We start from the raw sequence: 72,089 nt of genomic DNA, 5'->3' as shown, positions 1-72,089 counted from the left end.
TGTGGGAACCATGAGACTTTTCCCACAGGATTTTCAAACGAATTAAAGCTTAAAAGAGCAGCATTTCTCTTTTGTAACATTATGTCTATGTCTGATGTAGTTTAACAACAACAGTATCCACTGTGAACTGTAAACAGATCATGTGATGACAGGAAAGTCTTATTACCAAAAAAAGCAAATGTAAAAAACATCATGAAAAAAAAAAAAAAAAAAACTCACCTTTCAGTTCACCAACAACTCCACTGACCAGTGGCCACTGCACGATAGACAAATCCAAGTCGGGTCCAACACTTTTTGAGGTCTCCTTGAAACATTTCCATTGTGGTCAGTGCTATTTGCAGCGCGTTTGTTAATTACATGTGTTATGAGGATTTTCAGCGCGTTTCGTTAATGCATGTGTTGCGAGGATTTGCAACACTTGTGTTGTCAAACTGATGAAGATGTTTTCTTCATTTGCTGATGTTTTTTCCATGTGCATGTGTTTTCTTAAGTTGCAGCGTGTTGAGCTGTCTCGGCCACCGTACTATAGTGCATGTAAGTAGCAAAATAAAGTAAACTGTGTCAAATCATACCCAAAAAGTCTTCAAACAGTGGACTATCAGTAAAACCCATATCATTTTGGGACCAAAAATGATTTAGACCTAGTCTGGGTTTGCATGAAGCTGGATGACAGCATGCCCAAGAGACCAGACAGTCATTAATGCTAAGGGTATACTTGCCTAAGTATTGATAGTTGTATAAATACTGTTATAACAATCTGTTATGCTAAACTTTTACAAGCCCAAACTGTTTTTAAAGTAATTGGGTGCCTTCCACTCCTCCTATGTGTTTCTCCTTTTCATAGTCTGGCTGAAGTGATGGACTGTTGGAAAATACAATGTCGGATGACAGGTACAGGGGGTGGGTCAGTTTCTTCACTTAAAGTAGTAAATGCACAAAGTTACTGAACATTTCCAAATGTTATTTTCCAGGTAAAAAGGTCAAATTCAATGAGCACACACTGGCCTTTTGTGACAGCATACCCCAGGAGTAAAGAGGAGTTTTGTGTAATAATCTACAGTGAGCAGAGGTGAATTATAACTGCATTTATTAGAGTCAGAGGTGAGTGTATAATAAGCACCTTAGTTCATCCAGAATTAAACAGGAAGAGAGAGCAGCTGACTATGAAGGAAACAGGAAGTGAAGCAGACAGACAGACAGACAGTTTAAGTGAGAAGTATGAATTGTATTTAATCTTTTATATCCATGTTTTAATGGGCATTCACTCTTTATAAAAAAATAAAAAACACTATTGTAATGGTTATTTTTGCTTATTATCAGAGGTATTGATCTTGATGACTGTATCTAGCAATAAAAACATACAACAACATCATTATTTGAAACCGTCTATTGAAATATGTAATTTATTGTTGCATTTTTAATTAGTAAAACATTTTAATTAGCAAAACTTTCCTGACCGCCTCGTTTTTGTGACATGGATAATGCATGTTTGCTGATGTCACTGAACTAGTGTGTGTGTGTGTGTGTGTGTGTGTGTGTGTGTGTCTGATGAACAGAAACTCATCCATGTGGCAAGAGAAATACATTAGAGGATAACAGTTAATGAATTGTATAATGTCAACTTTAAAATGTAATATAATTTCTTCACATTTACTTAATGATATTAATATACTTTTTTTTTGGCACTTATTGCAAAGTAATAGACCAGTTTAAATAAAAATAAAATAAAAAAACAATATCACTCAATTGTTTTTGGAGTTTTATTAATACAGAGTCTGTATATTTCAAAGAATAAGCACAAACAAATACAATAAACTAAATTAATGTAAAAATTAAGAAATTGATTGAGATGTGACGTATAAACCAATATTCAGATTAAGATCAATGTTAATATTGATTCTTATAGTTTTACATTTGGTCCTTCTAAATTTGACATTTATTTACAGAATTGCAATGGACCATTAAAAAGAGTGCTGATAAAAATAAACATTGTATTTTATTCTATATAATATTAATACTTTGTTTTATTTCGTTTAAATAAGCAACTGACTTAAAACAAACTACAACATTAATTTTCAAAATTAGCTAGATTAACAAACAGTGGACGAAAACAATTTTCACTTTGACAGTGAATAGAAAATAACAAAAATGAGCAGCAGTACCAGCAGACAGCAGCACAGCACATACCAACATTTATTTCTCTGACAGTGTGTCTGGTTGTGTTGCTCTGACTGAAGGATGAATACTGAATGATCCGAGTCTTGATTGTCCTGTATGAGTTCATTGCTAATATTCTGACAGGTTTCTCCCTGCTCTGACTGAGGTATGTCTACGTAGTGATCCGTGTGTTCTCTGAGGAGTTCTGCATGGCTCAAGTCTTGATTGTCCTCGATGAGTTCAATGCTAATATTCTGAGAGCTGTTAGACTGCTCTGAATGAAGTATGTCTATATGTTCAGAACAATTCATAGTTTCTCTGAGGAAGTATTTACAGCTCAACTCTCTAATTTTCTTCATGAGACCAACACTAATGCGGTAAGTGCGATTCTGGTCAAAGTCTGTCAGATCCGAGTGCTGTGTCACATAAATCTTGTCAAATTTGTTCAACTTTGAGTAAAAGGAAACAATAATGCGATCTTTGTTGCTGTTCTTTGACTGTCTCTTGTAATTCTCGGTGACATATTTAGGCAGTGAGCCAGGGGTGCGCAGGTTGCCTAGTATGTAGTATCTCAGGTTAGTGTTTGGAAGAAGTCCTTCCCGATTATTGAACTGTTTAAAGCCAAAAGCTCCACTTTTAGGGTCACACAGTGCAGTCATATAACTGTTGGGATCAATCTGAACACAATCATGAGCAAACCACCACAACAAGCTCAGACCGTGTCTGGGAGGCGGCTGACCAAACCTGGTCTGTCTCAGATCAGACAAATCATACAGGGTCCTAATGTCCATGATCGGTCTGTTGGGCAGAAAACAGAAAACTGCACAATATAAAACCAAGAAAAAATGTTACACACACTAGTTGTCAGGTTGTACGTGTGTGTGTGTGTGTGTGTGTGTGTGGGTGTGTGTTTCTGTTTTGATGAATAGAAACTTATACTATGGAAAGCAAAACTTGCACAAACGCATTCGTGCAGATGGGACAATTAGTGAGGAGCTACTGCATATTAAACTATAATGTCTCACTCATATTCAGACTTCATGTTACATATTCATTTTATCCTAGAGCATTCATAAATGTTATCAACAACGTCGGATGCCATTTATAGTTTATGATATCTGAAACATCTTACCAAAGTTTTATCTTCTCGCTCCCTCGATCTGGAATATTTATCTATATCATTGTAATGAATCATTAAAACAAGTGAGTGATAAATATGCAAAGCTCAACATCATATCTTACATTTATAGAATGATGAACATCTGTTTATAAATACATTTATGTATCAGATTATACAGTTATTCATTTAGGAGACCATTTCATCCAAATATGTCACAGCTTTAATAATGCACATCTTCAAAATGAACAACACTCAGCATGAAAACTATATTTTCATTATTAAAACCAAGAAGAAAACTGTTGAACAAAAACAAGACAGCATTTTGCACAGACATTTTTAATAGATGGATTTGACCTTTGACTCTGGTAGGGTTCATTCTCCACTGACTGAGATGGAAACGGTGTGTGTCTGCGATGCCTATATATAATAATCTGATAAGAATCGTTCATAGTTTCTCTCAGGTATTTTTTAGGCTTAACTCTTGAATGTCTTTCAGAAAATCAAACCTATTGCGTTAGGTGTGATTCTGGTCAAACTTCACCTGATCTGAGTGCTGTGTCACATAAATCTTCTCAAATCTGTTCCAACCTGAGTCAAAGGAAACAATAATGCAATCTTTGTTGCTGCTGTCTGAATATTCAGTGTAATTCTCAGTGACATAATCATGCATTGAATCTGTGGTATTCAGGTTGCCCATCTCATAGTATGGCAGGTTATATTTTTAAGAAGAATCTTTCCAAGCAGACAAAGGCTGATCCTCTAACCTTTAGTGAGAAAATCTACCAATTTTGTAAAATAAAAACAATGAAGTCCAGATATGAACACCGGAAACAGTTCCAGTAAACATTTGCAAGCTACTGTAATTTGAAGGACTAATGCATTTCTGGCATTCATTTAAGATGCAAGATTAAAATGCTTCAATACTAAAGAAAAACAATGTTTTAACTCTAAAGTACCATTTTTTTTCTTCTTACTTTTAAAGTTGTGTTATACAGTTTAAAGATGTTCCTCTTATTTCTGTTGTGGAATACAACCACTGTGTTCTTCGTGAATTATTTTATATAAATAATGTTAATGAATGATATTATTTCAATTAGCAAATACATAAATAGTCATCTCAACTTGGACAGTTCAAGGTAAAGTTAATACAGGTTTAATAATAACGTAATAAATAAAACAAGCAGCTAAATGTACAATAAATCAAATCTGCGTTACCTGTTTGAAGCGTTCATACGGATACGTCCTTGTGTGCAAAGATCTGCAAACAGAAACTGGTGTTGTTGTTGTTCAATAGCAATATCAGGGGAAGAGTGGCTCCACTGGGAAATATTTGACTGGCAAATAGAGTACAGCATCATTCAAAGAAGATTTGGATTTTTGCAAAGAAGAGAGAAGAATCATATTTTCTTAAACAATAAGAAATGACAAAGTAAGTTCCCAAATCATTTTTTTTTTTTAAACAAGAAACCATCAACTTTTAATCAACTTTTATGAACTTAAAACACAAAAATGACTCAAGATTATTTACAACCACACATTAACCCATTTTATATTTAATAGCAAACACTGCACCTCATGGGAGATTCAGACTGGGCACAAAGTGATCATCATCCTCTTCAGTCATGTTTTGTTACTTGCAGAAAGGGCAAGTTATTTTGACTAAATATTACAAGGGTATAGGAATAAAAAAAATCTATAATAGTGTGCAGATAAATCATCTAAAAGAAACAGCTCCAGCAAATATAAAATAAGATGAGAAAATGTTGGTTTCATGGTGACTTTAATATCAAATCCTAGTGTACATCCCTCTAAATCAACAACGCTGAATATTTATTTTCATAATAGCCGTGACTATTCAAAGAAAACACACACATACACGGTAGCCACCTGTCAGTCTACAGTCTATCTACAGATTGAAAGAAACTTGCAAAATGGCTCAAAATAATTATGCAAAAAAAAAAAAAAAAAAAAAAAAAAAATTTTGGTTTGTTGTTTTCATTAAAAACCTTAAAATGTGAAAGTGTAGCCTGTATGTTCATAAATGTTAAATTAGTAATTTGGTAGTTTGTTCTAATCAAATGATTGTACCCGATCAGATCTGATAGATACTGCACCTTTGACAGCGCTCCTGCTCTTATTCTTCATATCTCTGTCAGAGAGCAGAAAACAAGTCAAACCTCCTTCTGTGCACGGAAACTGAAACTGGAGTTTTACATATTGTTCTCAAAGAAGAATCTGTGAAATGTTTCTGAGCAACTAAACTACACAAGAATCATGAATGTCAACCGAAATATGAGGAAGAAATTACAGGCCATTGTTTTAATAGGATACGTTAACTGCAGAATGCACAAATGCATGCAAGTGTATCTAGTGAAAAAAGTAAAATAAATTAATAAACAAACTATTTTTAGTGTCATAATTAGTGAAGTGCAAATAAACTGTCAATTTGAATATTAAAACTGAAACTAAAAACTATATTATAAACCGTGTTTGATTTCATTACTCTTTGCTTTGGCAGGACAGTAAATTGATGTTCTTTCATTATACACCATAGTATTTACAAATGCACAAAACTGTAACATCTTCCCCGTTTCTGTTGTGATACCTATTAAATATGTGTAACTATTATTAAGAATGTAGTCTAGCGTTAAAAGTAGCTGGTTTTAAAAACATCAGATGTCTTTATAAGTGTTGATTCTGGACTGTCCCACATCAGAGATCTTAATCTTCATGAAGTCATAATTGCATCATTTAAATGTACAGCATTAAATAGCTCTTCTATATTTCTACTCCTTCTTATTTGGACTCCATTTTCGGGTCTCCATTCTTTCTACAGCAGACTTTTCTTTTCTCTATGCATTCTTACAGAAACATAATAATAGTTTATATATTTAAGGACAGATTGCTATTTGCACATCTTTTTGGATGCTAGCTGCATTTCATTGTGTCTGTGTTTGTAGCTGACCAAAAAAGTTGAATCTAATGTCATCAATAAATCTTTGCCTGAATGCATCAAAAAAGAAACAAAAAAAACAAAAAAAAAAACAATGTGTGCTTATTCATGTCATTAAACTAGTGAAATGTGTTAATAGTTAATGAGTGGTATACATGAAAGCTAATTTAGATTAAATTTCATAAAGTTAAACGCTTATATTCTTTACATTGCATATTAAAGCATATTGTACTTATGTTAGTCATATTAAAATGCATTATAAAGAGTTCAGATTTCACACAAACATATATAAAGCAGTGGAATAATCACCAACATCACAAGAAACTAGAACAGAACAATTTCATGGTGACTTTAATATCAAATCTTGAGGTTTTTCATTTGGTAACTTTAAATGTTGATTTTTTTTATCATTACAGTGACCATTTTAAAGAAATATGTGATGCTCAACATTGTAAATATATAAAGTCAAGCATTTGCATGTATTCAGATTTACAATCCAAAACGTGCTGGAAAAATACACAGGAGTTAACTAAAATTTATTTGACATTTTTAAAAAAAAGAGGAAAAGCGCAAACAAGAGCATCAGTACACAACAAATCAGTGCGCAAATCAGCTCAGAGCTGCAATCACAGACATCCCAGGTAGATTGGTGTGACCTTTGACCCTGCAGCGACTGAAGTGAAGATGTAGAGTATGAGTGTATGTTGGAACTATGTTGGACATACATCCAAGGATATATCTGATTACTTATCATTTCTCTGCAGAAGTGTTCAAGGTTCAATGTTTTAATTTCCTTCATAAGTTTAGGGCTAATGTGGTAGGTGTGATTCTGGTCAAAGTGCACCTGATCTGAGTGCTGTGTCACATAAATGCTGTCGAACCTGTTCAAACTTGAGTCAAAGGAAACAATGATGCGATCTTTGTTGCTGTCGTCTGAATATCCAGTGTAATTCTTAGTGACATAACGAGGCAGTGATCCAGGGTTATTTAGGTTGCCCACCTCATAGTATGGAAGATTACTGTAAGGAAGAAGTTTGTCCCAGTTATGGAATAGTTCAAAACCAAAAGCTCCATATTCAGGGTTGTACTGTGCAGTCATACGACCGTTCGAGTCAATCTGAACACAATTATGAGCAAACCACCACAACAAGCTCAGACCGTGTCTGGGACTCGGCTGACCAAACCCAGTCTGTCTCAGCTCGGACACATTATTCAGGGTTCTCACCATGTTCCCGACAATCCTGTTAAGCCAAAACAAAAAGAACCAAATAGTTAAATTATAGTTATTTTCATTATTTTAATAAAACACATCTTCAGGTATTGGTCACTTACTCAGATCTCTACAGCAGAAGAAATATTAGTCCTTTGAGACTCTTGAGTGAGATAAGTGAAATAAGTTAAAAACCTCAAAATGTAGCTCGTGTATAGATGGATTCTTCAAGATTTTGGCAATGACTGAGGTAAAATGAATTTCTTTCTTCTAACAGAGTATCACTGAGAACAAGAGAAATACAGGTGTTTAAAATTATGGAAATCAATACAAAAAGTCCACACTTTTACAGTTGACAAAAGAGTTTTCCTTTTGTAAAAAAATAATAACTAAACCAGTTTATTAGAGCAAGAGAGATAAAAAGCAGTCTTATCCTTGTACTTTCTTTTTCTTTGTCAATTGTCAAAGTGTTACTTACACTTGCTGCAGAACTGTATTTGGTGCTGGTGTTGAGGAGAATGAAAAGCTCCTTTCAGCTGAACCAGATACTGTGTGTGTATCCTTACAAAACCACTAACTTTGAAGTCCTTGTAGTAAGAAGCAAGGCTTTATGTCTATAGACAGAGAGATGGACAGACAGAGAGAGAGAGATTCTATAGGCTATATGCAAATGTAGTACATTGTAGTGCATCACTGATAACAATGCATATTTGCTGATGTCGCCAAAATAGAAACGGTCGTTAGTTGACCTACAGGTTGTACGTGTGTGTGTGTGTGTGTGTGTGTGTGTGGGTGTGTGGGTGTGTGTGTGTGTGTGTCTGTGTGTGTGTGTGTGTGTGTGTGTGTGTGTGTGTGTGTATGTTTCTGTGGAAAGAGAAACTTATGCAGAAAGATTATAGGAGACAGGGCAGATAATGAGATTTAGATTAAAGCTACTTTAGACTCTATAATGGGCCTGTACTACATTCTCACACATACTATAAATAATTCAAATTAAAATAAATTTTTAGCATGGAATACAATGTATAGTTTTTATTATATTTAATATATATTTCTTTTTCAGTTTACATTAGGTCTACTGTTTAAACTGTGAGGCTCTGAATGTGTTAATGTTTGATCTTTATGTTTTTTAAAAGACAGATTCTTGTTTCCCTTGACTTGAAATATATATATCATTGTAATAAATATATATTATTTTTAAAATCCAGTGATAAGCTTAACATTTCTCATAAGTCTTGCATTTCTATAAATATACAGCATGAGCAAATCTTTAGAATTATGTTTAACTTTTTATCATATTTATACTTATTCATGTAACAGATACTTTTATCCAAGTAAATGATTAATTTAAAAGAGACAAGCTTCACACAAATACAAAAAGAGATAAGCAAACATTTATAAAATGCGGTGGTACACAACTTGTATTATTAATAAATGTTTAATAGTTGTTTTGTTTGAAATAATGTCATGCAGAAATCGATCACTGAAGAAGTTTTTAAAGAAAGTAATTTGAAAATGGTCCTATCATCACACTACAAACATCCATATTTGCCATGAGGAACATTTGAGCATTTTTAACATTAACTACACATCAGACACCCTTGTGCAGAAATTTACTGAAGCACAAATCAAACCATCCAGGATCAGAAATACTCACAGATAATGGGCAAACCAGGTAGAAAGTGGCAAACTACATGAATACAAGAATGCACAGAATAAAGGAACTAATAAAACTTCACACAGACCTTTACATTAATTTATACTAATAAAGCCACACAATGAATATGATGGACATGCATGTGATTCAGCTTGAACAGACATAGTGTCTGTAGGATCCAGTCTGCAAATCATGTTAACTCAGTAATAGTGCTGTCTGATTTGAACATTTCTGATGAAATCTGGCCATTTAAAGCTCTGAATTTTGTCAATGAGGTCTTGGCTGATTTGGAAAGTGGAGTTCTCATCGAAGCGCCCCTGACCTAAATGATGCGTCACATAAATCTCTGTAAACCAGGTTTTATTCCGCTTTGAGGCGACTGAAACAACAATGCGATCTGCATTGCTCTCATGTACATATCGGTTATAATACTTAGTAACATAAGGAGGCATTGCGCCCGGATGGTGCAGGTTCCCCATCTCATAATACTCTAGGTCAGTATCAGGAAGAAGTCCTTCTGAATTCTGGAACGGATGGAAACCAAAGTCTTCCGGTTCGCAGCATGCAATCATTTTGTTGTTGTCAATCTCAACACATTCGTGAGCAAACCACCACAGCAGAATGAGACCATGTCTGGGATACGGCTGACCAAACCTGGTCTCTCTCAGATGGGACAGTTTTGTCAGCTTCCTTGGTCGGACCATTCTGTGTCTAGAAGACAGACAAAAAAAAAAAAGTTTTAGGCTAAATAAGATTGGACCACAGGGTCAAATTTTATATTTAAAATGAGCAACAATAATCTGTACCTTGTAAAATATGATGAATACAATGTCAATAAGTTTTCTCTTTTTTTAAAAACACACATCCAACACCCAACAGCCCGTTACTGATCAGAGTCTGAAAGGAAATAGTGGAAAACAGTTCAATAGGCTGTCACAGCTGTCTGGTGTAGATAAAAAAATAAAACACAATTAAAGTTTGAAATGATCCTATAATGTTAATAAAGTTGGTCTTAATCAAAAAAGCAATTAATCTGGCCAAAATAAATAAATAAATAAAAACAGGATACTGCACCTAGTTGATTCGCTGTAAGAAGGATCTGTGTCTGTGACGAGTGACAAACATGCTGTTATTCTTCATGTCTCTGTGTGTAAGTGGGTGGTGTGTAAAACTAATCTACACACACTCTTAATGCTGGAATGATATCAGAGGAAACTAAACAACAGATGCATGAATGGAAACCTAAAGTTGAGTAAGAAAGTACAGGCCAGTCTTTTAATCATTTCTGTAACAAGCGCTTGTTACAGAAATTAAAATAGTTCCTATCTTATTTTTTAATAATTTTTTAGTAATTAAACAAACAATATTTTTTATTGTTGTTGAGTGTTTACTTTCTACAGCTGCAGAAGGTCAGACAGACACAAATAGATGTGACAAAAAATCTGAGATATATTTTTACAAATTGTTTCCATTGTAGTTTATGCAATTTTATTTTCTTTATTGGATAAAGGTTTATCCAACTCAGTTGTGCGCATGCAATTTTTGTGCACATTTTTTGAATTATGCGCATCTTGGCATTTCCATCCAGTGTTTTTTTTTCTCTACAATAAAAAATGTGGATAAAAATAGGTGGATGGAAACATAGCTAATACAAACCCTCTATTCCTGGAGGACTGGAGCCCTGGAGTTTAGATTCAACCCTAATTAAACACACCTGATCCACCTAATCAAGTCCTTCAGGCGTGTTTGAAAACTACATGTGCGGTGGAGCAGGTTTGGAAGAAAACTCTACAGGGATCCAGCCATTCAGGAACTGAGCTTGACACCTCTGGATAGATATGAGGAGATTACATTAAAGATACATTCAACTGTCTCACTCGTATTCAGATTTGTATATATTCAATAGTATTAGGCCTATATATTATTCACATTGAAATATATTATAGGTTTACAGTTCAAAACCTGATATTGATATTAAGTATATTGTTGGCACTAGTAGCATAGATAGTAAACAAGTTTAATTTAAACAGCAATATCAAACAAGTCGACTACAAGGTCATACAATCTCTGTATTTGACAAAGAATAAACACAACAAATGTGAAGAAAGAAACTTGGGATGTGATGCTTAATAATAATGTACATTTAATATGTAAATGTATTTATTGTATTCCAAATTAATGAAAACTAGGACAACCACCAAGGTGGATGAAAACTATATTTTCAGTATTTCATATACCAGGTAATAGCAACAATAAGGATCACAGTAAACAATGCACATCTCAGTAGAGTGGAGCGTTTAGCACAAGTGGTTTGTCTCTGTGCTGACTGATGTATATCTGTGAATAATTGCTCAGAAAGATTCATGGGTTCTTCACGGTTCGACTCTTCAGTCTCCTCGATGAGTTCATCGTCTATACTCTGACAGGTTTCTCTCTGCACTGACTGAAGTACATCTATAGGTACAGGTTCAGGTTCCCTAAAGAAGTCTTCATGGTTTAACTGTTTAATATCGTTCACGAGTTCGTTGCTAGTACTCGGACAGGTTTGTCTCTGTACTGACTGATGTATGACTGTGGAAAACTGCTCAGAACGATTCATGGGTTCACTTTGGAAGTCTTCACAGTTCAACTCTTCGATGTCCTCGATGAGTTCATTGTAATTATTCTGACGGGTTTCTCCCTGCACTGACTGATATATGTCTATGGATATATGTTCAGAATGATTCGAGGGTTCTCCGAGGAAGTCTTCACGACTCAAGTCTTGAATGTCCTTCAGGAGATCGGTGCTAATGCGGTAAGTGTGATTCTGATCGAAGTGCGTCCGATCTGAATGCTGTGTCACATAAATATCCTCAAATTTTTTCCTCTTTGAGTCAAAGGAAACAATGATGCAATCTTTGTTGCTGTTGTCTGACTGTCCTGTGTAACTCTTAGTGACATAATGAGGCAATGAGCGATTGGAGTTTAGGTTGCCCACCTCATAGTACAGTAGGCCACTCCAAGGAAGAAATATTTCCCTATTATAAAATCGATGAAAGCCAAAATCTCCATTTTCAGGGTCATACAGTGCAATCATACGACCGTTCGAGTCAATCTGAACACAATTATGAGCAAACCACCACAACAAGCTCAGACCGTGTCTGGGAGGCGGCTGACCAAACCTGGTCTCTCTCAGATCAGACAACTTATACAAGGTTCTCACCATGTTCCTGACAAAAAAAGTTTAGTTTTCCCACAATAGTTCACCTGTTGTTTAAAGAAAGGTTTCTAATTATACATAGGCCTAATACACAACTACAGAAACACTGCAAATGTAAAAACAAGAACCATAAAATGGTATTAAACATTTTTGGTAAAACGTATCTGAAGATATTGATCACTTACACAGAACTACAAGCAGACAAAGGCTGATTCTCTACGATGATTGGTTAACCCTTCGTGAGAAGATCTACCAATTTAGTAAAATAAAAACAATGAAGTCCAGATATGAACACCGGAAACAGTTCCAGTAAACATTTGCAAGATACTATAATTCAAAGGACTAATGCATTTCTGGCATTCATTTAAGATGCAAGATTAAAATGCTTCAATACTAAAGAAAAACAATGTTTTAACTCTAAAGTACCATTTTTTTTTTCTTACTTTTAAAGTTGTGTTATACAGTTTAAAGATGTTCCTCTTATTTCTGTTCTGGAATACAGCCACTGTGTTCTTCGTGAATTATTTTATATAAATAATGTTAATGAATGATATTATTTCAATTAGCAAATACATAAATAGTCATCTCAACTTGGACAGTTCAAGGTAAAGTTAATACAGGTTTAATAATAACGTAATAAATAAAACATGCAGCTAAATGTACAATAAATCAAATCTGCATTACCTGTTTGAAGCGTTCGTTCGGATACGTCCTTGTGTGCAAAGATCTGCAAACAGAAACTGGTGTTGTTGTTGTTCAATAGCAATATCAGGGGAAGAGTGACTCCACTGGGAAATATTTGACTGGCAAATAGAGTACAGCATCATTTGGATTTTTGCAAAGAAGAGAGAAGATTACAATTTTCTTAAAAAATAATTGACAACAAAGTAAGTTCCCAAAGCATTTTTTTTTTCAAAACAAAAAAAAAACATTTATAACAAAGAAGAAAGCAAGAAACAACTTATAAAGTGTGATTAGAAAAGGAGACAGAAAATCAATAACACTGACCGACCAGAGAAGTGAGGCTATTTTGAAACTTTGATTCAATTGATGAAATCGCTTCGTAAAATGAATCAAATCACTCAAATCTCTGCATGCTGGTTACATTTGCTGGTTAAAGTCATGTAACTGTTGTTTAATAAATTCTTATGAACTTAAAACATAAAAATGACTAAAAGATTATTTACAACCACACATTAACCCATTTTATATTTAATAGCAAACACTGCACCTCATGGGAGATTCAGACTGGGCACAAAGTGATCATCATCCTCTTCAGTCATGTTACTTGCAGAAAGGAAAAGTTACGTTGACTAAATATTACAAGGGTATAGACAGGGACGTCACTAGGATTGGAAGACGGGGGGGGGGGGGGGGTGTATTTATATATATAAAATAATTTTACACAGTGAGAGTACACACATATTTAATATGTAAATACAAACTTTTTCATTGTTGAGATACTTCCCAAAACAAAAGAAAAACAAACCATACTACCAAATTACTCACACAAAACGTCCTAATAATCTATATGATATTCATATTATTCACTCATCATTAATATTGCATATTAATGATATGCATATCTACAGGGACCACAAGGATGGTGTACTGGTTGGTTATGTCGGACTGATTGTGGTGGGCCGGTCTGAGCAAAAATGCCAGGGCCGTCTTTTTGTCCCAGTCCAGTCCTGTTTACATGCAAATGTTTAGCGCCATTTATTGTGTGGTATTTAATATTAATGTATAGAGAAGATAACGTCGTTACTGTGTTACTGTGTACAGACAAATTCTGATATTTCATTTGTTCATTTCAGACTAAACCACATTTGTTACGCTTCTCACCCCTTCATGCAGACTTCAGTGCAGAACTGGCATCCTCCTCCAGTGGCATCCTCCATTCCAAATATGGCAGCCCCCGCACATCCAGTATACCAGCCAGTACTTGCTGCACCTCTTTTGCAACCAGTCCCAGTCCCATCACTGCCAAAACTTGTTAATGACAGTGAGAGGGAGTTCACAGATCTGAAAATAGCCGTAGAAAATCTGTTGAATCCCCGAACTGACCTCACCGAACACTACCTATCATGTGCTAATGGAGCAGCTGGTCCTGGATGAGGCAAAGCTGACCGCTCAAGCATGCTGTCATCACCCTGCACCTTACTCAGCAGCCATGGCAGCCTTGTGGCACCAATATGGCCAACCCCACCAGCTTGCACAAAGTGGGGTTGTGGCTCTAATGAACTCACCAGATATCAAAGCTGGAGATTCTAAAGTATTCCAGAGCTTTGCTCTAAACGTTGACCTTCTAGTGGGCATGCTTACATCCCTGGAGGGATCACAGGGCAGAGAGCTTACCTGTAATGGACATGTTGACAGGCTGCTTAGTAAACTCCCTAAACAATACAGGGATGGTTTCACAGAGCCCCTCCAGTTAAGGGGAAGACTAAGAACAAACAGTCTGAATCCATATAATTTACATGACCTTGCAGAGTGGTTGAAGGTTAAGGCTGAAGTTCAACATCTTTCAACAAAGATGGCTCAACGCTACCACACTGAGAAGTCTCCAGCTCCACCTAAGGAGGGTCCCGCTATTATTAAGCCACAGACCAAGCCTGTCTCTGTCTATCATGGTAATCATCAGCCAGAGAAGGTTAAAGAAGTACAGCCCATCCGAACAGAGGCTTTTACAAACCAGCAAGCTAACAAGAGAATAAAGCACTTGTGTTTATTCTGTCACAGTGAAGAGCACTACCTCTCTCAGTGCAACGAGATCACTGAATGCCCAACTAAGTGACTTATCAAATGGATAAGAAATGGTAATAGATGCTGTAAAGGTCCCGTTAGAGCTTATAACTTCAGATGAAGAATCGTGGTTTATTCCACATGATCTTGTCTACCACAACTGTAAGGACAGACTCATTTTCAACTGTTCTTTCATCCATCAAGGTATCTCTCTCAACCAGCAGCTCCTTCCTGGCCCTTGCCTTGGCGCTTCATTACTAGGAGACCTTATTCGATTCTGACAGCACTGTGGTGCCATCAGTGGAGACATACGTGCCATGTTTCATCAGGTAAGACTCCTGCCAGAGGACAGACCTCTCCTAAGATTTATCTGGCGAAACCTGCAGAAAGGAGATCAACCTGATGTCTACCAATGGCAAGTCTTACCATATGGAATGACTTGCAGCCCATGCTGTGTGACTTTCGCACTTCAGAAACATGTCAGGGAACATCGGCCATATGATGTGGATGTAAGGCAGTCAATAGAACAGTGTTTTTATATTGACAGCTGCCTACAGAGTCTTCACACTGTGGATGAAGCTAGGCAGTTGGTCAATAAAATGAGATCTGTACTTGCCTCAGGGGGGTTTGAAATCTGGCAGTGGGCCAGCAACGTTCCCCCAGTTGTTGAGCACTTACCAGCAAATGCAGAATCAGAGAGCATAGAGCTATGGCTGCAAAATAATCATTCTGACCCTCAGGAGCCAGCTCTAGGTCTGATCTGGCACTGCCTGGATGATCATCTATGTTAAAGCACCGCCCAACAGCAGATTGTCTCCCCACAATGAGGCACATCTACAAAGTCCTGGCAATCCCAATAAGACCCTTTAGGTTTTGTCACTCCCTTTACCACCAGGGCTAAAGTTTTAGTCCAGAAACTCTGGGCTAAACCAAAAAGCTGGGATGACCTGAACCTCCACGTAGATCTACTTGAGAGATGGAGAGCTTAGGAACAGGAACGACCTAACCTTGCCAAGGTAGTGTTTCCCTGTTGTTACCTCCCATCACATTTCAGTGAGGAGGCGTCAAGATTCAGCTTGCACATTTTCTGTGATGCAGCTGAGGTGGCCTATGGAGCAGTAGCGTACCTGCTTATTGAGCAACAAAACCTCTTTTGTCATGGCAAGATCAAGGGAGGCTCCCAAGCGACAACTGCCACAGTGGGAACTCTGTGCAGCCTTGGCTGGTGCCCAGCTTGCTAAGCTTCTAGTGCAAGAGTTGACCATTCCTATTGAGATGACCACACTCTGGACTGGCTCGACTACCATCTTAACCTGGATCAAGTTGGAGTCTTGCTGATATAAAGTCTTTGTCGGCACTAGAGTGGCTGAGATTCAGGAGTTAACTGACCTGCAGTCATGGAGGTACGTGGACTCAGCTAATAACCCGGCAGATGATATCACCCGGGGAAAGATGCTTGTAGAGCCCCAGTAGGTGGAGTCAGGGACCTAATTTCTTATGTGGACCACTAGATCAGTGGCCAGCCATACCTCCGACTGGGAATCAAGATGATTTGTTAGAAACCAGGAAGACTGTATTCTGTGGGCTAAGTACAAAAGACCACGATTCACAGATACCTGACCCAGTCCCTTCACGGGGGAGGGTGGGGGGGGGGGCGGGTCACCAAGCTACTCATCCACGATCTTGATGAATGCTTACTTCATCCAGGGCCGGATAGAGTTTTTTCTGAACTCCGTCGTTACTAACGGGTTCTGAGAGGTAGACAAGCAGTTAAGAAACACCAAAGGGGATGTGTGCAATGCCAGAGGTGGAGGGCTAAGCCAATGATGCCCATTATGGCTGACCTACCCTTTGCTCAGTTGCAACTCAATCAAACACCATTCTTCTCGACAGGTGTTGACTGCTTTGGGACATTCCATGTCAAAGTAGGCCGTCGCTCAGAAAAACGATTGGGTGTGATCTGTAAATGTTTGACTACCCATTGCATACACGGCAGTCTGTCAGAGTGGTTCCAGTTTACTTTCATTTTCGTTTTCTCTGCCGCTATTTCAAAGAGTTGTAAATGTGTGTGCATGAACGTAAGTTAATTTATCTTTCTTTATCTGTCATATTGCAATTATGTTGCCACAGCATATCTGATTACTGTCATCAGTGCATATTGTAGTGAAGTTTATACATATTATGGAGAAGTTATGCATGCGTTATTTACATGCAAGTGTTTAGCGCCATTTAGCGTGTGGTATTTAATATTAATGTATAGAGAAGCTGTATACTGAGGTAAACGTTGTTATTGTGTTACTGTGTACAGACAAATTCTGATATTTAATTTGTTCATTTCAGACTAAACCACATTTGCCACCTCTGTTCATTTAAGAACTGTATAATGATGGGTGATATAAAGTGACACATCTTGAAGATATAAACCATTGAACAGCAAGTCTCCTGTCACACTTCTTGCTGTAGTTCCGTAGTGGACCATCATTCCACCCACTATAGAGAACAGATTCCTTTTATAGAAAGTGCTGCTACTCTCTGCGCTCGCTGAACAGAGAGATTTCGTGATTCGCGATTCTCAGAGAATAAATAATGTTTGTCCAAGAAAGTCGCTAGTCGCTTTTTTGGAAAGAAAAAAAAGTCGCTAAGGGGGTCTGAAAAGTTGCTAAATCTAGGGACAAAGTCTCTAAGAGACGAGATGAATCCTTCATTTACTTGCAGTGCTCTGAAAGCTGCCAGTTCATACCAATGTAACGAGACGTTGCCGTGCATCATCTTGATAGCACTTCCACTCTTTGTACTTCCGTCCATCTTCCGACTTTTCGCCTATTTTTTGTAGCTGGATATATATCATTTGCGTCTAAATATGAATGAGGATACGGTTATTTATAAATCGAATTTTTATTGACTGTTGTTCTTATTATCATTTAGGGGGGCTTAGGAACATTTTGGCCTAACATAGGCCTAACGATGTCCCTGGGTATAGGAATTTAAAAAAAAATAATTATGATGTGCAGATAATTCACTGAAAAGAAACAGCTCTAGCAAATAAAAAATAAGATGAGAAAATGTTGGTTTCATGGTGACTTTAATATCAAATCCTAGTGTACATTTGGTCACTCAATATGCTGAATATTTATTCTCATAATAGCAGTGACTATTCAAAGAAAACGGGTTACAGTGTGGTGTACCACATGTTAATAATTTTAGTTTAATAATGAAATAAGATACATAAACACACGATAAAATGAATCAAACTCACTTTACTGAAGTGATGGGAGCGTTCATACCCTGAAAAGTCTTTGTGCAAAGATCTGCAAACAGAAACTGATGTTGTTTCACATCATGTGTCAGGGGACGAGTGACTGGAATATTTGATCGGCAAATAAAGTGCAATCAAAGAATCAGTCATTGAAAACACAAATACAGTCTATCTACAGATGAAGTGATAAAAAAAAGAATTAGACAATCTTGATATTATCACTACACTGCATAATGTCTCACTCATATCCACATTTCATATATATATATTTATAAGCATTAAATATTAATTACATTAAAATATATTATAATTTATTCAGGTTAATAGTCTATAATATTTAATATTAAACGTATGGCAAAGTTAACAGACAAGTTTAATTAAAGTAAAATAATATCATACAAATCAATGGTTTTTGGACTTTTATTTCAAGGTAATACTGTCTCTGTTTGTATATGTCAAACAATAAGCACAACTAATATAAATAAAGATACTAAACTATATTACTATAAATCCGGTCATAACCACTTAAGACACTTAATGAAAGAGACAGGCACCTAATGACAGCTGTGTAATCAGCTAGAATAACAAACAACAGTGGATGAAAACTATATTTTCATTATTTAAAATACGAGAAAATAGCTGCAATAAAGATCAAAATAAACAATATACAAGATAGCATAGAGCAGCATTCTTTACAAGTGGAGTGACTCTGAGATGGATGAATCTGCACGGACTGAGGCATATCTATGGTTATATGTTCAGAACGATTCGTGCGTCCTCTGAGGAAGTCTTCACGTCTCAACTCTTGAATGTCCTCAAGGAGATCAGTACTAATACAGTAAGTGCGATTCCGGTCAAACTTCACCTGATCTGAATGTTGTGTCACATAAATCTTCTCAAAACTGTTCCAATGTGAGTTAAAGGAAACAATGATGCGATCTTTGTTGCTTTTGTCTGAATATCCAGTGTTCTTCTTAGTGACATAACGAGGCAGTGATCCAGGGGAGTTTAGGTTGCCAACCTCATAGTATGGTAGGTTAGATTTAGGAAGAAGATTATCACTATTATAGAATCGATGAAAGCCAAAAGCTCCACTTTCAGGGTTGCACAGTGCAATCATACGACTGTTCGAGTCGATCTGAACACAATCATGAGCAAACCACCACAACAAGCTCAGACCGTGTCTGGGACTCGGCTGACCAAACCCAGTCTGTCTCAGCTCGGACACATTATTCAGGGTTCTCACCATGTTCCCGACAATCCTGTTGAAAGAAAGGCAATATATATATATATAATATTATGATTTTTTATATGAAATGTACAATTACAAAAAAAAAAAAAAAAAAAACTGTAAAACCTGGAAGGATCATAAATCAGTTCTTCTTTAGAACTTTAGATCAGTTAATTTCATCATAAGTTCTGCAGAAATAGAACAGCTGAGATTCATAAAGATCTGTTCCTGCCACATACATGTTCATTTCCTAGACATTCGGGCTAATCTGATGGTAATTTCAGCTAGCATCAGCTGTTCACACTACTCTCAGCTCAGTTTCTGATCTCTTGATTTGACTCTTGAATCTGTTCTGCAGGTTTTCTCTCGAAGGCAGCACATTAAAGTTTTTATCCTTGACTGAACAAAACCAAACAGCAAGCTCAAAAGGAACTAGATAAAATACTTTTTAAGATACTTATCACTTACACAAAACTGATATTTGTGTGTGTGTGTGTGTGTAGGCCTACATACTGTACATATAGAAAAAAAAGATACGTCTTACCTTGTAGATGCCAATCTAGATCTTTGGCAGTGACTTCATCAATCTTCAGAAACGTCAGTACGTTTGTTGATGTCACTGAACGTATGACAGGAACTACACTGTAGTTAAACACACTATTTATCCAATGGCTGTACGAGTGCGTGCCAGTTTCTGTTTTGATGAATAGAAACTCATACAATGGAAACTGAAACTTAGAAACACATTAGAGCAGATGGGACAGATAATAATGTCTCACTCGTATTATATATTTATTTTATTATACAGTATACATAATTGGTATCATCTACATGGGATGTGATTTATATTTTATGATATATTAAATATATACAGTATACAGTATATCTTATCTCTGCTTTTTAACTGAGTCTCAAGCTTCTTCTTCTGTCTGCCTCGGTCAGAAATATTTATCTACATCATTGTAATGAATCCAGTGATAAACACGCCAAGCTCAACAATATATCTTAAATTCGAAGAATTATAATTACTGTAAGACAAGCTTTAATAAACAGATTTAAAATCAAACATTTAAAAACAAAGAGGAAAACAGCAAAAATGAACAAGAATGTAACAGTGCAGAACTTTCACCAAAACAATTTTGGTAATTGAGTTCTTAAACAAAAATGTTGCTTTCAGTTTACCACATGTAATAATCAAAATGAGATTGAAAAAAACTAAAAAATGGCTCAAATTAATCATATAACATATAAATCATAAAAAAAAAAATTATTATTTACTGTTTATTGCTTTCATTAAAAACTAGCCCACACGCCAAATCAAGAAAAGGCTTTTATGAGAATTAAACTTTAATTTGCACATGGTTAGATTACATTTTGTTCTGCAAGGAAAACGCTACTTAAAGTATTAAAACGGAGCTTGTCCCTGCTTTCAAGGGCGTCTAATTTCCTACGGCATGAAAGAGAAGAATCATTAACAGTAAGAAACTATCGCTCAAAGTGTGTGTTACCAAATCAGCCAGAGAAACCATAAATAAAATAGAAGAGAAAGGAAATCGGCTAATAACTAGAATGATTATAATAAGAAAGGAACATGAGTAATTGGGGAAGTTGTGGCCTAGTGGTTAGAGAGTTTTACTCCTATCCATAAGGTTGTGGGTTTGAGTCTCGGGCCATACTTCGGAGGGGTTAAATACAAAGCACAAATTCTGAGTATGGGTCACCATACTTGGCTGTATGTCATGTCACTTATAGTGAAGGGAGAATTCTCGAGATTAACTTATATTAGCCATTGTCAACCTACTGTCAAACAGTAGCCTCGTTGACTGAAATCACATGGACTGGTCAGTTTGCATACGTCCACTTCGTGATTAATAAAAAAATAAAAAAAACATTCATGATGGTTTTGAATCTTAATGAATTTTCGAACTCCCCCATTAGTTATAACAGACTCGATAACAGAAGGTTAGTATAATGCAGGAGTTTATTGAAACAGTGAACATTTTCTGCATTGGCTTGGTTTTGAAAGCCTTGGTTTATAAATAATGACAGAATTAACATTTTTGGGCAAACAATTCCTTTAATGCAGTAAAACTTAACATTTTTAAAAAAAATTAACATTTAAGTAAACAGAGAGAACACAATGCACTGTATTAATTATACATAAAGTATCATACAGCTTCTCATCAAGATACAAATGAGCCATTTATGACCCAAATCAATTCACAATTAATTTTTTATGATTTATTTGAACACATAAATTTTTTATCTGTTATGAAAAGTCCAGGAAGACACTTTCTGTTAAATGCATTTCTTTTGGATGCACAGGAATGTTAGGACTGGATCCAGACTGCACAGATGAGCGTGCACACATAACACAAGCTCAACGACGAGCACGCCGCCTACGCCGCTGCTGGATCTTCACCTCCCCGATGAACTCTGACCAGTTCATCCTCTGAATTTGGTCAATGAGGCCTTGGCTGATGCGGAAGGTGGAGTTCTCATCGAAGCGCCCCTGACCTAAATGATGTGTCACATAAATCCTGTCAAACCATGTGTCATCCTCATCTGAGGCGACTGAAACAACAATGCGATCTGCGTTGCTGTCACGCACATCTCTGTCGTAGTTCTTAGTAACATAAGGAGGCATTGCCCCCGGATGGTGCAGGTTCCCCATCTCATAATACTCGAGGTCAGTATCAGGAAGAATTCCTTCTGAATTATGGAACGGATGGAACCCAAAATCTCTGTCCTCTGGGTCACATAGTGCAATCATAATACCGTCGTCATCAATCTCAACACATTCGTGAGCAAACCACCACAGCAGAATGAGACCATGTCTGGGATACGGCTGACCAAACCTGGTCTCTCTCAGATGGGACAGTTCATTCAGCGTCCTCATTTGGGCCAGTCTGCGTCTTGAAAACAGACAGGGGGGAAATAAATAAGTAAAAGAATAAATGTGACAGCATTGTGCAAAATTGCAGGACTTAATTAAATAGAATGAAGTGTGATGGTATAATACCATGTATTAAATAATATAACCTATAATATTATATAATTTATATATGTGATGTATATATAATTTAATGTTTTTTTTGTTGTTGTTAATTTTCAGAAGGATCATAATAGAGCACTAAAATAATCAGCTTTCATTCATGTCCTCAATAATTCTCCCTCATGTTGACCTTGAAGAAGACATTTTTCTTACATACTTGCCTTTAGCTTGGCACATGTTCTGTGTATCTATCTTTTTTATATTGATTATAAATAATACAGTTTAATTACAGGCCTATGGCAGATATTGTTTGCATAAACAAGTGTGCAGGGTACAGATCAAAATGAAAAAGAAAAATGCTAAATGTAAAGCAAAAATGTAAAAAGAAAAAAGTTTTTTTTTTATGTAAAGTTTATATGGAGTTTACTTTTTTTTTTTTTTTTTTTTGCTCGAGTCTGCCCGGCTATTTCGTTTCAATCCATGTTCACTCTCTTAATGCACTATAGTTTTATTTGACCAACAAGTGTACTAGGTTTCGTTTCTGTGTAAATGCACACACAGTTCAGCCCATCTGTTGCAGACTGCAGATGATGTCAACACAAATAATTTACTGAACAGATGTTTGTCGTTGTTTAAAAACGCACATTTAAACACCAATATCCCGCGTTAAGTTTAAAACGATCCTGTAATGTAACTGAAGTCTTAGTAACAAAAAATAAATTCAAATCAGATAAACAGACAGAATACTGTACCTTATTCAAGCGTATGAAGGATCTGCGTCTGTGCAGCGCGCGCTCCTGTTATTATTTATATCTCTGTCAGTGGGCGGAGACAAACTTGAACCTCAACACTTCAACAAGAATACACCAGATTAATGAATTACAACCTAGCTCAAAGTTTAAACTAGTCTAATTTCTTGACCTACTAAAATAGGCATATATATATATATATATATATATATATATATATACCATTTAAAATTTAAATGTAAAAAATAAATATATATAAATATATAATATAAATATATATAGGATATGGGGCTATATAAAATTGTTACAAAAATGTTAAATTGTTCTTATTTTTTGTCAACTTTTAATACATATATCATATTTTTTTTCTTTTCGTTTTTTTATTTTCATTTCTTTTATTTTCTTTTCTCTTCTTTTCATTTTCTTTTCTTTTTCTTTTGCTTTCCTTTCTCGTTAAACTATTAAAATAAAGATAGAAAGTGTTTATCTTCCATAGCTGCAGAAGAAGGGGAATAACCAGGAAAGTGAAAGTAAAGCAGACGAGGAAAACACACGTAAAAAAGAAAAAAAAGAAGAAAAAAAAACCACTCCCAAAGTATGAATAGATTTTGACCGCCTCATCTTTTGTGACATTGATAATGCATATTTGCTGACGTCCCAGAGCTCGTGACAGGAACTAGTAACACACTAGTTGTACTGCAGGTGTGTGTGTTCATCTGTGGTGATGAACAGAAACGCATCAGTTTAGAAACAGAAACACATTATTGCTGGATCATAATTAATTGTGTAATGTCTTATATTCAAATTAAATATATTTCATATATCACAATGTAATAATATTATATATTATTAATATTTAAATATATTATAATAAATTACAATTTATAGTTAATGACATTAAATATATTGTTGACACTTATGCCAAAGTTATTAGACAAGTTTACATTGTTCAATAAAAAGAATCACACAAACACAAGTCAATGGTTTTGGGAGTTTTAGTTTTAAGGTAATACAAAGAATATATTTCAAAGGATAAGCACAAAAAGTACAGAAATTATTATAAATGAAGACAGTTATTAGTATGTGATGTATCACCCAAAGTCTTGCAATGAAACATTAAAAAGAATGCTGTGATTAACATGCAACCCTCCACATCACACATGATAATAAACGTGTTAATAAATGTATTATTATTAAGTATATGTATTATGTATTAAGTTTATTTAAATAAGAAACTGACTCAAATTATCTAGAACAACAAACTGCAACAGATTCAATCTATTTTGGCTTTAAATACAAACAGAGAGCAATAGCTCCACCAACAATAGCAATGAACAGCAGAGAACAGCCAATCAGCGCACAGCGGCATTTCCAGCTCAGACAGGTGTTTGTCTGCCTGCGCTGCACTGACGGAGGCATGCTTATAGAGAACTGTTCAGAACGATTTGTGCGTCCTCTGAGGAAGTCTTCACGACTTAACTCTTTAATGTCCTTCAGGAGATCAGTACTAATACAGTAAGTGCGATTTTGTTCAAAGTTTTTCTGATCTGAATGCTGTGTCACATAAATCTTTTCAAATTTGTTCAGCCTTGAGTTAAAGGAAACAATGATGCGATCTGTGTTGCTGTCTTCTGAATATCCAGTGTACTTCTCAATGACATAAGGAGGCAGTGAGCGGGCTTTGTGCAGGTTTCCCACCTCATAGTATAGTAGATCACTGTAAGGAAGAATGCTTTCCCTGTTATGGAATAGTTCAAAACCAAACGCTCCATTTCTAGGGTCATACTGTGCAATCATACGACCGTTCGAGCCAATCTTAACACAATCATGAGCAAACCACCACAACAAGCTCAGACAGTGTCTGGAACTCGGCTGACCAAACCCAGTCTGTCTCAGCTCGGACACATTATTCAGGGTTCTCACCATGTTCCCGACAATCCTGTTGAAGAAAGTGCACATTTATTGCAATAAATGTTTCAATATTGTGCTTTATAATAGAAAATGTACAATTACGGAAAACTGCAAAATGTAAAACTAAGAAGGAACATGAATGAGTTCTTCATCAGGACTTCATTTAAATCATTAGCTCATCCTTCATTATTAGTTAAGTCTGCAGAAATGGAACAAGTGTTTTTCATAATGTTCAGTCAAAACCCTCACGTGCACAATAATTTATTAAATATTTGGGCTAATTCGATGGTGTTTCCAGCTACCAATAAACAGTACCAAACTCTTAGCTGTCTTTGAATCTGTTCAGCAGTTTTTCTCTCAAAGCAGCACATTAAAGTCTGTTTTGTCCTAGACTGATCAAAACCAAACAGCAAGTACAAAAGGAATGAAAGACACTGATCACTTCAACAAAACTGAGAAAATCTGACCTTCTAGGAGTACTGCAGTGAGACAAAGGGTTAATCTGTAATTTTATAAAAACACGGTTCAGAATCAATAAAATGTATATATATATATATATATATACATTATATATATATATATATATATATATATATATATATATATATAAACACACACACATACATTATATATATATATATATATATATATATATATATATATATATATATATATATATATATATATATATATATATATATATATATATATATATAAACACACACACATACATATATAATGTATGTGTGTGTGTTTGTGTGTGTATAGAAGCGTTGAAAATGATACGTCTTACCTTGTAGAAGCCAGTCTAGGTCTCTGGCTCTGGCTGCTTCATTTACATGACATGACAGCTTTGCGTGTTTGCTGATGTCACTGAATTCATGACACAAACTACAATGTAGTAAAACACACTAGTTGTCCTACAGGTTGTACTATGTGTGTGTGTGTGTGTGTGTGTCTGTCTGTTTCTGTTCTGATGAATAGAAACTCATGCTATGGAAAGTGAAACTAGCAGAAACACATTAGAGCAGATGGGGCAGATAATACAGAGATTTATATGAAACTCATATCAAACTATAATGTCTCACTCATATTTAGGTTTCATATTAATAATTTGTTTAATATGACGTACATACTGGTAAAAAATAAAAATAAAAATAAGTGTACTATAGCCTGAAGAATGCACTTTAATTTTCTTTGGATAAAAGTGTCTGCTAAATGCATAAATGTAATAAATGGCATGTATTTATTTTAGAAAGTATTCTTAGCTGTTATCAATGACATGAGATACAATTCGTAGTTTATGATATATTACCGGTCTTTTCTGTTTTGTTTTTTTTTATTTTATGATAAGTTCATCTTTTGTCTCCCTCAATCTTGAATATTTATCTGCATCATAGTAATAAATCATTAAAAGAATCCAGTGATAAAAAACAAAGCTTAACATCATATCTCGCATTTACTGAATTATGAACATCTCATTATAATTATATGAACATCCATCAGATTATACAGTTATTCATTTAGGAGACCCTTTCATCCAAATAAGTCACAGCTCTAATAATACACAGCTTCAAAATGAACAACAAACAGCATGAAAACTATATTTTCATTTTTGAAAACGAAATGAACAAAATGAAAAAAATATGATGATGATACAAAAAAGTACTTCGCAGAAATCTGCACAAACACCCTTGACAGATTTAGACCCTTGCCTCTGGTTGGATTCAGTCTTTACAGACGGAGCTGGAGATGGACACGGTGTGCAATGCATTTGGTACGAAATCTGATAAGAATTATTAATAGTTTTTCTGAGGAATTTTTTCAGGTTTAACTCTTGAATGTCCTCCAGAAGATTAGGGCTAATGCGGTAAGTGTGATTCTGGTCAAAGTGCACCTCATCCGAGTGCTGTGTCACATAAATCTTCTCAAAACTGTTCCAATGTGAGTTAAAGGAAACAATGATGCGATCTTTGTTGCTGTCGTCTGAATATCCAGTGTACTTCTTAGTGACATACCGAGGCAGTGATCCAGGGTTATTTAGGTTGCCCACCTCATAGTATGGACGATTACTGTAAGGAAGAAGTCTTTCCCGATTATAGAATAGATCAAAACCAAAAGCTCCATTTTCAGGGTTGTACAGTGCAGACATACGACTGTTCGAGTCAATCTGAACACAATTATGAGCAAACCACCACAACAAGCTCAGACCGTGTCTGGGACTCGGCTGACCAAACCTGGTCTCTTTCAGATCAGACAAATCATACAGGGTTCTCACCATGTTCCCGACAATCCTGTTGGGCAAAAAAATTAAATAACAGATTTGGTTTTACTCAAACAAATGTGCATGAAATTAAAATAATGTAACGTTTATATTTCAAATTAAAAGTGTTAATAAAGTTACAAAGAAAACCCTGTAAAAACTAAGAAGGAATGACACATTGGAACACACAGGAATTCTGTAAAATCGTAAAGCTTGTTATGCAAAAGATTTTCTTCAGATCTGCTGCCCTTTGAATATTCATTTATTACAAATACTGTATAAGCTCAATACTGGATGGGGTTTTCAGCTATCAATAACGGTGTAGTAATATCAGCTCACTTTTGACATGCTAAATCCATCCAGATGATTTTTTCTCTCAGTATCAACAGAATAAAGTATGTGGGCTCCTAGACTGACTATCTGCATGCACTGATCACTTACACAGAAATACAATCAGAAAGATCTCGGTAGCAGTAGAAAGACTGATCCTCTTAGACTCTTGCAGTAAGATGAAGGCAGTGTTGCCAAGTCCTCTACTTTAAAACTGTTGCCACGGGGTTGTTTTTCATGTCCGCTTGTTTAAGCGACTCCAAAAACATGATATTTATCCCCTAAAATGCGAATTTTGGCAGAGGGAACCACGCCAAAAATCAGATTGGGCAGTTTTCCTGTGAAAACCTGGCAACGCTGGATTAAGGGTTAATCTGCAGTTGGAGTACAATTCAAAAAGTAAAAATAAAGGAAGTCAAAATCGGCTGTCGAAGTCCAGCTAATTTGATACTAAATCATATATAATTTTATTGTGAATAAATAAACAGCTGGAACAATTCAAGTGCTCTTACCGTGTATCTGGAAAGGAAATGTTGCGTCACGCATTTCCTGTATGCAGCAACTTCCCCAGTGTCTTGTGTGTGGTCAAAGTTACTGCTATATTAATGCTCCTAGCCTGAACTAATAAAGGAATAAAAATCAGCTATGAACACGAATCCACACATAAAATAAATCCACCTTATCTGCAGAAGTGTTCACACATTGATAATGGCTTTTGTGTGTGGAGAATGTTCTTCAAAGAGAAACTGATGGGGCTTCATGCCACATATTTTTAGCTGAGAAACTCACAGGCAATTGTGTCTTAAAATTGCTAAAAAGAACATTATTTTGTGTATTTGGTGTAATGCAATGTGTTTATATTTCCACTAGGGCCGGGACTCGATTAAAAAAATTAATCTAATTAATTAGAGGCTTTGTAATTAATTAATCGAAATTAATCGCATTTTAATCGCATATAAATATTTGATCTGAGAACAGTGCTAAGTAATTTTTTCCCATGGATTTATAGTATACCATTGAATAATGACTGAATACATAAGCTTAAGCAACAAAATATTGTTTATTTTTGTTCAACTAAGTCTAGCGGACCAGTGAAATTTTTGCCATTAAGTGTAGCAATAGCATATTTAGAAACAATTTAGAAATAGTACATTTCGGAAAATCAGGAAGCTTATAGGTGCTGGAACCTTCTGTAAAGTGTTTTTTAAGTAAAACACAATACTGTCAAGTACATTCAGAACATTGGAAACACTGACTATTAGAAAACATCTCTCTGTTGCTTCAGAGGCCATAATATATAAGTCCAACTCTCAATAACCTTGGCCAAAACAATAAAGAGTTTAACATAAACTGTTGCACAAACAAAATAATACATAGTTCAACAAAAAGTGTAAAGTCCACGCTAGCTGCTATATGTTTTGCGTTGAGGTGATACTTGAGGTTCGATCATGTGCTGCGGTGATATGTGAACCAGGCGGCAAGGAAGTCGACGGGAAGTTGAAGTCGGCTGGGGGCTGCCATCTTTTAGCAGAACTTCACTTACGTTAGCATTCCCATTGACTCCCATTCATTTTGGCGACACTTTGACAGCGAATAACTTTATATCTGAGGCATTTAAAGACCCCGTTTGTCCATTATTTATTTCTAAAGATACACGACAATGTATAAAGGGCTCCATTACCTTCTATGTTACATTATGGCCCCGTATAAACAGTTTTTGTAAAAAATAGGCTAACGATTGCGTCATAACCACTCGTCTCTCTGTCTCATTACCGTACAGACAGGAGGAGAAGCTCGCAGGCAATTAACTTAATATGGCATACTGGCGTTACATTTTAAAATACTATACAAAATAATTAATCAGAAAACTTACTCCTGCTCACTCACGACAAAGAACTCCCCGCTCAAGCTCGCCGTCTCTGCAAGATTAACGATGGCAGTTTGCACGCACAGCTACTAGAAGATTTACATCTGTCAGACAGGTTGCTGATGTCGTCAAGCTTCGTTTGAGTCTGCGCGTCAGAAACGGAAGTGCTAAAAAACGCAAAAAATGGGCTTCATTTGTCTCAATTGAGTTCTAGTGGGGTCGCTGTGTCCATTTCTTTTACTGTCTATGATGCGAACGCTAGTTGGTGCTTCAGTATAATCGGTCCGCCGAAACTCATCCAGTGAAAAACGTTCCGCGGTGCAAAAATAAGTTATTAAAAATGCGTCAATTGTTTTTCTTTAACTAATTAATCTTAATCAACGCGTTATTTTTTGTGTAATTACTTAATCTCAATTAACGCGTTAAAGTCCCGGCCTTAATTTCCACATAATTTTGTTGCTCCTCTATGCCTCGCCTTTCTGGGCGTCAAATTTACAAAGCTCATTGTTCTTAAAAAAATGAATGTGTGCTCTGATTGGCTAGCTATCCAGTGCATTGTGATTGGCTGAATGCTTGAAGCCTGTGACGGCCTTGTGTCCCAGTGCTACAAGCCAGAAACTATGAAACTAGGAACACTTTACAGTATGGTGCCACTATTATGCATTAATTCAAATACATATTATTGAGGATCATGACCAGCTAACTAATTCAAAATCTATAACCAGATCTTGTTGAGCTTATAACACTCCAAAGAGAAAGAACATTTTTAAATCACATCATATGACCCCTTTAAGTGGAGTAATTGTGTTTCCCTTTTAACACTAAAACAGATCATATGAACACTTCATCTCTTCCTCTTTAATAAACATGAATGAACATCAGAAGGTATCTTGTTTGCGGAAAGACGTCAATACACACCAGTTTTCAAGTTCACCGATTTTGATCTGCTCTCAAGTCTGGTTTGTTTCTCATTGAAAAATGAATTATTTCACATTATGATTGGTCGGATTGCCTGTCAAACTACCTGCGAAGGTCAATTCAATGAACACACACTGGCCTTTTGTGACAGCATACAGTAGGACAAGGGGTAAACAGGAGTTTTGGGTAATAATATACAAATTTGTTTGAGTCAGAGGTGAGTGTATAACAAGCACTTTAATTCATCCAAAATTAAACAGGAAGAGAGAGCAGCTGACTATGAAGGAAACAGACAGTGTAATACAATTTTTTAGGATTTATAGTTAATGAAATTAAAATATCATTGTCAGTCAAGGCAAAGTAATAGACAAGTTCACATTTTTAAATAAAATAAAATAAAAATTGCACAAACACACAAGTTAATGGTTTTGGAGTTTTAGTTCTAATACAGTCTCTGTATATTTCAAAGAATAAGCAAAAACAAATATGAATAAAGAAATGAAGAAATGTATTATATATATTAGATTTGTTCCTTCTAAATCTAAAAAGAATGTTGTCATACATTTACAATGCTCAACATAATAATAAACGTGTTCAATTTCATCACAATAAACAACTGACTCAAAGGGAACAAACTGCAACATGCCATTTCAAATCATCTAGAATAACAATAAATAGACAGCAGTAGCAATAATGAGCAGCAGAACCAGCACACAGCAGCACAGCAGCACACAGCAGCATTTCTTTCTCTGACTGCAGTGTGTCTGGTTGTGTTGCTCTGACTGAGGCATGTCTACGGAATGATCCGAGTCTTGATTGTCCTCGATGAGTTCATTGCTAATATTCTGACAGGTTTCTCCCTGCTCTGACTGATATATGTCTATGGATATATGTTCAGAATGATTCAAGGGTTCTCTGAGGAAGTCTTCACGGCTCAAGTCTTGAATGTCCTTGATGAGTTCAGTGCTAATACAGTAGGTGTGATTCTGGTCAAAGTGCACCTGATCTGAGTGCTGTGTCACATAAATATTCTCAAATCTTCTCCGCCTTGGGTCAAAGGAAACAATGATGCGGTCTTTATTGCTGCTGTCTGAATATCCAGTGTAATTCTCAGTGACATAATCAGGCAGTGAGTCAGTGTAGTTGAGGTTGCCCACCTCATAGTACAGTAGGTCACTGTAAGGAAGCAGTCCATCCCTATTATGGAATCGGTGGAAACCAAAAGCTCCATTTTTAGGGTTGCACTCTGCAATCATACGACCATTGAAATCAATCTGAACACAATCATGAGCAAACCACCACAACAAGCTCAGACCGTGTCTGGGAGGTGGTTGACCAAACCTGGTCTGTCTCAGATCAGACAACTTATACAGGGTTCTCACAGTGTCCATTACAATTATGCTGAAAAAGTGAAGAACCGTGTTGATTTTACTCAAGCAAAAGTGCATATGTAATGTAAATGCATATATTTTAGCATCAAACAAACAGTAAAAAATTCAAAATCCAAATGCATAACTAAGACTGTTGAAATGAAAAGCCTGTAATTAATTATTTTCTTATTTGATGGGATGTTTAACTATTAATAAAACTGCAGTAATATCAGTTCACTTTTAGGCATGTTAAAATCCATTCAGACTATTTTCTCTCAATATCAGCAGAACAAAGTCGGCATGCATTAATCACTTTTATTTTACAGAAATATGATCAGAAATCTTTAGGCCTAGCAATAGAAAAACTGATCCTCTAAGAATCTTGCAGTAAAATGAAGGGTTAATTTGCAAGCACCTCAAGATTGGCTGTCATATTCCAGCTAATGTATGCATCATTTTTTATAAATAAATACCTGTAAGTATCTGGTAATGAACGGTTGTATCCAGCAGCTCCTCGTATGTAGCAGCTTACACATTGTCTTGTGTGAGGGCAAAGATACTGCTATATAGACACTCCTAACCTGATTTTGTAACTAATAAAACAATAAAAAAAAATCAGCAATATGAACACGAGTCCAGCTATCCTGCAGAAGTGTTCACACTCGGATAATGACTTTTGTGGGTGGAGAAATCTCTGTCAACAAAAACTTATGTTGCTTTGTGCCAGACATTTACAGCCAAAAAGTGAATAACAGTGGAATAATCTTTTCATCAAAACATTTCAGACAAAAAATACTTAATGAGGAATGAAAATCACCAGTCTCACCTGTTTTCGAAGGGCATCTGATATTAGGCTACTAAAAGAGATTCATTTGCACAAAGAAAAAAAGAACATTTCAAATTAAGAGTTTCCAAAGTCATTTTATTTCAAGCCAAGCCAGAGAAACCACACATTTAATAGAAATCAAAGGAAACCAGTAAATGAATCAAGACTTGTGATTATATAACAGGAGACATGCATTTATAACAGTGACGGAAGACGCAATGTTTTTTGAAACGTCTGTTCAATCGAACCAGTTGCTTCACAAAATGAATCAAAGCGCTGGAATCTCCACATGCTGGTTAAAGTCATCGAAATGCATTTTAATAAACTCGAATAAATATAAAGCTGAAGTCTGTAAGTTTTGCCTCTTTGTCACCATCTCTATTTGAAACCTGCAACTGCAGATATTTGCAGATATTTATATATTATCATCTTTGAGAGGGTTGTGCATTGCAAAGGCTCTTGCACGGATGAATCTAATGTTTTAAGGTGAATGTGTGGCTGTCAGTCACTGCGCCGGCGTGAATACTGTACTTATGAATAACAGTTTCTATATCTTGGAATATATGTCCCAAATAAAAAACAATCACCGGATATTGTCATCGGAACTAGTCTGTCACTTTTGTTCTGACCAACTGAGGAAAAAAGCATTACATTGCGCTAGTAATGGTGATTAAAAATCTAACATTCACTTAGCTCATATCAAATAAAACCATGCAAATTACTATTATTGTTATACTTTTTTTGTCAAATTGTTAATTTGAACAACATCGGCATTGCGTGACTACATGTGTATTAGCATGTAGATTTGCGTGCGATGCCGCTGTAAACACACATCCTTTCTGGATTACTATCTGCCATCAAAATGATAAATGTAAGTATTCCAGCTCCTCATGTGCAATATAGCAAATATAGCATAACTAGCCGGGACAACTTCTTAATGTTTACTGATGTGACGTAATGACGCAGCAGCAAGCACGAATTTTCAAGAATTTCAACCAGTACTACACAAATTAGAAAACATTATAAGATTACTTTGGATAATTTTTAACCAGACTGCAGCGTTATCTCGTAAAAATGACTCAAGATCATTTACAACCACACGTTCAATGCATTTAACACACTATCCTCAAACCACAGGCGCTTCAAAACAGTAATGCTTTTATCAATTTGCCATTACATAATAAAATGTATATAATAATCACGGATATAATGAAAGCAGGTTAATCTCAGCAGCTCTTTAATGGCTCAAAGAATGGTACACCAGGAGTTGTTGTCGGCTGCAGTCTCATTAACGTTACAGCTCTGTAGTGTGATTCCGGCACGATCTTCCTGAGTGTGGTATGTCTGTTTGAGATACTGCTCTCGAGTCATGTTCTTGATGATCAGGAGGAGGCCCTGGCTCACTCTGTAGGTTCTGCTGCTGTCGAAGCGTCTCGGGTCACTGTGTTCAGTCACATACACTCGGTTGAAGTTGCCATTGGCGTCCTGACGCACAATAATGCGATCCTTGTTACTGTCACGATTGCTGTGCATGTAATTGGCCCTGACATCATTTGGGAGTTCGTCTGCACCTGGAGAGTTCAGGTTGCCCACCTCATAGTATGGGAGAGTCTGAAGGGGTACAATGTGATCATCATCATCTTCAATTCTGTTATGGTACTGGTGGAAACCAAAGTCTCCATCTTGAGGATTATAGATGGAGGCAATCTGCCCATTTCTGAAGTAGATGTAGTCATGAGCAAACCAATACAACAGGTTCAAGCCATGTCTAGGCCACGGCTGACCGTAGTCGGAGTATTTTAGCTGGGACAGTTCATTCAGAGTTTGCACCATGATGGACAGCTATGTAAGAGAAAGAGACAATGAAGAAATATTTAGAACAATAGTAAAACCAAATAATCAGGCAGTAAATATAAATTCTTTTGAAGGGAAAGTGCATTTTAGATGATGCAATTTTTCAGCATTTATGCTTTCCACCGTTTCCCACCATTTCAATGGTCATGTTGTGACAAATAATTTAAGTATTAAATATAAAAGACAAACTTTCTTAGTCTTTTGTTGAATGTAGAATTCCAATACGTTTTTTAATATACAATGTATTAATACAAACTTATAAAAATACTGAATAAAGTTTAGCCAATTTATAGCTTTAAAGGTAACACTTAAAATTTTTAAAAGTTTTATTTTGCTACAATCATATACATTATTGTCGGAAACACCAGTTAACTAAACATCAACACAGGTTAAAAAAAACACATTTTTTTAGTATTTAAATACGTAGAAAAGACAGCGGTGTTTAAATTTTCTCTTGAAATTGTATAATTAAAATAAAGACATTTTTGAGAATGTTGTAAACATACATTATTGATCGTGAAATTATGGTTGAATTTCTATTTGATGTTTCTGTGTCTCATATACAGTTCCTCTAAAACCATGTAAGAGAAAGATTTTTAAGCATGTCCTGTCCTTGTGGAAAACACAAATGTCTTAATTTTTACCTTGTATGGTGAAGACTGGTCCTCCAAGTTTCCTGCAGTGATCTGGTTGTTGACCTATAGTGAGTTATAGTGAGAGCGAGTTCTTTTTAAAATGAATATTTCGAGACACGCCTCCTTAGAAAAGCTCACAGCTGGGAAATAGAAACTTAAGATTTTTGGAAGGGAATAATAAACGGTATGCAGTGCACACTAAACCTGCTTGTCATCCAGAGCAAAGACAGGAAACTGAAACTTACTGCTTATCAACTGCATTTCAGCCATACTCTCTACTTGCAAATTATGCAAAAAGTGAAAATACAAAAAGACAGGCATGACAGGCTGTTTTCTTTTGATCATTTCCTTTTCAAACCAGCTTTTATTACACCATCATCTGCACCATGACGGCAGTCAAGAGCAATTCTGTGCTGCAACACAATGATCAGAGGCCAAGAGAGGGACAACACCAACAGGACAAACAAAAAAAACGATGCCAACCAGCGTTAGTGAGGAAAACTGTCAGGAATGACAGTCAAAGGAAAGAAATCAATGAAAAAAAGAAGTTCTACAGTTGTACAAAGACTGCAAACAAAGAAAATAGAATCTGTAGTTATTACAAACAGCAGTACAACTGTGAATTCAGACTGAAACCGCAGTTTTAACAGAACTGGATGATGGGATAGATGTACACAAATATAACATTTCCATTAGTCTGTATCCCTTGAAGGACATCGAGCAAAATGTTTTGTCTTTGACATGAAGAAAGAACAACTGCGCTTTGTATAAAAAAAATACAAATAATTGTGCTGAACCCTCAAACTACATCAAAATTACCATCATGATTATAACTCTAACTGTCAGTGTCAGCAGAAGAAGAATTGGTATTAATAGTATGAATATTTTACTTTATTATTTGATATATATACACAAGTATCCGCAATGTTTTTGCGTTGCTGTAACTTTGCTTTATTTTCCCACGCATGTCTTTAAGTACACTTGAAAATAAAATGCAATTTTTCTCTTTTGTTTCACTGGAATATTCAACAAACCCCAAATACATCACTCATGATCACACACATACACACATAGGTTTGAGACTCCCTTGACCTCACGTGTTCATCTGAACACACACACACACACACACACACACACACACACACACACACACACACACACACACACACACTCGAGCGCCTCAGGTTGTGGACACCGTCCCTCTTTTCACCCCTTTCCACGAGAGCAGGAGAGGCCCATAATGCATCTGTGCCCAGGATGAAGGCGAAACCTTCACATCACAGCGACTTGTCAGTTTGAAACACTGAAGCTAAACTCGAGCAGTGCAGCTAACATCGAGTTCTTTACATGGCTCTCCTGCTTATAACAGCACAATCTGCTGTTCTGGAGGCTAGAAACAAACATGCTTTGGACAACTGGTTAGTCATTTTAAGAGATTTAAATTTTTTCAGGTGTTATTAAGAAGATCAAAATGGATCGAGAGGACTGTACAGTTGTGATGGGAGCCAAAAGAACAGTTCAAGCAAAAATGAAAATGATGCCATTGTTTACTCACCCTCGGGTCATTCAAACCCACATTGTTTATTTGTATTTTTTTTATTTATAAAGAGACAAAATAATGACTTAAAGGCACCATGAAAGTAATGCATACAAATTGTGCGTTGTATTTCAAGTAATGTGAAAAGTCTGGAATTTACATTGTTATTCACTGAAAATATTTTCTTCTGTTAAAGGTCCGACATTCATTTGGGAGGAAATTGTGTGGTTTGATGGTCATCGACTCCAAAATGCTATTGATTATTGCGTTTTATAATTATCATGCCAATTTGAACAGATAAAGAAAACTTGCATAAAACTAGGAGACTTGTAATATAGCTTCACAAATGACTTAGCCTACTTTCATTATAAATAATGTTTTTTTGTTTTTTTGAACAACAGGTTATAGTCTGTCAAGGTCCAAAAAGGACCCAAAAAAAAAAAAAAAAAAAAGACTGAAAAGCACAATGAAATTGATGCATGTGACTTTTGAGTTACATTTCAAGTAATATGATTGCTTATTGACAGAAAAGAATGATTTATTCACGGACAATCTTCCAAATCTGCCGAAGCTCTGAAATCGTAAAAAAAAAATTTATGCACTGTATAGTAGATTCAGAAAGAATATAACATCTCAAATCTCTACTTTCATTATACTTTTTGATGGTGTTTTTCTTCTGTAGAACAGTTTATAGGCTGTCAAACTCCAAAAGGGACCAAACTAACGCCTTAAAACCACCATAAAAGTGATGCATATGACTTGTTTGTTATATATGAAGTAATGCATTGACTTAGTGTGAATGAAAAGAGTGCAATTTACTGATAATCTTCTAATACGTGAGAGCTCTGATATTAAATTTGATTAGAGTTTTAAAAAATGGTGCAGTTTGACTATTTTGTCGCAACTGGCGTTCAAACAATTTGAGAACTCCTCACAGAAAGCTATTGTATAAATTGAGTAGGAACATAGCTCCTCAAATCGCACTTTAATGGTACTTTTATCATACTTTTTAGTGCTTGACATGTCGTGCACAAACATATTTGTTTTGCAAAAGAAATAAGGTGGTGAGTAAACAATGACAGAGCTTTCATATTTACGCAAACCATTCCTTTAAAAACCACAAACCAAGGCGAGCTCTTAAACTTCATCTTTCACACAAACATGCTCAATGAAAAGAAAGAGCACTACAGCGCTTCTCTGAACTCATTCACACACACACACACACACACACACACACACACACACACACACACAAACAAGCCTTCATATCCCCCAGATGTTTAAGGATATGACGTCCACAGCTTGAGGAAGATTTGTGGAGCGGGAAAGGATATGTTTTCCTAACGTTAGCGTTTACTGAATGGTGAACCCTATTCTCTAATAATCCCGTGAACACGAGGAGAACAGAGAGACACACGGTAAATGGTGGTGTCCAATTCGGTGTCCCTTACTGTCCACTGAGTGGAGCACGGCTGGCGAAAGAGAGGACACGCATCTTGATATACTACGATACGGGAAAAGAGAAGGGGCAGCTGACTGAGCTTTCATTTGTTTGTTATCTTCCGGGAATCGGGACAGTGAAGACATCTTGGGGCATGTGTGTGACTGGGATCAGAAGATATCCGGGCAGGAGTCCCAGTTGCCTTGCTCCTTAGCTTCCCAGTATCCTCCTCTGTAGATGTGCGTGGGCTCTCCTGTCATCGGGTCGACCTGCCGCTCGAACCACATGGGCTTGTAATTGTCCTGGTGACCACCTGATCGAACAAAGCGGACACGTACATACAAAAGCAAACAAACAGTCACTTAATTAGAGAACAGAACATATATGAGGATGCTAGTAACTCAATAGAGCCCTTTTCTACAAAGATATTAGAAACCATTTCAAATACAGCCTGGAGCTTACAAAACAAATGCTGACTAAACTATTAAATCTATACTTCTTAAACAATCAGCTACAGTCTCTGATTCAACATGTCTCGCTTTCTATATTCACTCAACAGGCTGATAAACAGCAGCTAAGAGAGGCACATGGACAACTCGGGAAGAAGAATAAAGCAAATAAAGGAAAAAATATTGGTAAAGTTTAGAGGTGGGCGGCATGACCAGCATTTTATATCACAGTCCCAGTTATTTTTGCTGGAAAATGAGCCACATAAAATATAATATCTAGGTAGTATATATTAAATATTAATAACAATTTTCTTTTACAGTGTCCTTGTTACACATTGTGTACTTACTATAGTAATAACAATAAATTATTCATGATTACATGCAACTAACATGAAACCAAACGCTCATCCTAACTCTAACCATATAGTAAATACATGCAGTTAATTAATATAACTCGCTACCTAAATACATAATTGCACTGTAACAAGGACTTTGGTAAAATAAAGTAAAACTTAATATGATGTGAATAATTACATAAGAACATAACATTACTGTCTAACTCAAATATATATTTAAAAAAAAAAATTTCATACATATATTTTTTTCTTTTAATATTTAATTTTATTAGCCAAAGTACATTTATTTTTAAATATTAAATTAGATTTTATTAAAGCACAGGTGTGCAAAATCAGGTGTGCAAAAATCTTACACGTTCACACTCAATGTGAGTAGCAAGTCAATTTAATTGTTCAAGTACAGTTTTCTGCTTTATCATACCGCCTAGCTCTATCAGATGTGAGTAATGGAGGGGCTGGAAGGGTTTTGGGTGGATGTTACTTGCTTTTGACTGGAGCTCCATAAGGACCCTCCACTAGAGCGACATAGAGCAGATAACGAGACAGTGAGGGTCTCATCCATCAGCTCACAAATGCACAAAGTTAAAGTGGAAGCGCATGTTAATGTGTAGTTTTCTGTGATAACCAATGCATACGCTGTATGTTTGCAATAGTTAAGAAAGTCATATTATAACTACATAAACATGAATTGTGGATCTTGTGCTTATAAGCAAAAAAGTATAATGCTGTATAATGTATAATATGACCCAATTAAGCTGTAAAAATTTAGCTCTAACAACTCAATTTCCACTCAATTACAATGACATAATTACACTTCATTACGAACACTGGTTTTGTATGTGTCTCTGTGTGATGTGAGCGAGTGTGTGGTACTTGCTTGAGTATGCAGGTGGGTGTGAGCCGTGCAGTGTTTCAGCTGCAGAAGCACACAGATGAAGATCGAGGGATGCGGGCAAAGAGAAGAGGAGTGAGAGAGAGGTTAGCATGCATGGGAGGAGTGAACTGAAGAAATTAAAGTCTACACTGACTGTAGTCTCTGTAATTGATATTGTATATACTCCTAGTTTATGCCTTCACACTGCCCACTAGTGGAAGAAAAATACACACACTGGCATCTAATTAAACATGTATGACAAAAGAATACATTTAAATAAGAACCAAGACTAATAATTGTCTGGTTTCTATTGAATGACAGTCATGAGAGTTCAATAGAGTTTTTTCACTCCTGAATCTCCTAAAAAAAAAGTGATCTAGGATAGAGTTCACACGGACTCAAGTATGATTTATAATTGTTGTATTTCTTGACTCTAGCAATTATGTTAATATTGACGATGTGAATGCAGCAAAACACAATCAGAAAAGAAAAACTTCAGGGGTGAGATCGAACTCAGGACTAAGCAACCAAATCAAGTATAAAACGACTAAACTACACTATACAGCTATAGTCTGTGCTGATTCTGCTACTTGCTTGATAGTGAAAGATCAGAAGAAGTTTCATCTGTGTCAGCTGACGGAGGGACAGACAGATGGAAAGTGAAGATGATTAGATGATAAATGTGAGAGACAGACTGATTAGGAGAGAGGGATGGGATGGTACTTGCTTTTGTAAGTGGTCTCAGAGGGCTCACTGGCAATCTCGACTTCTTCGGCTGATCAGAGTTGAGAGACGAGCAGCCAAAAATTTAAAAGGGGGGTGCAAATTAAGGCAAAAACAAAAAAGAAAGAATACAATGAGTGAATGGCATAATGGAGGCAGGGAAAGTGATCCTGGATATTAAAGAGACAGTTCACCCCAAAATAAAAATCCTGTCATGATTTACTCACACTTATGTCGTTCTAAACCTCAATATGGCACTTTTTTGCATACGTGGATCATAGACACCAAAGTATTACAAAACAGGTGTGTTACTACTTTTATGGTACTTGGTTATCATTTTGGAGCCAAGTTTTTAGGAATCATCTAAAACTATTAAAACTTGTATATTAATTGAAATAAAATAAATGTTAACTAAAATAAAAGAAAACAAAACATAAAACTTAAAATGTCAGTGAGTTGTCAAGGCAAGTACTAAAATGAAAAAAAAAATCACTATTAACAAAAATATACAAAACTGAAACTTTAAAATAAAAAAAGAAACTTAAAAACCACTTACTACTCTGAAAATACAGTAATAATAATAAAATAATAAATAAAAGAAATATACCTTTATGATATATTAGGTGAATAAATATAACACTGCTTAAAGATTTCAAGTTTAAGTCCCTTTCACTGATTTTGTGGAAAAGCTAGACGCAAGAAAATTCTTGGATTTGGAAGAAAATGACAAAGATTTAAATTTTTTGGTGAACTATTCCTTTAATGTCATGCAAATAAGCACTATTACATTGTCTGCATGCATGCGTGTGTAAGATGGGAGAAAACGCAGAAGACGACAATTAAAAATAGGAAAGAAAAGGTAGTAGAACAGGAGTACTTGCTTTTTAGTGGGGAGTCAGATATGGAGTCCTCAATGAGAGCTTGAGTGAAAGACAGAGACAGAGGAGTGAACGAGAGACGCCGAGAAGGCGGAGGAAACGAGGAGACGAGCTGAATGACAAATAAAAGGACACTTTACCCTTGTCCGCTGGCTCCTTAACTTCTTCTGCAGGGCTGCCGTTGTGGTTGGCCTCTCTCTCCCTCTCTCGGCGGACGGTGCGCTGCTTCTCCTCCAGTCTTTGTTTCTCAGCGTTGGCTTCTTCCCAGCGGCCCTGCTCCATCAGACGCTGATCCGGCCGCCTCCGGCTGTCCGTGGGAGCTACACCCTCCTCCGGCTCATTCAATGTCAACGCCAGGGTCGAGAAGTAGTACATGTTTTCAGCACCTTCCCTACAAAGTACAGAGAGAGAAAGGACAGGAAATTATGGAGAGATTGAGAAATTCCAGTCGAATTCTCACTTGAGCACCAAAACACGATGTGCCAGAGAACATTCACTAAACACTAAGCCACAGCTCCAACTACTCATGAATAATCGTGTCATGCACTCTAATTAACATTCTTTAATTAAAGGTCTATTCCAGGATCAGTACAAATTAAACTGACAGGATTTGTGGCATACTGTTGAAAACCAAACCTTGTTTTCTTGAAAAAGTCAAAAGATTACAATGAGACACAACTGAAATGTGTGGGACCAATTTATGGAGGATTTTAAAGCAGAAATGAGAAGCCTATAATTTTAGAATGCACTAAATTCACCAGAAATATGAGCATACAATAATAACAATAAAAATAAATATAATTTGCAATAATACTACAGTAAAAAAGCAGTATTATAATAATACTACTACTAATAATAAATTAATTAGAAAGAACATCAAACATTTCACTACTGATGTCTTAATTTCTTTGCTTTCAAAACAGCACAAAATAAAAAGGGGAACTCAAAACAGATTTATTAATTAGTCTTATATATATTAAATATAACTGAAAATGTTTTGTGGTTCTATGACTGAACATTTACAGAGTGGCTCATTCACCTCTTTTGTTACTGCTACTGTTCTTTTTGGCTTTTTTAAAGAAATCGAGGCTCAAATGCTGTCGACTGAGCTTGAACTTGGGAAATATTGTACGTGTCAGGGAATTTCTTACGGCAGCGGTGTCTTCCTCCACAGCTCTTTGGCTTTGAGCGTCTGATAGACGGTTTTCTGTCGCCCGTCGGTGCCGTTCTCTCCCCCTCTGCTGCTCTGCATCACACGAGAGCATTCCATCTTCTCGTCCCACGTCCCAGACAGAACATAGTGTGCTTTCCCGTCCTTATCCGTCACCACCCCCGTGACCTACAGAGAGAGGCATTGCACAAGAAGGAAGCGAAAGCGGACAAAAAATACAGAATGGGCAAAAAGAACATCAAAAGATGCAAAGGGTGACGAATAAAAGGGGAAAAAACTGACACGTCTGCATTCTGGGAGACAGAAGTCAGTGAAACGGCTGCTGACTCACCTTTCTGGCCACGTCTCGGGAGAAGTAGCTGTACGGCGCGAACTTGAGATGACAGCGGTCCCCTGTTCTGTGGTTCACAACATCTATTTCTCCCGACTGAATTCAGAGAGAGACACACCAATATCACTTATGAATAAAATGATCCACTACAGATATTTAAGTAATTAAAGGGCTGCATTTGTATAATGCAAATGTGATTTGCAAAACCAGAAAAAAATTAATGCTCAAGAAAACTGGGTGACAATCATGTTATTTACATAATATAATTTAAATTACATAAGCAAGTGACATGTACCATTGTCCACTAACAAGTCCATCAGTTCATTTTATACCCAGACACACTGATGCTGATTATATGAAAATATGTAAATATGTAAATAAGTAGCGTGTATTCTGACCTGATCTATCCAGAGTTTCCCGACAATGATATTGTGCACTGTGGTTGTGACTTTCTTCCAGGTGTAGTGATTGTTACTCTTCTCAAAGATACAATGAATTGAACCTGGAGCAAACAAACAAGCAGTTCAAAAAGAACTTGAAAGCTCTTGCTTAAAAACATGAATGTAAGCATATGACATTGTAATATTCATTTTTTAATATGAATATACGAATACATTAAAGCAGGGATTCCAACCTTTTTACTTTTTTTCTTTTTTTTTGGTCAGTCGAACCCCTTTGATTTTGAATATTTAATTTAAATGCCTTTCAAGAGATTTGAATTTAATACTTAAAAAATGTAAAGATGCATTTACAGTTCTCTGATGTTGGTTAATAGTTACATGACATAAATAAAACATTTCTATTTAATATCTAATTATTTCTTTTAGTGTTTTAAATTGAAAGTTTTCATTTTAAATAATGTATACATTTTAATTTAAAATGTTTATGTTTTCATTCATTATTAGCTTATCGTCGAATCACTAAACCTAGTTTGGGCAGCTATTTAAATGGGCATATCAAAAAAGTATTTGGATATTTAAGTCACAATTAAAAATGTGAATAAAAAAAAAAACAATTAAAAAATGTTGTTGCATTAAATAAAATATCACATGGCTTATCTGTTTTAAATACAGCACTGGCACACTCTAAAGGCAAAACATTTAGTTTCATTTTCAGTTATGTTTTTTTTTTATTTTAAAATAAAAAATTTTAAACAGCTGTTACTGTTGAAACTGCTACTGTTAAAAATAAAGATCAACCATATTGTGACACTCTGTGTTTGTGAAATGTTAGTTGAACATGTTCATAGCTAGTGAAAGCGTCCAAAAACTGTTGTTTCTACTGGGCTTTTTTGCATTACACATATTGTTTTAAATGCTGTTTTTCAGAAAAGGAACTAATGAGACCAACTCTTCCCTGAATGAAAAAGCTGCATGTTATTTTACAAACTTGAACATTGTAATAAGGCTCAAAATAGGATGAATAGTTACCCAGGGGCATGATGGAGAGATATTTTCCCCTGAACTTGCTGGCCAGGGCGATCTCCTGTCTCAGGGTCCAGCCTCGCTCGGAGATCGCGTGATGTGCCGCAGCCGGAGGATGATGACTTACCTGAAGACAGAGATGGGAAGAAGAACAGATTAATATCATACACAACTCATCTATCTCAAGATAAACAAAGGCTCACCTGCTCACAGAGGGACCTGTAGCCGCTCTCCTGCCCCCGGTCTAGCTCGAATGTCTCGCCCAGCAGAGGGTTGAAGGGTTTGCCCGTGCGGTGAACTGTGGTGGAGTAAGAGGACACGGTGAAAGCTGCTACGTAGCACATCTGCTCAAGGGAGCTTTGGCACTTGGCGCCCCGGTCCAGCAGCTCGTAGTACTCCAGATCCTCAGAGAGACGCTGCAGCATAGACAGGGGCTCGTTGAAGTTCACCTGTGAAAAGAAAGGATGTGTTGAAAACAAATGAATCTGGGCTGGTTGGGATTCTTGTAAAGATATGGATAGGCCTACAGGCATAGGGATTTTGGAGAGCTCTTTTCCGATACAGTTCTTCATGATGCTCCATAGATTGAGAGAGTAATTTGGTTTATCTGGGATTCGGCTCCGCCTCTTTCTCACAGGCACTACTTCCCGGGACTGTGGAGATTCGGGATTGGACCCCAGAGACTGCTCATCTAGCTGTGAAAGATTAAAAAAAAACATTCATCAATATGTTTATATATATATATATTTAAATGGTGTGCAAAATTTTTTTATGTTGTTGAAAATCATCTCTTATGCTCATCAAAGCTACATTTATTTGATCCAAAAATAAAGTGAAAACAGTGAAATCCTTCTAATATGCTGATTTGCTGCTCAAGAAATATTTAAAAAATCATGTTTTTGAACTGTAGTAATATTTCATAACATTACTATTTTTACTCTATTATTGGTCAAATAATTGAGCTTTGGTGAGCTTAAAGGGGGGGTGAAATGCTCGTTTTCACTCAATATCCTGTTAATCTTGAGTACCTATAGAGTAGTACTGCATCCTTCATAACTCCAAAAAGTCTTTAGTTTTATTATATTCATAAGAGAAAGATAGTCTGTACCGATTTTTCCCGGGAAAAACACGACCGGCTGGAGGCGTGACGTGTGGGCGGAGCTAAAGAATCACGAGCGCCAGTAGGCTTTTGCGTTGAGAGCATGTGGAAGCTGTGACATTATCGTGAGGGAAAAAACATCATCCAAAACAAACCATGGCTTACAGTCAGATTCAGCCGTTTATTTATGATCCAGAATCAGATCCAGAGGCTGAAACTGAACGAAAGCAGCAGCAGCAACGACTCGCTCCGAGCGGGGCTCGAACCCGGGTCTCCGATGGGAGGCGGACGCACTAACAAGGAGGCAGAGATATTTGAAGCAGTTTTACTCACCGTCTGTGGTTCCAACACACAATTGTGACCCTTTTTCGTTGGGATTGCATTATCCTTAAGAAATAAACGATGTGCAAACCCGGCGTCAAACTGGGCCTTGTTTGTAAAACAAGCATCTTCAAAATGCAAAGAACAAACACAAACACTTGCACAACTCCGTTGATGCTCTGTAAAAATAAACTCCATCCACTGGTCCCTTAACGCTGTTTTTTTTTGGTAATCTGTGCAGGGTTGTCTTGCCCTGGCAACCAAAAACACACTCCTTTTGTGACATTTCGCGACGCTCTCGCTCTGATCAGTGAAGTCTGTTGTGCTCTCAGTGCTCTGCTATACGGGAGCGCGCTCTTCCGGCAGAAGTGCCCTTAGGACCCATATAAGGAAATTCCGCTCCATCTAACGTCACACAGAGCCATACTCGAAAAAAAACTTTCCGAAACTTGTGACAAACTGGAAGGAGTATTTTTGGAACAGAAATACTCCTTCAAACGTACAAATTAATTTTTGAAACTTTGTCCATGTTTAGCATGGGAATCCAACTCTTTAACAGTGTAAAAAACTCAGTATGCATGAAATAGCATTTCACCCCCCCCCTTTAAGAGACTTCTTTTAAAATCATTATTAAAGTAATTATTCTGCCAGTGTACATAAACGCCTTACCGACGTCGTCCCGTCGTCCATTCCCAGCTCACTACTGATTCCACTGACATTGCTGCCGGATCTCCTGAGAGAAATAGAAAGAGCGTATGAGAGAGCCAGAGAGTGAGAGAGATAAGGAACGGGAAGGGAAGAAAGAGGATACACACACTTAGGTCCAGTAACACTCATATCAGAAGAGAGTTAAGGGACAGAGAGGTAAAAGTTAAACGACAGGAGCGAGGCAGTGAATACAGACCTGTGATATTTGGGGTCTGCTGGTACAGTGATAAACTCTTGAACGTCCTCGCATGCATCAAAGAATTCATTCTCCTCGTCCTCGTCACTGACGTCCCCTTTTACTGGAACTGGGCCTACAGGACAGAGAAAGAAGAAGTATGCTTTATATACAGGAAATCAGTATTCAAATGTATGACTAAACAGATTTTTTTTTAAAACAGAAATTAGTTAGAACGATCAAAATTTACAAGGAATTGGATGCCAATTTGAAAAATAAAGAATACTTTGAACATTCCAAAGGTTTCACTGCAACTTTTAAATTAGCCGGTATGTTTATGAAAGAATAAAAAAGTATTTTAAATCAGTTCAAACTTGTACAATTCAAACGGATTCAAAAATCTGATTTAATGACAAATTGCATTACCAATTTTCTTTTTTTTTTATTTAGTTATTTAAATTGTAAAACACACTACTGTATCAAATTGATACTTTTTGAAAAAAATTATACTTCTATTAAGCAAGCAAGCATAGAGCAAAAGTGCCATTAAGACATGTATAATGTTACAGAATTCTTAAAAAAGTCTATCAAAAAAAGTGCCAACCAAAATATGAAGCAGCATAATAATAATTAATAATAATTGTTTCTTAAGCAAGCAAATTTATATATTAGAATGATTCCCAATTCTGATTTCTGAGTAATAATGCCAAAATATTCAGATTTGCATCACAGGAAGAAGTTCAGAAGAAACATTCAACCCTTCTAAATGGTTGTGTGAATTTAGATACTTACTGATGTTTATTACCATATAGTGCTATATTTGTATAACAAAATTGAAAAGATTAAATCTTATTATTAATTGCCTATATTTAGTGAAAATTGTGTGCTGTGTTAAAAACTGATTTGTAAAACAACTGACAGATTCATTGAAAAAGATTAGCTTAGAAAAGTCATTAATTGGGGAGTTCGAAACCACTACTTGTCTTTTTTTTCATTGTTGTGTGCAACTACCACAGACATCCCAACCTGCAAAAAGTCATTTCAGGGAGGTATCCCGAAAGAAGGAAGGAAATACATCTCAGCTGTAGTCACCTTCTCAGTGAGACTTTGCCTATCTGAATGGGAGAACTTCCCTGCGCTTAGCCTCCCTAACATGTTGTGGTCCCTAAAAGATATAGGCCTAGCATAAAATATTATTTCTATAAACTATAGGCCTATGTAATTATTCGTCAATTATGTTTAAATATTTAGATTACTTTTACTATTTATATAATCTGCTTATACAATTTATACAACTGCTTTTATTTATTTTCCATTGCAACTTTAAACAGGTCTAAAGAGTTTGTTGTTTTCATGTAGCCTTGGCAACTAGCCTGAATAATATGCAGATGAAATGAAACTTGCCAACTCACCTCAACATGCCTTTTGCAATCATTTAACCTCCCATGGGCAATGCTTGAGCAAGACTGTCATTATGTTTTACATCTATAAGAACACTTTCGTGTAGTCTGCCGTAAAATGTGTCTTGTACTTTTTTTTATTTTATTTTTTTTGTGGCACTTTCCGTCTGCCATGGTGCTCCTGTTTCTAGATAGACATAACTGATTAATTTTGTTCGGGAGAAGAGATAAAAGCCCGCCCACACTGACAATTGATTGGTTGATTTGCAGAAACAGGCCAATCAGGATGCTCTCTGTCTGACATGCGCTTCGCACACACGCACATTAGCACACACACGCAAGGTCTCTCGCTCCCTCTCCCTCTCTGCCGTGCTCGCGCTACACGGTTTGAAACACAGTATCTGTTTCGCATGCGTGGTTTTGCTCGCTCGGTCTAGATTCCGGGAGATTTTAACTAATTTGCGGGTCTCAGGGAGCCGCTTTCAATATGCGGGAGACTCCCGGAACTTCCAGGAGCTGCTACCATGCATTAGAAATCTGTGTTTATATATTAGTCTCTATATAATTTTGCAGCACCCAGTCTTTCTGCGTCAGCCGTGCTTCACCTTTGCTGTCTATGGCAGGGTTGCTCTTGGATGAAGGCAGTACGGTGGCTCCTCTGAAGGCTCTCTCCAGATGGTTGTGTTGTTTGGCGAGCTGCTCCAGCGTCTCCTCCAGTCTCACTCTCTGCTCTCTCTCGGCCTGCAGGGCTTTCTGCCAGCGCTTACTGTGAGCCTGGGCCAACGCCAGGAAGTCCCGGCAGGCCTGGGGATCAGATTATTAAAGAATCGTTAACAATACGTTTAACTGTGGTTTCTGTGTGCTGTAAACAAACAACCACTAGTGAATAAGGCAGTGAGTTGCTTTTTCCCTAAAGCAGATGATTTGCTCGGAGGTCTTACGTTGATCATGGCGTTGGAGGTGATGCGGAAGAGAGTGGCTCGCTCCGTCACCTGCCGAATCTTTTCACTCGTCTCTCCTCCCAGCCGAACTCCCTCCAGCTCAGACAAGGACCTGAAAGAAAGCATAAGAAACTACTTCAGAATCTGAGGGCAAAACCTAAGGTTTGACATCCCATGGTACCTAGGATTTACACAAGCTTCAGTCTGGATCCAGCCCTTACAAAGACCTGAGATGACCGAACACCTGAGAAGAGATGATGCAAACCCCTCAGAGGACCTCAGATGATGCCAACCCTGAAACAACATAAACTACCACATTTTGCTACAGGTTTGATTGCAACATATAATCACTGCTGTTAATAAGGTTCATTGTCTCATTTCTGCCGTATGTACATCAATTCGACATAGTCACCACTGACAAGCTAGTACAGAATAGATTGTAGAAACTTAACTTCCTGTAAAGCTGCTTTGCAACAATTGGTATGGTGAAAAGCGCTATACAAATAAACGTTAAATGAATTTAATTTAGACACATAGTTTTTCTTGACTATAACCGTTTTCCACTTTTAAGAATAACAGTAAAGTCTTAAAGGGTTAATCAGATGCTACATGCAATTTTACGAGTAGTTTGAACTGAAATGTGTGTTGGCAGTGTGTGTACACAAACACCCTAGAATGATAAAAATCCAAACCAGTGTTTTTTTTTTTTTTAATCTCGTTAAATCATTTCCCCTTCCTCAAATCGAGACGATTTCAGATGCAGCCAGGCCCCTCCCACGATTGTTTGATTGACAGTGGCATTTCAGCACAGACTGGACTGGTGTTTTACCGGAGACCCCTGATTGACTGTCATCAAGAGTGTCATTAGCGATTGAGGTGTTCTATTGTTGGATGTAATAATGAACAAAGCAGTCATCATTTACTCCCGACATCTGAGCCGCTGAAGACGCAGTGGATTACCTTTGTTTTTTAAGGGAATGCGCCCCAATCTACATAAATGCATCTATGTTCGCACAAATTATTTGTGATCCAGCTTCACCTCCAGAAGAATGGAGTATATGTTTTTTTAATGAATCTTTGCAAATTGTCTTTCCTAATAATGTGCTAATTAGCAAGTTTCACAATGAATGCGGCTAAAGTAAACAGTCCCTCAGAGAGCAGCTCGGAAGAGAGGGGCGGAGTCAGCAGAGCTCATTAGTATTTAAAGGAAAATGCTACAAAACGGCTTGCTTTGAATATAGCTGGTTTTGACAGGGAAAAAAGGGTGTTTTACACTACCATTGAGAAATTTTAACCAAACTGTTAGACTTTTTATTAAGACCCTAAAGAATCATATCAACGCGTTATACTAAGTTTATATACTTAATCATCGGCCGATATATATTGTGCACCTCTACAATAGATTTAGTCAAGTGTGTCCAGTCTGTTGCAGAAAGGTGGACTGACCGCTGAAGTGCAGAGCCGTGTTTGGCGATGAGGTCATTGCAGGTGCTGAGATCCTCCACCTTGCTGCCCAGCGTCCGGAGGGTGGACTGCACCTCTGAGTTGCGTGAGCCTGAGCCCTGACCTCCTCCAGGAGAAGTGGAGTCATCCCCGGAGTCATCTGCAGGAAAAAAGAGGAACGAAAACCGTGAAACAGAAACCACAAAGTGCTTTTCTTAAATGTGGTTTTGCTTTCCAACTGACCCGACTCAGCCTGCATGCGGAAAGCTTTGGCTTTGGCCAGCTCCAGTGCTGTGATCCACCGCTGCCGCTCCACCTCCGAGCTGGCCTTCAGGTGATATGTCTGCGTGCCGCCATTGGAGATGACGAAATTGCATGAGTCTTCCACCGCGATATTGGCTGTGGCCAGGTTTATGGTGCCCCGACATGTGTGACCCATCTCCGCCTGGGTCCTGCAAGAGCAAAGGGAACTGAGATAAGATGACGTATTTAAGATAAAACACTTTACTTAGTCATAGTTATATCCTCTTTTAGATTTAAACAGTGCTTATCATCGCTAAACGGGTGGACAGAACAGGATGTGATGCGTTTCAGATTTCATAATGTTAGTCACAGTCCGCTTCTGTGAAGCTAGAGCAGCATTCATGAGGCTCTCATTAAACTCTGACAGCTGTTTTTCGGCATCTGATGCAATATTCATGAATTAGCACTGAAAGACAAGCATTCGAGAAATGCCTTCGGGTAGAGTTTCTTTCACTCTTGAGCATTTATGTGACAGAAGATACGACGTGTTACTGCTGCTATCATAGTATCTGGTATCAGATTAGAAAAGAGCCTCATGTTTACGATCTTAACAGATACACAGAAAAATACTTACCTCAATGAATATTTCTGAGCCATGAATCAAACCAACCATCTCCAAGATCCATCATTAAAATGACAAACAACGTGTACAAAATATAAAGCTACAGGCTGCAAGACTCCGATTGCAAATACATATTGTTAACTAAAACCAAACCTCTTAACCCTTCAACTCTGCGGACCAGGTACCGGGTCTAAAAATAGCATGCAAAATGTTTGTGTTTCATTTGCAAAGCCTTCCTTATATGGTATCAGCACTATACATAGGTTCATTTGAAAGCTTAGAGTGTTTTCTTTACAAAGAATAACATTAATTGGGGTTTTATGATACATAAAGTAGTCAAATTAAGCTAAGAAATATATCCCCCCCCCCACAAATTTCCGTCTAACGATTGCGAATAATTTTTCATAAGAATGTGTATTTAAAATATTTTTCACAAAACAGTCAAGTCATATATCACCAGAAAGCTCTCATTCTCAGGAATCTGATGATGTAGATCATTTTATTGTGTGACAATCACAGATCGAATGATCTTCAACAGAATCGCGATGTAAAATTTCTCACCTCATTGCAAATTATTATTTATCCATCTTATATGGTTCCCATCTGCATGTATGTAAAGGAACATTTCATATTTTTGTAGGAAGAAATTGTATACAAAAAGAGTATTATTCCTTCCTTCAGTTGGAATGGAATAACTTTTGCATAGATTAGGATAGAAAGAAATTTCCTTTTTCCTCTATTGGCTGACATGTGCTGGAAACACATAAAATAGGTCTGAAGATGCTAGGCCCTTCATTGCCTGAGCTATACTATTTCAAACTTCAGTTTATACAAATAAAATAGGGCCTTGTTTTTTTCCCCTATTTATTATAACACAGACAGCATATATTGTAATTTTTATCAATTTCAACAGTGTTTTATGTAATTTCAAAGGGTTTCCTTTAAAATGATACCAAATTTCGGTGTTTACACCATTGCAGGAAAGAATTGGAAGTTTCTAAATTAAGTAGGAAAATGGAAAACGGAAATCCCCAAAATAGCATTTGAGCTTAACAGGTTAATTTTAACATTTTGCTATACACACTAAACAAAATAGTTCTAATGTCACACATAATATGCTCAAGATTTGCTGGTTTTTATACGATTCTTTGAATATTTTGTACTGTGGGTTTGGTGAGGTGTACTAAAAACAAAACATTTTCACTGTCTTCCAAACTGACCCACAACCTAATCGGTTCGTAGGCTACATAAAGAAATTAATTCATTCCTCACACGAGTCAAGTTTTGAGTGTTATACTGACTACTCAACTTAACTCAAGAACTGAATTCATACACTACTACTACTCGCCTGATTCCTGATGGTTTTAGAGGACAGTTACTCCTAGTCTTGCCATGTCGTTTCAAAGAATAGTACAATGGCTAGCGCAACATGCCTAGGACAACTCACAGTTATTATTGCAATACAAACCCGACGTGTCACATTCATCTCAATAAGACAGCAGTCCAAAACTTGAATCATGTACTCGAGAGTACCAACGTTATTCAGTCAGTGGCCTTAAAAGTACCAAGTTCATTACCAAATCCAACTAAGACTAGATACTGAAAACTGAATAATAAAAGCTAATTCAAAGTATTTATAAATACTATAATAGTAAAAAATAACGCTGTTGTATTTTATAAAACGGAGCAGTTAAACTGTCAGAAGTTCATATATAAACAGTTTTCATCTCCAGCTGTAATTTGCCAACACTGATGAATCACCAGTTCCAGGATTTGTTTTTATACTCCGCGGGAAAAAATGAGGCAAGAGCAGTTTGGATGGGCTATGACATGACACAAGAGCGATGCCAGGCGATTTCACAGAGGCACAAGAGTCCTGAGCCTGTAACCCATGAAACTGTGAAATCTCTTACTCGCCTTCTACATTTCCTGATGAATCTTTTACACGCACGATGAGAAACCACTGAGGTCTGCCTGCAGGAGCAGAGGAAGTGCAGAAATCAAGCCCTCAGGCGAGCGTGTGATCCTCCTGAACAGAGGTGACCTGTTAAGACAGTCACGTGACCCAAACTCGCTCAGCCAATCATGTGGAGGTGGACAAGACAATGTGCACTTGTGTCTTTCATTTACACCGTATTGCTACGGTGAGGTCTGCCACACCCTGTTATACTGAGATCTCAGGTTCAACTTAAATTCAGCATTTAAATGTTGCATATGTAACAGACTGTACGACGAACATTTAATGAAGTATTTTTTAAAGCAAGTTATTTATAGCAAACTGAGTCCGAAATATTAGTCCGAAATTTTCGTATGTTGAAAAATAAATACGACAATCATGTTTACACACTGCCTCTGAAACTTTGATCCGTTACAAAAAAAATTCAGATCAGGTTAAATTTTCTGTGTTTTCGCATTCATATCATGCATTTTGATCAGAAAGGATGTTAAATACGGAAAAACGCATACGAAAATTTCGGACTGCAAAGACCTTTCAGTACTTTAAAATTGAATGCAAAGCCAAATTTGATCAGAATTTCTGGTTTAAATTGGGATACACAACCATCCAAAAGTTTTTTATAAAAGCCTCTAATTCTCACCAAGGATGCATTTATTTGATCAGAAATACAGTAATATTGAAAAATATTATTGCAATTTAAAACAAGTATTTTCTATTTGAATTCATTTCAAAATGTAATTTATTCCTGCGATGCAAGGCTAATTTTCAGCATTATTACACCAGTCTTCAGAAATCACTCTAATATGCAGATTTGCTGCTCAAGAAACATTTCTGATTATGATCACTGTTGAAAACAGTTGTGCAGCTTCTTGTTTTTGTGAAAACTGATTCCGTTTTTCAGGGTCCTCTGATTAATTGAAAGTTCAGAAGAACAGCATTATAAACAATGACACTTTTGATCATTTTGCATCCTTGCTAAATAAAAGTATTAATTCCTTTCATAGTCTTACTGCCCCCAAACACTGGTGGTGTATGCATTTACATTAGATTATCAAATAATAATCAACTGTATAAGCAAAAAAAAAAAAATAAATAAAATAAAATACATTTGTGACTTATTTTGGAAATAGGATGTTTCGATTCCACAAACATAATTTTTTGGTCATGTTCATCCCGAACTGAATTCTGAATTCATTTTCGTATTCAAGAAACAATTACAACATAAAAAGCAGTCAAAAACAAAGCACACACTTTCACTAGCCAACTGCTGAGGCGTTGGACCTTGTTATTTTATCGTATATTTGAACATCAGATGACAAGGGTGGATTTTAAACAATGTGTTATCCTCTCATCTCAAACTGTTGAGCAAACAGTGAGGATCGCACGAGCAAACAGACACACATGCGTGCGCTCTCTCACGCAGTATTAATAATTGACAGAGCCCAAGGAGATGAATGTGGCTTCACCACCAGATCAACTCCCACTCAAATCGAATTACGTAAAATGGCATCATCTTACAGACTGACGAACACCAGATGTTGAGTTTTTTGCCCGTTTACATACCTCCATCCTAGGGTTATCATCATTAACTAAAACTATTAAAACAGTTTTGTATATGAATATGAATATTAGATTAAAACTTTAACTTATTTCAGTTAGTGTTCAAATCAACATTTAATTTTAAGTGGATGCACTGAAATTACTAAATGAAAATGAAATAAAAACTGAAATAAAATTAAACCTAAATAGTGGTATTTAATAATAAGTACAGAAAAAAGTACATTACAAAAATGACAACAACAAAAAAAATTCTAGTAATATTTAAATATATTTTTGAGCCATAAAATAATGACAAAAGAACATTAAAAATGTAAAAAAAAATTACATTTTATTTTATTTGTAAAAATAAAGTTAGTATAAAAATGAATTAAAAACTACTATAATAATATTGCATTAATGGCCCATCCAGTCCAATGGATTTAAGTAAGTCGTCTGATGAGACATCATCAATAAAGCACAAACCAAACCAAGAAAGTTTATATGCATAAGGAAAAGCAAAAGAGATGCTTGCCTTATCCAAGAATATCAAGTTATTTCAACATCTAAAGCTTAGCACCTTTTCAGATATTGCTGAAAGGCCAAAGAACACTTTGTTCAGACTCACAAAACGTTCATTAGGCCAAAAGACGTTCCCATCAACTTTTAGGAGACCTGTTGTCTGACAGAAACAATTCCTGACAACTCGTTTTTTTTTTTTTTCTCCCTGGAGGTCGATAAACAACAAAAACACAGCACAAACTCACCTGTAGTATGACAGCAAGCCATTGCTCAGGACGAACCAGCGCCTTTGGTATCCCTTTATGTAATTAGTCCATTTGAAGAGCCAGCCTTTATAGGTGTCCCCAGGGGCCGGGGTGGGCGCTTTGGGCTCCGACATCAGGACGGCCCGTGGCTTCACAGTGTCTGACGGGGGTCTGGGGGTGAACACAAAGGGTTAAGCAGTTAGTTGACACCTTTACCTGGGCGATTCACACCTGTAAGGGCAAGACTCATAAGCCAAGGCACCTGAAATGTTTACATAAACACACAAGTTGTGTTGTTCCCCTCCTAGACAGCATTTTGTGGGTTGTGTGTTGTTGGTTGACAGCACACTAGGTTTTGAAACACATCCCAAATCCTCCACATAAAGACTGAAACGTGTTACACTCAGTTCATATCACGTCCATGGGCTCGTTTCGCCTACGTGTCACTCTCTGAACACACTTCATGACATTTACAGACCCGAATAAAAACAAAACTCTTTAAACAGCAGTGTTTACGACCGCGATAAATGAAAACAAAGATATCTCCGGCTATCTTAAACTTTGTTTAGATTGATTAGGCCTGTATGTACGACTCATTCACACACAACTACGAATCCAAACGACGTTTAAATGACAAAGTAGACAATATAAATAATCTTAATGTTTGAATAAAAAACCATGTTCGCTTATAAATATGTGCATAAACGTAAAATGACTTTGACGGCTAATTCAGCTAACGGCTAATGAAACTGACACGGACGCGGAAAGTCAATAACACTATTATTTCAGTAAATACAACACTTACGTGATGAGAAATCAACTGTGGGCCTCTCAAATACGCGTTTATCCTCTAAAGGTCCTTTAATAATGTCAGCGAGCGGGGGATGTGTGTCAAACTGAAGCTAACTCATGTAGCCTGCGCTAACCTTCAAGCTAGAATGACAGAAATCCCGTCAATTCGTGCATAACATCAGATGAAACCTCGGGGGAATAACGCAAAGCAACATGACAAGACATGGAAATCTGAAATCCCCAGTGCTGAAAGGGTTTAAAGTGTGTTGTGGGTGCTGGCCAGCTCTTACCTGATCTCTCAATGATCCCCTCTGAAGAAGGAAGTCAGTGACAGCAGATCACAGGAGCGAGTTACTCCACAAAACTCGCTTAAAAGTCACATTATTACCTCTTTCCCCCTTCACACATTACAGAAACCGTCCTGATTCTGAGCAGTGCATGTGCCTGCATGATTAGACTTACTCGCTAAAGAGATTTCAGCCGAAATGGGGTTTGTTTTTGAGTGTAAATGCTAAATATGGTAATAAAAATATATATCAATAAAGCTGCACGAGTTACAGTGATTTTACAAGAAGTTGATTCATAGTAAAATCACTGTCATGCATGACTTCGAGTGGTTTATTGCTTTCATAAAACGGTGGCAACAGTAACAGGCTTACAATAATCATCTACATGTATTATTCATAATAACCGGGATAAACGGTTCCTTCCAAGTAATTTAATTCATTATCTAACTGTAGGCTAATTGTACAGTTACACTGCCACATGGCATCATTTCTTATTAAATCTCGGTTAAACCTCTTTAAATAACAATCAGTTATCATTGCCAAACACAAAGAAAACAAGCAGAGGAGAAAATAAAGAAATATTTATATAAATAGCCTATAATTTAAAAACTGCTTACAAATAATCAACATATAAGGTTGATCGACATGTAATGATATTTATCAACATATATCAATTTGAGAGTTTGTGATTGAGTCACAAAACCTGAAGCAACCTTAAAAAAAAAATCTGCATTTGTGTATATTTTAATGTAGGCCTAATTAAAATATTATTCCATAGATTATTCATTCATTGTAGAAAAGATGTTCAATTAAAACAACTTTTAAAAAGGATTTCAGCATCATTCAGTTTTTGCCATTGGCAGGATAATATTTTGTCATTTGTTAGAAAATGAAGTGGAGGCCTATGCCTTACCCTGAATGTAACATGCTACAGTAAAATATTGTTAACACTGTAAGACACAAACAATATTATATTTGATGTAGTTTATAAAAATACGCCCACCCCTCTAGTGTGAGGCCAGTGCTGTATTTGACCGCTAGGTGGCAGTCCTTGCGCTTCTGTTGTTAGTTGACGTCCATGAAGAAGATCGTGCGTCATGTTTAGCTCCGTGTTTTGTTTTCATCTGCAACACATTCTGCTCTAGTTATATTATTATACATATTACACTAGCAGGTATGTGATAGGTGCATGCTGAGTTTAGAAAAGCACTTTAGACAGAGTATGATGTTAGTTTCACGAAAGAATCAAACTAATTCCATGTTTTCAGGGCGAATTTCTCCAAATCCATTCCTAAGGACAATCCCTCTACACCTTGGCTTGAGAGTGAGAATGGCATGAGAGTGAGTCTATTTTCTGCAAGTGTTCCTTTTTGAGTGGTTATTCATTTAATTATTATTAAAAAAAAACTCTAAAAGCTGTTTAGAGATACAAGCATTTCCCTGTATAATTCATGTTTATCTTTCCACAGATGTCATTGCGATGCTGGAGCATGATGGGAAAGTGCCAGTGAAAGAAGGCACTAGTGAATTACTGAAGCTGCCTCTGCACTTTCACTTGTGTCATAAAGAGCAGCCCATGATACCTAAACTAAAAAACATCTTAAAATTCACTTGCCTTCTCAAATCTGTTAAACGTCTGTCAAATTACAATTAATTTGGTAAACTGCCCATTGAATCCTTCAGTAAATGTAATTTGTTCTGGATATCTCTATTGCGTTTTTATTCATTCAGCCTTCGCTCACTTTCATTATGAACAGTGATACAACAACGAGTCAATAACATTTTTCACATTTCTTTGGTTTTATTGAGTGTTTAGAGATGGTTGTTAAAAGTACATTTTCCTTTCACCCACACACACAAATGCAATTGATTGAAGCTAAAGTGTAATTTCTGCACTAAATGGAATTGCAAAAATAATTTTGTTGATTGCTGGTACAAACAGGCCATCACAGTCTTGTTTTTCTCGGACAAAGAGATTGCAATTCTGTTTAGTGTTTTTTGTGATGCATAAATTACACACTTCTGCTTATTGGCACGAGGAAAATCATTAAGATGTTCATTTAGAAGCGGAGAACAAATTATATTTGCTTGTAACACACTGCTGTACAAAAAATCATCAGAGAAAATAGAAGCAGGAACTACTGTAGAATAATAAATTCACACTCAAGGAATCATTCAGCTGCTCTGAAACCAAGGAGAAAGGATCCAATGATATTGCTTACATAGAAAAACATTGATAGTCTGAGTCTCTGCAGACAGGAGTGTATTTCACATCCGTTACAAAAGAAAATCTTTCAAAATCAAAGGACATAAGATAAAATACAAAAGCATCTTAAAAAATGAAGTTAGATAACTAAAGCAGGAGATAACGACAGTGTGTTTTAACCAAAATAAAGGCAGCTATTGCTAGTCCATAACCTCTGTATAAAATTGACTACCCCAATAAAACAAATAAAAACTGATATTTATGCTCCTACCTTTTTATTTTAAAATAACTTGCAAATATTCAACTTCGGAAGTCTTTTCCATGCAAGTTAAATTTTTTTTTTTTTAGGAGCAGATATTGTAGCAATGCAGACATCCAGTCTTGTGTTGTTGTTGTTTTTTTTGTGCATGTACCCAGCTCACTGCCCTGGAGCTATTCTAATGTCAAATGGCCTGCAGTCATGATGACAGATGTCTGTCACACTGAATTCCCTGAAGAGAAGCTGTTGTGCATCTCAATAGCACTTTTTAGGCCTGTCAGTTGATGTAATACAGCGCTGGTCTTCATCAAGCCAGTGTACCTCCAGTCTGAAATATAATAAACGACAAGAGTAAAGAAACTTGAATTTAATTCTGTGCTTGTTTTGCTGGAATCTCCAACTTCTAAAAGTCTAATAAGCATAGTTGGCCCAAAAATTATCATATTGTTGCACCTAACCTATATGGGTTTTTCTTCTGTTGAGCACGAAAGATGATATTTTGAAAAATGCTGACGGTAGCCATTGACTTCCACAGTATGGAAGAAAAAAAAAACACACTGTGTAAGTCAATGGCTACCGTCAACATTCTTTAAAATATATTTTGTGTAGAAACTCAGACAAGTTTGGAACAACATGAGGGTGAGTAAATAATGAGAAACTTGATAAAAAAAATAAAAAAATAAATGTTTTCTTTTAAACTCACCATGGATTTCATTTCCCGACTGTCTCCTTCTACTTTGCTGTACCGCTCCGTGTCTCTCCTGGTGTTTTCTACAAACTCCTACATGAATGGTCACAGATTGACACCAATAACATATTTAATGTGACATACCACCACACAAGACTCAAGAGGAAATGAAGGGTAACTCGCTCACCATGAGGGTCTTGTCCATGTAGTACTCTCTGCCCGGGCTGCCGTCGTTGTACTTGGTGTCGATGGCGAAGCAGAGGAAGAGGACGTCTACTACGATCTCAAAGATGGAGAGGAAGCAGTGCGCCACCAGGAAGGCGAAGACGCACACGATGATGAGCGGCAGCACCCAGACGGTGTATTCACGCTGATAGTTGAGTGAAAGGATGCCCGCAAACGCCGTACACGACACGATCAACACCTCCAGACACAAGAAACAACTGTTAGACCTTCTGGAATCAGTTTTATCATCATTAATACATCATTAAACCATGTTTAAAATTGTGAATTAGATTTAAATGTTCCATTTTGTTTTTTCAGTTTAATTTTAGTAAAGTTTGTAATTTTATTAGTTTATATAGAATGCTTTTTTATTTATTAGTTCATTTTGTTTTAGTCATTTTGGTACTTTAAACAAAAATGGGTAATACTGCTTTAACAACTAGCTGAAGTATATATATATATATTTATACATTTTTATTTTTTGTTTATGTATATTTTATTTCAAGTATTAAAATGTTGGTTTTAGTTAACAATAATGACCAGGCTTATCACTTAGGGATTTTTAGCACATAAATTGTCCCACGTTTGTGCTATGGACATAAATGATATCTCAGGATTAAAAAGTTTTTTGTTGACTGAAATTTAAGTTTAATGATACAACAATGCTTTGATATAAAAAAAAAAAATGAATGGGGGAAAAAAACCATTATTCATGAAAATACTATATTGATGCCTTGCCAACTAACTGAAATAATATCTGTAAGTACTAAAATTAACAAAACTGAAATATTTCGAAATTTACAAAAAATAATGCTAAACAAAAGCTAAATAAAAATGTTAAAACCATATTTTCCGGACTATAAGTTGCACTTTTTTTCATAGTTTGGCTGGTCCTGCGACTTATAGTCAGGTGCGACTTATTTATCAAAATTAATTTGACATGAACCGAGAGAAATGAACCAAGAGAAAACATTACCGTCTCCAGCCACGAGAGGGTGCTCTATGCTGCTCAGTGCTCCTGTAGTCTACACTGAAGACATAGAGCGCCCTCTCGCGGCTGGAGACGGTAATGTTTTAACTTGGTTCTAAATAAATGCGACTTATAGTCCAGTGCGACTTATATGTTTTGTTTTTTTCGCATTATGACGTATTTTTAGACTGATGCGACTTATACTCAGGTGTCTTATAGTCCGAAAAATACGGTAAATTACTATAAACAGTATATAAATCTTTACTAAAGTAACACTGTAAATACCTTTCCTAAAAACAGCACAAAGTCCCCGACACTGTTGATAGCTGCCACACGGAGGGCGTTTTCCACGAGGATGATGAAAGCGTCTCGCGCAGATGTGCAGAAGCTGGTGCTGTTGATGGCCGTTGCTGTATAAGCGTTCTGAAGAAAAACCACATGATTAACGCATCAAATGAACACAAATTCATTCATATATTTGTGCCATTAGACTCACCGTGTTCAGGTAAGCGAGACACTTTTCTAGACACCACAGACAGCAGATACAAGCCTTCAGCATGCAGCGCGCACAGGCGTTTTCCTACAGCAACAAAACAAGCGCAAGTTTAAGAGTTTCAGCTCTTTAATTAATCTTTCATTTGATCGAAATGCATGTAAAGATATTCATAATGTTAGAAAAGGTTTCTATTTGTCGGTGACTGACTCTTCCTTTGAGCTGACTGTGGATGTAGGTGAGGATGAGGCGGGGGATCTCCACTAGAGTGATGATGAAGGCTCCTTTGACCACGGTGCCCAGATGATAGCGCATCAGACGCAGCGCAGACGTCACGATGGGCGTGAAGGGCATCTGAGACTTATCTCTACAATCAGACAGAGAAACAGAGTAGAACTCACGACTGTTGTCCTTTATGGACAGATGGAGGAAAGTGAATGACCTTTGACCTCTGACCTGGTGAAGTAGTAAGTGACGACCGCTCCGGCTATGGTCATCTGCTGACAGGCGAGGATGAACTCACTGATCCAGATGAGGCCCACGGCGTGGTACCACACCATGTACTGCAGCGGGCCGTCCATTCGAAACTCCACCAGACCCGTCTGGTTATTCTGCACTGGACTTCCTGTGAGGAAAACAGAGCTGGAGAAGCACTGAAATTTAATACAACAGCCTTCTCTATGAGGCTGGGCAATATAATGAATGTTTATGAGACATTAATAGCTTTTCAGATGTGAACTTCAGCAAACTTCCATTAGAGTTAGTAAGTTTAATTCATTTTACTGTCCATTCTAAAATATTATAAAAATAAAATTATATATACACACACACACACACATATAATGAAACACATTTTTATAGAATGATTATTCACATTTAAAAATATAAAATGGTAGTTTGTATACACACAGGTTAAAAACAAGAGTATATAATATTTAAAAATAAATATGCAAATATACATAAATGTTATGTAATATGTAATTGTAAAATTTATTTAAAAACAATATAAATATATATAAATATATTCAATCAATATCAATGTTATGTATTCATTATAACGCCGACACATTATATATATACACATGTATAAAACAGTAATAAAGCAGTATTATTATTTATAAGTATTTTTGATTGTAATTGCAAACACACACAAACACAAATTATATATATATATATATATTTTTTTTTTGTGAACTGTAACTGAATAAACTGTATATTCTATGGCCCTACACCAACCCTACACCTAACCCTAACCCTCACAGGAAACTTTCTGCATTTTTACTTTCTCAAAAAAACTCATTCTGTATGATTTATAAGCGTTTTGAAAAATGGGGACATGAGTCACTCTCTCCTTGTAATACCTGTGTCATACCCATGTCTTTATACAGAGTTGTGTCCTGATATGACACAAAATCAAGAGCACACATATATATATATATACTCCCAGAAATGCGGCCCACCCCAGACCTTCATTTGATTGCTCTGACAGACCTGCGGATCCGAGGAAGAGGAGCACGGTGATCCAGTAAACCCAGAAGAGCATGAGCGTGAGGAAGGTCCAGAAGGGCTGCAGGACCAGCAGAGGCAGATGGGTGAAGACTTTACCAGCCACATGAAACAGAGCGATGGTGAGCGCCACACGCTTCCTCATGAAGAACATCAGCAGCAGCAGGATCACCTGAGGAGCGCCGTTATTCAGGATTACACATCTGCACAGTACTCGAATTCGGCAGTTTATATAGTAGCATGTGATTTCAAACATACAGTGAAGACCGTGGCAGCGATGGCGTAGATGAGCAGGGCTGTCTGGTTGTCTTTGGCCACCTCCAGTTCCAGAGCCGGTCGAGTGCCATTCACAGATTTACTGTGATCCACATACAGCCACCACAAGATCCCCGTCCCACCTGCCACAAACACAGCACTGCCTCACACATCTGCAGCGGGACAGCGGCCCATGGCCCTGTCATTGATCTAAATTAAATACTGAAGTCTCACCAATGGACCCGACCACCACAACGGCTGAGAGAATCCAGACCAGAACCACAGAGATGTAGCGGATCACAACCATCAGGATCAGAGACAGAACTGCAGCACAGAGCAGAGACATATATATATATTCAAATCAAACTAGTAAACTGCAAAAAAATATGATATCTGATGTTTTGGTGAGAAGAGCGCTGTGTCATGAGCTGACCGAGAGCGAGCAGACACAGGCCCATGATGATATCTTTGGATGTCATCACTCCAGCGATGACTCGGTGCACCACGCTGTTGTCACTGACGAAAGAGATGAAGGCCTCGGCAAACCTGGCGTAGCAGGAATGTCAACTGGCATACAGCGGTGAAACACTGGTAAGGATGCACTACACAAAAAACAACCCCAAAAAAAGACAGAATATAGGTTAGTCTGAATAGAAATGAATCAAACCTGCAAATAAAAGATCAAGCTGAACCTTTGTTTTCATTGCTGGATGTCTGGGTGGAAATATTGATGGGAGTGTCTTTGGTTTAAATTCCCAGAAGTTTTTATTTTAGGCGTGAATCATGATTTGCAACTTGCCATTTCTAGTCAGTGGCTTTTTTTGTGGAAATATTTTAATAGTAACAGTAATATTTATTAATATAACTAATATTTTATAATTTATTTTAAAAGCATACAAAATTATAATATTCTAATTTATAATAAATTTACATATATTTGTTTTTGCATACACAGCCTTGATAAGCAGAAAGGAATTCTTTCAAAAACATTCCTAAAAAAAATCTTACAGACCCCTAACAAAAACAGATGGACTAAATACATGGACTACCTTGGATAGACAGGAAGTTTTGGACATTTTGTAGCCTTATTAGCATCAGAGGAATATGACTCCGGTAGTACATCGTAGGAACACAAATTAGATCCTAGAGAAAACAACACAGAAAAACAAAACCCCATTAGTCATGAATCACATTTGAGGACCTCCAGCCGTGTGTGACAGCACTGAGCTCACCGTTAACTGTGGAGAACTTTCTGAGATCCTCATAAGTCTTCAGCTCCGTGTCTGGACACTTCGAGACGCACAGAGCCACAGATTTAATCTTTCTTCTCACTATGTCGATGTTACAGGGGTCCAGGAAAAACACATACCTGTGACAGAACCATTGAAGAAACTGTCACTCAACACCTGTGAAACCCTCCAGAGGAGGCAGCTGTGTTTCTTCACATAATAATAATAATAATAATAATAATAATAATAATAATAATACCCTTTATTTTCTATAGCGCCTTTAAATGTACATCTCAAAGCAGTGTTAATTTTGACATGAAATTTTTAATTTAGTTTTAGTCTTAGTCTTTTGACTATAATTAGGGCTCAAGCCCGAAGGGGCGAAGAGCCCTATTGTTCCCCTAAGGATTATTAGGGCTCAAGCCCGAAGGGGGCGAAGAGCCCTATTGTTCTTCTAAGGATTATTTAGGGCTCAAGCCCGAAGGGGCGAAGAGCCCTATTGTTCTTCTAAGGATTATTCTTATTATTATTTTTTTTATTTTTTATTAAACCTTCCGGGGGTTTTTGGGGGCCTTAACATGCTCAAAAACTCTTGAAAATTGGCACACACATTGGAATCTGCGGCATCAGGACGCCGAAGAGGCTGGGACCCGGGCGTGGCACAGGGGCTCTACAGCGCCCCCTGGAACACAGTCAGAAATCTTGAACCATAGCTCACACACACTTGCATATATTTATATGAAAACTCGGTACACTTATAGATCTCATTGAGCCGAACAACTTTCACACTTTATGTCCTAGGCTCCGCCCAACAGGAAGTCAGCTATTCAGGGCTGTTTAAAAAAAGCATGCTCTGGAATTTGAAATACTCCTCTGAGGTTTTCAACCCGTTCGCCACGAAACTCGGTGAACATGATCTCAAGACATTGAGGATGAAAATTGCGAGGGGATTTTTGATATCTCGAACGGTTTTGCCCGTGGCGAGGCGTGGAACTTATGGCGAGAAATGAGAAACAGGAAATGTCTAATAACATCCACATACATTTCCTGAATTTGATCAAACTTCATGGGTTTGTTCGTTGTATGATACCGATTGTATATATGTGACTATTAAGAGTCAACGTTATAGCGCCACCAACTGGCAGCAGGAAGTGTGTCATTTTCCAAATGCTTTGAATTCAGCATCTTATTTTTACTCGATTTACTTAAAACTTCATCAGAATAATGACAAAACACGGCCGATGTAAATCTGTTGTGGGGATATTGATATCTGATATAGTGTTGCCATGGCAACGTGTCAAACTTGAATGTTCTGTTATGGTGAGTTTGAGGCAGACAACAAGCTCAGATTTACATGAAACTCAAAACACATATCAGTATTAGTGATAGCTAGACAATGGCAAAAGCTTTTACAAGGGCGTGAAGGAGGCACTCTATAGCGCCACCTTTTGTCAAAAGTGGGGGGGTTAGTTTTAGCTACAGACACCAAACTTGGTACATAAATTGTTCTTTTCAAGACGGACAACTTTCTAATTCACAGTCATCAGCTACGATCAACAGGAAGTCAGCTATTTTGATTTGAATGTGGATTTTTTTTTACATTTAGCTGTGAATTAATGCATACTGCTCAGAGGAGAGTAACACTATACTCACCAAACTTTGTCTACATGATGCCAAAACATTTTAAACAACTTAAATTGCCAATGGATTTTGGATAGCTTGAACGGTTTTGTCGTGGTGATTTTTTAAATGACAGTAAAAATTGAATTATTAATTGTCCTGCATTTTTTAATTCCAAACACTTCAAAACCTTTTTTCATACAGAAAAAAAGTCATTCTGAGTAAATATGGATAGTTTCACGACTTTACAACACTGTATGGATAACAGAAAATTAAAAAACTGTCAGACATCTCACATCACTCTGTCCCTCTGTTTGAGTGTATGTGCTTAGACTTCCATTGTCTGAGAGAAATTGCGCCCCTACAGGTGCAATTACCGGACTTTTACTTTCATTTTAAATCGGTTAAAATACAAATAAATACTTAGATTTAATTCACGCTGACAAGCTAAACCAATATATCTGATTATTACCGGTTCAGGGCTCATGGATAAATTATTTCTGGCCAGAGATACGTGAGAAATAGGAGAGATGAATCACCGCTGTGATCACGAGCGTCTGGAGTAAAGAGCTCAGAAAAAAACGAATTTATTCCTGTTTTAAAGCTTTTAAAAATAAATTATTACAGCGATATCACACAATAAACCAATTAGAACACACCAAGAGCTAAATTCAGATGTTTTTGAACTGTTTGTGTGAAAATGAAATATTTGTGGCTGCCTATCTGAAATCACGCCTCCGATCAGCGCGTACAGTGTCGAGCTCAAAACAAACGAATTTATTCTTGTTTAAGAGCTTTTTTAAATAACATATTACCACAAATGCACACAATAAACCCATTGTAACACAACAAGAGCTAAATGCAGGTGTTTGTGACTCGTTTAAGTGTGCGAGACTATTTGAAAGCGCGACTGGCAGAATAACATATATCTCTCGAGCTGCAGGTTTCTGCCTTTCGTCGTACGAACGAACACATAACGGACAAGATTATTTTAAAATACATAATAGCTTGGCGACTATAATGAAACAGCCACATGAAATTAAACTGTTGAGAAATAAATCTGAACTGGATCTACTGGATTTGAATATGAAGTGACCGCATATACCAGCTGCTTCTGTCTTCAATTTAATCTATATAAAAAATGAAACTCATTCATCTTGGCTTCTTTTTTTAATGTGTGTACGTATTTATTTATTTATTATTTTGCTCTAACAAGAATTAATCTATATTTAATTAAATCAATTACATTTTATTTTACATTTGATTTGTCCATTTCTGCATCTAAACGCCTAAAAACCTAAAACATGCTCTATTATACTATTGTTAGCAATTTCTTTATCGTCCAATTTATCTGGTGTACATACTTTTATTTTCATAATAAACTTTTTTGTTAGATTATACAGTTACAGTGGTCTATAATAAATATTAACAGGTTTTATTCAAGCTGTTTAGAATGATTGCAGTAGGCTAATTTTTTTTAAATGTAAATAAAACAAATAATTTAAATAAATAAATAAAAAAACATTGGAAAACAATAACTGTTGTTCATTTTTATACATTTTGTATAATTTCATAGTTTATGCATTATAGTTATAAAAACAAATAAATTTAGCCACTCACATAGAAATCTTATAGGCCTTATCCTTTCTGACAGTTTTAGGGATTTTTAAAATCCTAAAAAACCTTATTTGTGCTGCAAATAATAATTTCAAACTCAAAAAGTAAATATTCAGTTCATGCTTTATAAAGCCTTGTCCCAATATTAATAGTCAGTAGTAAGCAGTTTATAAATACAGCTATAAAAAGCTTGTTCTTGGTTTATAAGCACATTTATTAAAAAGGAGAGTAAAGGGTCAGTTATCTTCCTATGAAAAATAAAAAAATTAAAATAAACAAACAACAACACAGATTGATACAGAACTCAGAAATTCTATTGTGGATTTATGATAAAATCAGCCTGTAAATGAATTCATACTCCTCCAAGAAGACACAAGTAGTTCACACCAAACTTTTTTTAACATGAAGCCAATATACTGAAGATGTGAAATTTCGAATGGGTTTAGGATAGCTTAAATGGTGTGGCCATAGCGATTTATTAAAGTAACATAAAAAAATACAATAGTTATTTTACTATGTCTTTAAATTTTTTCATTCCAAACTCTTCATAATTTTTTTTTATACGTAGAAGTCATCATTTGAAGGAAGCACAGTAAGTTTCATAGCTTTATCATTTTCAAGAGCCAGCATAAAATTAAAACTATCATAACTTATAAATGAAGCTTGCAATTCTTAGTACCAATAATGGCCACCAGATGGAGGTATAGGATTACTTTTAAATTATTATTGTAGAAACAAGTATGATTTAAATCATTTATAGAAATCTTTCAAAGAAAAATAATATGTATTTTATGTATTTTACTGATAAAATGACCCTCACTTAATTAGAATAACAAGCTGAAGTATTGTGAACTGTATATTAAGAATAATTCTTTATAAGCTTTATGGACAGATACGTTTTGAGTGACTCTTGAAGGATCAGCACCACATCCTCTTTTACCACTGTTTAAAGAATTTATCTTACAAAACAGATGCAAATTAATTTTGGATAGCTTGAATGGTTTTGTCGTGGTGATTTTTTGAAATAACAGTAAAAAAGTAACCAGTAAATGTCTTTTATTTTTTTTAAGTGCAGCTTCTAAACACTTAAAAAAAATTACACATAGAAGACAAGTCATTCTGAGGAAATATGCATAGTTTCATGACTATACAACACTATATGGATGATAGAAAATTAAAAAACTATCATACATCTGATGTCACTCTGTCCCTCTGTCACTGTGGGTAGTGTGTGTGTGTGTGTGTGTGTGTGTGTTTGTGTGTGTGTTAAGTGAATTAGGTGTGAAACTATCAGGGAGCATTTAGTCTCCAGCGCCAACATTTTACAGAACTGCCACTTTCCTGGAGTCTCCAGAATTACTCGGTGTCAGGCTCTGAGGGATCTAAGATTCCAAAAAATGATTTAATTAGAATACCATGAAGTATTGTGAAATACTATATATTAAGGCTTTATATATAGGCTTTATGAACAGATTAGAGTGACTCGTGAAGGACCAGCACCACCTCCTCTTGTTCGATGGTTTGAGGAATATATCTTCCAGAATCCGGGATTAAGATTTAGGAGCTCATTTTTATTCCACTTCCTTTCCTGAAAAGTCTGTCTTGCAGAATTGACTAAAAATTAATCTTCATATTAATTCCTAATTATTTTCCAATTCTTTTTGTCAGTTCTTCTTGACCTGTTTTTCTCTTCCAGCTTTCCTGGACTATTGTATAGCACTCATAAATGATTAAATAAAAATAATGGTAGTTATTAAGATTTATATGGTTTGGAATTGGTAAAATGTGCTTGGAAAAAAAATCACAATAAAACAATGTTGAATGATTGTTATATAAATATTGTTCATGTTAACATAATGTTTATAAATGGAATCTTATTGTAGAGTGTTACTAAAGTTATATATATATATTGTTCTGTGAATGTGATTTTAAAGTCTAGATGATTCGGATTAACCCTTTAACTACCGTATCCCTTAAAACCTCACAGCCAGAGGGATATTGTGAATGCATGTGCCCGCTGGGCACAGTTTACCTGATGCCACCGGGGTGGCGATGGCATTGGTGGCTTGAGCCCGCCATCGCTGCTTGCAGCTATATTCTTCTTCTTATTATTATTTTTTTTATTTTTTATTAAACCTTCCGGGGGTTTTTGGAGGCCTTAACATGCTCAAAAACTCTTGAAAATTGGCACACACATTGGAATCTGCGGCCATCAGGACGCCACAGAGACTGGGACCTGGGCGTGGCACAGGGGCTCTACAGCGCCCCCTGGAACACCGTCAGAAATCTTGAAACCATAGCTCACACACACTTTCATGTATTTATATGAAACTCAGTACACTTATAGATCTCATTGAGCCGAACAACTTTCGCACTCTATGTCATAGGCTCCGCCCAACAGGAAGTCAGCTATTTAGGGCTGTTTATAAAAAGCATGCTCTGGAATTTGATATACTTGTCATAGGTCTTTTACTTGATTGCCACCAAACTCGGTGAACATGATCTCAAGACATTGGGGATGGAAAATTGCGAGGGGATTTTTGATATCTCGAACGGTTTGCCCGTGGCGAGGCGTTGAAATTATGGCGAGAAATGAGAAACAGGAAATGTCTAATAACATCCACATACATTTCCTGAATTTGATCAAACTTCATTGGTTTGTTCGTTGTATGATACCGATCGCATATATGTGACTATTAAGAGTCAACATTATAGCACCACCAACTGGCAGCAGGAAGTGTGTCATTTTCAAAATGCTTTGAATTCAGCATCTTATTTTTACTCTATTTACTTAAAACTTCATCAGAATAATGAGAAAACATGGCCGATGTAAATCTGTTGTGGGGATATTGATATCTGATATAGTGTTGCCATGGCAACGTGTCAAACTTGAATGTTCTGTTATGGTGAGTTTGAGGCAGACAACAAGCTCAGATTTACATGAAACTCAAAACACATATCAGTATTAGTGATAGCTAGACAATGGCAAAAGCTTTTAAAAGGGCGTGAAGGAGGCACTCTATAGCGCCACCTTTTGTCAAAAGTGGGGGGGTTAGTTTTAGCTACAGACACCAAACTTGGTACATAAATTGTTCTTTTCAAGACGGACAACTTTCTAATTCACAGTCATCAGCTACGACCATCAGGAAGTCGGCTATTTTGATTTGAATATTTAAATTGAGCTCTGATTTAATGCATACTCCTCACAGGAAATGTTCACTATACTCTCCAAACTTTGTCTACATGTTGAAAAAACATTGAGGAACTTAAATTGCGAACGGATTTTGGTTAGCTTGAACGGTTTTGTTGTGGTGATTTTTTGAAATGACAGTAAAAAGGGAATCATTAATTGTCTTGTATTTTTAAATTGCAGCTTCCAAACACTTAAAAAAAAAAAATCATACAGAGATCAAATCATTCTGAGGACATATGCATAGTTTCATGACTTTACAACACTGTATGATTAAAAGAAAAATTAAAAAACTGTCAGACATCTCAACTCACTCTGTCCCTCTGTTTGAGGAATGTATGTGTGCTGACTGAGTGTGTGTGTGTGTGTGTGTGTGTGTCTGTGATTGGGGGATGGGCATGAGCTGAGTGGGCAGACACAATGAGAGAGAGAAAGAGAGAGAGAGAGAGAGAGACTTAATCATCTCTTTAATCACCAGAAAAAAAAAATTATTTTAAATTGTTATTTTTTGTTGCTTTTGCTAACATTGCTGTTTTCATTACAGCTTAAGAAATCTCTTAGGCCTTATCCTTTTCTGACAGTTTCAGGAATTAAAAACAAAATTCTAAAAATACTTATTTGTGCTGCAAATAATAATTTAAATCTCATTTGATACTGACCTATTCCATCCTGTGACATGACATTTATCTTAATTTACATAATCTCATGGATGTAACAGTAAAACTGTTCAGCTCACAGATGAACACTAAGCTGTAATGCAAGCAGAACTTTCACAAATGCTTATAAGTCATTCAAGGATTTTATAACACTGTAAAATAATGTCTAATTTGTTAACATTAGTAAATGCATTGGTAACACTTTATAATAACTGCACTCATTAGTAAATAGTCAGTTCATGCTTTATAAAGCCTTGTCCCAATATTAATAGTCAGTAGTAGCAGCTTATAAATACAGCTATAAATAGCTTGTTCTTGGTTTATAAGCACATTTATTAAAAAGGAGAGTAAAGGGTCAGTTATCTTCCTATGAAAAATAAAAAAAATAAAAATAAAAAAACAACAACACAGATTGATACAGAACTCAGAAATTTTATTGTGATTTATGATAAAC

The 72,089-nt window shown here is 36.5% G+C and overlaps 4 protein-coding genes and 1 pseudogene across 17 annotated transcripts; all 5 read right to left on the bottom strand.

The window, feature by feature from the left end:
- Positions 1-18,106: 18,106 nt before the first annotated feature.
- On the bottom strand, positions 18,107-20,213 carry LOC113097612 (uncharacterized). The gene is made up of 2 exons (XM_026262878.1): positions 20,073-20,213; positions 18,107-19,559 (listed from the first exon to the last, which is right to left on the bottom strand). Exon 2 carries the CDS (start codon positions 19,544-19,546, stop codon positions 18,914-18,916), a length of 633 nt encoding a protein of 210 aa, XP_026118663.1. The 5' UTR covers positions 19,547-19,559; positions 20,073-20,213; the 3' UTR covers positions 18,107-18,913.
- Positions 20,214-24,253: 4,040 nt separating this feature from the next.
- On the bottom strand, positions 24,254-28,328 carry LOC113097606 (uncharacterized). Of its 5 annotated transcripts, XR_003288896.1 has the most exons (5): positions 28,289-28,314; positions 27,888-28,150; positions 25,977-27,477; positions 25,651-25,685; positions 24,254-25,211 (listed from the first exon to the last, which is right to left on the bottom strand). XR_003288896.1 is itself a non-coding variant. In XM_026262869.1 (2 exons), exon 2 carries the CDS (start codon positions 25,196-25,198, stop codon positions 24,551-24,553), a length of 648 nt encoding a protein of 215 aa, XP_026118654.1. In that variant the 5' UTR covers positions 25,199-25,211; positions 25,977-26,754; the 3' UTR covers positions 24,254-24,550. The 5 variants fall into 5 exon arrangements, 1 of the variants encoding a protein (XP_026118654.1); XR_003288897.1 differs by lacking the exon at positions 27,888-28,150 and having other exon boundaries at positions 28,289-28,328; XR_003288895.1 differs by lacking the exon at positions 28,289-28,314 and having other exon boundaries at positions 27,888-28,282.
- A 2,594-nt stretch (positions 28,329-30,922) lies between these two features.
- LOC113097590 (uncharacterized) lies at positions 30,923-32,152 on the bottom strand. Its single transcript, XM_026262854.1, has one exon. It carries the CDS (start codon positions 32,007-32,009, stop codon positions 31,221-31,223), a length of 789 nt encoding a protein of 262 aa, XP_026118639.1. The 5' UTR covers positions 32,010-32,152; the 3' UTR covers positions 30,923-31,220.
- Positions 32,153-36,022: 3,870 nt separating this feature from the next.
- LOC113097589 (oxysterol-binding protein 1-like) lies at positions 36,023-56,877 on the bottom strand. 10 transcript variants are annotated; one of them, XM_026262843.1, is made up of 19 exons: positions 56,725-56,877; positions 55,643-55,813; positions 50,761-50,969; positions 50,521-50,677; positions 49,075-49,186; positions 48,739-48,937; positions 46,755-46,869; positions 46,520-46,583; positions 44,958-45,125; positions 44,634-44,879; positions 44,437-44,557; positions 43,405-43,508; positions 43,007-43,102; positions 42,656-42,843; positions 41,645-41,895; positions 41,508-41,546; positions 40,631-40,678; positions 39,907-39,945; positions 36,023-38,537 (listed from the first exon to the last, which is right to left on the bottom strand). In XM_026262843.1, the coding sequence occupies exons 2-19, from the start codon at positions 55,774-55,776 to the stop codon at positions 38,395-38,397; spliced, it is 2,433 nt and encodes an 810-aa protein (XP_026118628.1). In that variant the 5' UTR covers positions 55,777-55,813; positions 56,725-56,877; the 3' UTR covers positions 36,023-38,394. The 10 variants fall into 10 exon arrangements, with proteins under 10 accessions (XP_026118628.1, XP_026118630.1, XP_026118629.1 ...); XM_026262845.1 differs by having other exon boundaries at positions 46,520-46,580; XM_026262844.1 differs by lacking the exon at positions 56,725-56,877 and adding an exon at positions 56,448-56,702.
- Positions 56,878-58,502: 1,625 nt separating this feature from the next.
- On the bottom strand, positions 58,503-64,692 carry LOC113097567 (choline transporter-like protein 1; annotated as a pseudogene).
- Positions 64,693-72,089: the final 7,397 nt, after the last annotated feature.

This window comes from Carassius auratus, unplaced genomic scaffold (assembly GCF_003368295.1).
Source record: "Carassius auratus strain Wakin unplaced genomic scaffold, ASM336829v1 scaf_tig00216332, whole genome shotgun sequence".
Lineage (NCBI taxonomy): Eukaryota > Metazoa > Chordata > Actinopteri > Cypriniformes > Cyprinidae > Carassius > Carassius auratus.
Note: the sequence above shows the minus strand (reverse complement) of the source record. Positions and strands in the feature narration are given on the sequence as shown.

Bases quoted from the DNA above. Each gene is read 5' to 3' on its own strand.
- LOC113097612 (XM_026262878.1), bottom strand. From the start codon at position 19,546: ATGGTGAGAACCCTGAATAATGTGTCCGAGCTGAGACAGACTGGGTTT.
- LOC113097606 (XM_026262869.1), bottom strand. From the start codon at position 25,198: ATGGTGAGAACCCTGAATAATGTGTCCGAGCTGAGACAGACTGGGTTT.
- LOC113097590 (XM_026262854.1), bottom strand. From the start codon at position 32,009: ATGCACTTTTGCTTGAGTAAAATCAACACGGTTCTTCACTTTTTCAGC.
- LOC113097589 (XM_026262843.1), bottom strand. From the start codon at position 55,776: ATGTCGGAGCCCAAAGCGCCCACCCCGGCCCCTGGGGACACCTATAAA. The intron at 50,970-55,642 runs GTGAGTTTGTGC...TTGCTCTTGCAG, and splicing joins GGCTTGCTGTCATACTACAG to GACCCAGGCGGAGATGGGTC. The intron at 44,880-44,957 runs GTAGGCCTATCC...TTCTTTTCACAG, and splicing joins TCTCCAAAATCCCTATGCCT to GTGAACTTCAACGAGCCCCT.